Below are 71,485 nucleotides of genomic sequence, written 5' to 3'. Positions count from 1 at the left end.
AATAAAAATAATTCAAAATATACTACATTTACGGAATTAAAATTACGACACATATACGGGAAAAATTCGTTAATTTTATTTAAATAAAAAAAAGTACATTAACTAAAAATCAAAAAAATTACATAATAAAAAAAATCCGAGCTTCCACACACGAGCCACCGCCCCACTCTACTCCTCACTAATTTATTAAAAAAATACATTAAAAAATGTTAGTATGCTTTGAATCCGTTATAGTTTGCCGCTAGCGAGTCAGGGGGTCAAGGGGGGCGACGCCCCCGGCCCGACGGTATGACATGTTTCTGTTTTAGGTCTTAATTTTGTATTGGGTCTAGCCCGTCGTCTGTGTGCCTATTTAAAAATTACATAATTAAAAAAAATCATAAAAAAATATTAAAAATATACATTATATAATTTTTCAAAAATTAAAAAATAAAATAAAAAATAGCACTGGCCGATCGCTGGCCGATCGGGCCGCCACAATGGCGGCCAGCGCATCGGCTAGCGCATCGGCCAGCGCCCACCAATCGGCCAGCCCACGCCGATCGGCTCGCCGGTTTCCCGCTCGCCTGCTCCAATGGATCGGCTAGCCGATCGGCCAGCGACGCGAATCGGCTAGCCGGTCGCTAGCCGACCATTGCGGATGCTCTTAGAGCATCTCCAATGGTATTTCGGCCAGAAATCGGCCAGCAGTTTCTCCCCCTGCCACGTCAGCAGCAGTAAAAATCCACCTGCCACATCAGATTTAGGCCAGCCATAGGCCAGCCGCAATAAAAATAATTCAAAATATACTACATTTACGGAATTAAAATTACGATTAAAATACAGAATTAAATTTACGAGACATATACGGGAAAATTCATTAATTGCATTTAAAAAGGTACATAGATAAAAAAAAATTTACATTAATAAAGGTACATAATAAAGAAAAAAAACTATCGCCGTGCAATCCTCCGTGCCCACAACTCTTCAATTATATCCTTTTGGAGTTGAATATGAGCATCCACTTGGCGCATGTTGGCAAATTCCTTGAGGCGGCCGGCTTCATCGAGAGGTACCCCACGTCGTACACTAGGGGTGGCCGTTCCGTGGCTTGGACCGGCTTCATCGTCATTGGCCCAACTAGTCAGTTGTACGCCTTCGTCTTCGACGATCATGTTGTGCAGGATAATGCAGGCGTACATTATCTCGGAAACGCATCCGACATCCCACAAACGCGTTGGACCCTTAATTGCCGCCCATCGAGACTGGAGCACACCAAATGCGCGCTCCACGTCCTTGCGCGCCGACTCCTGTCGTTCCGCAAAGTAGGCCATCCTTTCATCACTTGTTTGCCTGATCGTCTTCACAAAGACCGGCCACCGAGGGTATATCCCATCCGCCAAGTAGTAGCCCATATCATGCCGGTTGCCGTTGGCCACAAATGAGACGGTTGGACCGACGCCCTGGCACTTCTCGTTGAAGAGGGGAGACGAGTTCAGGACGTTGAGGTCGTTGTTCGACCCGGCTACCCCAAAATACGCATGCCAGATCCACAGCCGGTAATCAGCTACGACCTCGAGGGTTATCGTGGGGTTCTTTGACTTGTAGCCGGTCGTGTAGGCCCCCTTCCAGGCAGTCGGACAGTTCTTCCACTCCCAATGCATACAATCTATGCTGCCTAACATCCCGGGGAACCCATGCTTCTCCCCGTGCATCTGCATCAAATTCTGACAATCTTCGGGAGTAGGACTTCGAAGGTACTGCTCACCGAAAATGTTGATCACGCCCCCACAGAACTCCTTCAGACATTTCAGGGCTGACGACTCACCGATGTGGAGGTACTCACCCCACATGTCTGCCGCGCCTCCGTAGGCCAACTGCCTGATTGCCGCCGTGCACTTTTGAATAGGGGTGTGGCCGGGTCTGCCAGCCGCATCGTGCCTAAAGCGGAAACACAGATATTGACGCTCTAATGCCCCAACGATGCGCATAAACAACTCCCTGCGCATTCTAAAACGCCGCCGGAACATGTTGGCGGAAAATCGCGGGTTCTCTGAAAAGTAGTCGTCGTACAGCCGCTGATGTGCAGCGGCGTGATCCCGATCAATCACTGCTCGGTGGTGGACAACTCGTGGAGGGCGAGGTATCGCCTGCTGTTCCACCATATGCATGTACCGCTCCATCTCGCGGTTCATGTAGGCATTCATAGCCTCGTTCATCCTCCGTTCGTACTCCTCAGCATCCCCACCACTACCACCACCGCTACCACCCGCGTTACTCATCGCGCGATGATGCTTTTGTACAGAAAGTTACTCACCACCAGTATATAAACGAAAATCGCGTTTATATAGTTTTGTAAAAAAAACAAAAAACAAAAATCGGCGCTGGCCGATCGGGCAGCTACAATGGCGGCTAGCCGATCGGCTAGCGCATCGGCCAGAGCCCACCAATCGGCCAGCCCACGCCGATCGGCTGGCCGGTATACCGCTGGCCGCCTACAATGGTTCGGCTAGCCGGTCGCTAGCCGACCATTGCGGATGCTCTTAGAGCATCCGCAATGGTGCTTAGGCCAGCCATTCTCCCCCCCTGCCACGTCAGCAACACTAAAAAAACCACCTGCCACATCAGATTTAGGCCAGCCATAGGCTAGCCGCAATAAAAATAATTCAAAATATACTACATTTACGGAATTAAAATTACGATTAAAATACGGAATTAAATTTACGACACATATACGGGAAAAATAATCCATTCCATTAAAAAAAAGTACAAAGATTTTATAAAAAAAGTATATGATTTTTTTTTTAAAAAAAAGGGCTTCAACACACGAGCCCCGCCACTCTCTACTCCTCATCGCCGTCGCCGTCGTCCTCGCCGTTGCCGCCGCCGCCGCCACTGCCGCCACCCGTGGTATCTGAGCCCACGTCGGAACCCCCTAGCCGTGCCCTCGCGATCTCCAAATCAACACGCATGCTCTCGAGCATCTCGTGAAGAAACATCTTCTCCGTGGGGTCAGTGGCGTTCTTCCACTCTTGGAAGACCTTGTACATCTGAGCCCGCGTTTGGTTACGCGAATGGAGAGTGTACTCGAGTGGGGCGGGTGGGAGGGCGGAGGACTGGACCTCGCGGGGCGATAGGGGGGATCCGCCCCTCGCAGCCCGCTGCGCCCGCTTCTGTCCAACCGGGCGGGGGCGACCAGTAAATGAATGAGGGGATGGAAACTCCTCAGCATCCGGGGGGAGGTCGTGGGATCTGCCGCTGCTGCCGCTGTAGTCGCCGCTATAGTTCAGTCGCTGCTTCTTCGGCCACCCAGCGTCGCACCCCGCCCGAAACTTCTCGGAGTCCTTCAACAACAAGAAGCACTCCCAGAAGGTGAACTCCTTATACTTCCCCTCCAAGGGGAACTGACTCGCGGCTATCCTCCGGGCGTCGTCCTCATTCTGCCCACTTCTGAGCTGACGGAGGGCGTTGGCGTACAAATTCGCAAAACGGCCCACCGCGGCCCTGGTGCGCTCCCACCCCTTCCGGACCTCCTCGTTGTTGAAGTTCTTCCCGTGCGGGCAGTGCCTCCTATAGGCAGCTCTGATCTTCGACCACATGTTGACGACCCGCTGGTTGTTCGCAACCAGCGGATCGTCGCACACCTCCAACCACCCCTTGGCCACCCCGGCGTACTCATCCTCCGTCCACTTCCTCCGGCCAGGGGCAGCGGGCTGCGATGACTCGCCGACCGCCTTCCCCTTCCCCTTCCCCCTCGTCTTCTTCTTCGGCGCGGCCCGCGTCGCTGGAACAGGAGTATTATCTTCCCCGAGATCGATCCCCATATCGTGCAATGACAGAAGGTCATCGCCAGAGAACTGCGTCTCCACTGGGGTCGACGTGTGAGACGAAGCCGTCAAAAAATCAAGCGAGGGCCGATATACCGTGTCCCCTCCCGGTGACCCCTGCACTCCCCCCTGCATCCCGGGATGCATACCGTGCTGCATCCCCCCCCCCCCCCCCCCCCCCCCGCATCCCACCCTGCCACATCATCCCCATCATCTGCTGCAGCATCATCTGCTACTGCATCTGGGGCATACCCCCCCACCCGGGCGCTGACTGCCCGCCGCCCGGCATCCCCCACGGCATACCCCCCTGGTTCCCCCCCATCGCCCCCCCCCCCCCCCCCCGGCGCACCAGCCATCATCCCCATCATCTGATTCCAAGGGATGTTAAACCCCGGGCCCATCTGCCCCCACCCAGATCCCACAGGTACCGTGGGAGTCTGAGATCCACTCGTCGCTGGACTGGACTCGTTGTTGTCATCCATCGCTCGATGGTGCTCTTGTACAGAAAGTTAGAGAGAGAGAAAACTCGTTAAAACAAGTGGTGCAAATGAAAATGAAACGAAAATCGCGTTTATATAGGTTTTAAAAAAAAAATCAAAAATCAAAAATCGGCGCTGGCCGATCGGGCCGCCACAATGGCGGCTAGCCGATCGGCCAGCGTTTCGGCCAGCGACGAGCGATCGGCCAGCCCACGCCGAAGCACTAGCCGATTTCGCTCTGGCCGATTGCAATGGTTCGGCTAGCCGATCTGCTAGTCGCTAACCGACCATTGCGGATGCTCTAAAGTAATGTTTGAATTCTCGATTATTGGGTCTCGATCTCTCTCTCCTCCCCCACCATCCCAATTCTTTCTTCTTCAAAGCAAAAACTGAACAGTTATTATATCCCTCTCTTCATTTCACGTCGCCGCTGCCTCAATTTCTCATTTCTTACTCAGCCTTGTTAGCTCTCCCTACTTGGAACAGGGTCAGAGGCACATGCGTCGCGGGGTCGAAGGGCCAATGAAAGAAGCACTCCGGCGGCACTTCGGAGGGATTGGTGGGGTCGGCCAACCCCAAGCGACCCCACCTAGATCCGCCGATGCTCTAAATGACACATTTTTATGTATAGAAACATCCCTCTCTACTTTTTTCCGCTTTCTTACTTTATTCTCTCTACTTTACTCACAAAACAATAAAATGGATGGAGTATTAATTTGTAAAATAGTGATGAGAAGCAGTATTGTGTTATATGCATGCTACTAGTATAAACCGTCGGATTTTCTGCCAGGCCAGACGACATACAGAAAAAGAATTCAAGGTGTAAAAGGAAAAAAGAAGTGAAAAAATGAAAAAATAAGCCAAAGATTATAAAGAAGCTGTTTGAGCAGAAGATGGTGGCGGCGGGGGCAGAGTCGCCGTGGAGTTGTCCGTCCAGTTCTTGTCCCCCCAATGCCACAACATGCTTTCCCAGAAGCAGAAATCTTCGAAGCAGGTCGTCAGCCGCGGATCCTGTATCTTAATTTGCCAGTGCCCGTCGCTGTAGTTACCTTTCTCAGCCTGCCTGCGATCCCACTCCAACGCTGCCTTCTGCTTCGATCGAAGCAAGCAGTACTTCTGTAACTTCTCCGGCATTGCATCATGGACCTTCCACCATGTCCTGTGCGCCACGTCGCTTGCAAATTCCTGCAATATGTCCACGTTCCAGTTGCAGTCATAGTCCCTGAAACACAGCCATGGTTTCATCCCCAAATAGTGAAGCACGTATAGCACTGGCGGATCAGCACCAAACAGACGCGTCTTCATCTCTTTCCTCTCTGGCTCGTCACCAATCCAAAAGTGTTTCAAGAAATTCATGTGTTTAGGGATCCGATGCCACCATGGGAAGATCTCATTCAAATACCCCTGGTCTCCACCGTTGTACGACTCAATCTCGTTGATGTGGTCCATCAGCAGCTCAAACGTGCAGTTTGATGGCTCAATAACCATCACCCCTGAGTTGAAGAGGGTCGCGTTGTTTCCTGTGGCTGTTATCTCTGGCATCTTGAAGAGGAAGTCGATGTTTCTCAGAATTAACAGATCAGCATCTATGAATATAATCTTGTCGTAATCTGTCAACTGCCAAAGACGAAACTTGCTGTAGTTCCATTCATTGTAGGCATCTCGTTCTGCCTTTGGATTTCTTATTCTTTGAATCGTATGGATTTTCCACCCAGCCTCCTCAAGGCCGCCCCTGTGGTAGTCGCTTATACTTTCATCGACAAGTATCACAAGATCACGAGTCGAACCTGCCATACGGATGCTCTGAGCAGCAGCAATCGCCCCACAGACGTAGACGTGAGCTGAGTGCAGAATAGTTGCATATGCTTCTCGCCTTGCATTACCCGAGTTCCAATTTTCTGCACATATACAAGTTATAAGCTCAAGAACATGCTGCTACAAACACACATGCTCAAATGAGTTACATACGACACTACAACATTTGAACTAACCTTCGCTCGTAAGAGGAATTGCAAGTTCGCATGACCCGACTGGAAGGTTGAGCTTTTCTCTCAGTTTATTCAAATTGGGCTTATACAGCCATATGTTTCCTTCCCTTACAATCAGCTCTTTGCAAGTAAACAGATTAGGGGTCGGGAAACACTCGGTGATAAGAATAACATGCACAGGATGATACCCCTTGGCCATTGCAGCAACCCTTGCAGCTTCAAGTTGTAAGTGGAAACGAGCTATGTCCCTTGCCCAGTTTTGCTTGGATTTATCACACGGAAGCTTCACCACAATAAGATCCAACCGTGGTTTGCCCGGGTAGTGAATTCTGGGTGAAGAAGGACAAGTGGGAACATCGAACTCTTCTTCCTCATCTAGCCATTCTGGATATAATGTTTCCCAAGTAACATTGGGAGAGGCATAATCTGTGAAAAGCACGATATGCTCTGCATCCGGTAGCAACTGCTTCCACTGACTAATTTCTTCCTCGTTGAAATTCAGCAATCCTACTCCCTTATACTCGTCCCTGTCGGTCAGTCTCTCCATTGCTGCCGATGCTTCATCCCAGTCGATATTTAAATGTGATGTGTAACTTTGATCTATGCCAAATCTATCAGCCAAATTTGACCTTCAATAAAGCATCACAATGAAAGAGTTTGACTACAGTTAGAAAAGCAGAAAGAAAATTCATCCAGCCGTTACCACTGTTCCAGATAATAACACGATTTAAGGAATGATGAGTAAACAGGATATGATACCTATATCGAGAACGAGACATGTGATCTGAATCACGAATTGACGGAGAACGTAGAATTGTGAAAAATGCTCCAATTATGATGATGACCATCACAGCCTTCAAGGTGGAGAACTTGAAGCTCGATATCCTGTCCATACTGGATCGATAAAGGGATCGTTCCCCATCTTTAAATACTCTACTTCTAAGAAACCTTCTTTTGCTTGTATCCTCACTGAAAAAAACCACAGCAACAAGGGTAGATCAGATATAGAACTAGAAGGTAGATCAGATATAGAACTAGAAACAAATTCAAAAGGGGTGGAGTTGAAAGTATCAAGCCATCTTAGAGCACAATGGATATCTAAGGTGACATACTGATCATCAGTGTATCTTTGCATCGTCATTGAATCCCAGCAAACACATGTGATTCAATTACAGCTAGAGACGAAGGATTTCTACGTACGAACAACAGTCAAATGAGTTGGAGCTTTAAAACAAAACCTATGAACCTAAAAGAAGCTGTAACAAAATCTGTTGAGTCGACAGATCAATGAATTTATTTTAAGTCCGGATGTTCTTATCCCTGACCATAAAACATCATAATCTCTCCAACCCCCAAACCCAAATCTTTCAAATGAGACAGTGTGGCAGTCCACTAATCTTCAACCACCTCATCTAGTAGGAAAGTAGCCAGCTTAGTGACCAAATATTTAACAAAATTATGAACCACCAACATCACTTCTACTCATCTAAATGATTGGTAATAGTCAACAATGAAAAGTAAGTTCCACCAATGTTACTAATAACTTGTAAAATGCACCTAACAAGGCATACAACAAAATCCTCAATAAACTATTGTCAAGAACAGCACATTGAAAAGTTCAACACCTAAACTGCACCTAAACCAGGATAACCTTTTATAGTCTCAAACAAGAAAACTTAGGAACCAGAAATCTCCAACCCTCCAAGCTCTGAACTACTTTTCACCAACCAATCATCAAAATCCATAAAAAATAGCTCATTAGCTTCAAAACCCCACAATTATATTCACACCGACAATCTCAGCCACCACTGGCCACCGCCATTGCCTCTGCTCATTTAAATAACATAATATCAAAAAATCCTTAAACCGACGATCTAATTCCACTCACAACTAAAAGCAAACATCTCGGAATGAAGTGCAGAAAAGCAGCAATTAAACCCAAAGAAAACAAGATGTAAATGCGAAATCGACATATCTACATAACCAAAATCATCAACAACGCCAAGACGAAATCGATTAAAAAACTGAGCATAAACTGTCGAAGAAACGCAAGTAGCGGTCAGAATGTAGAAAAAATTGAGCATAAATTGAGCCTTACTTATTGAAAGAGAGCCTATGCCTGGACTCTAGCGAAGTAGGCGAGGTTCCTCTCATAGTACTTTTTTCAGGAAAGGCTGCAACTCATCTCAAGAAAAAAACAGAAATACTGCTTTGTTTTGTTCAAATAACAACAAATCCAAGTGCGGGAGGATTAAAAAAAGATGCTTTTGGAATTCCAAGGTTGTGGATTCATAGAAAATGGCGCATAGCTTCCAATTTTAGGAAACCAGGATCTAGAGAGAGAGAGAAACAAAATGCCAAACAATGAGAATTTGATGTCAGAGGGAGAAACTTGTTTAATAGAAAGTGAAGTCAAATTAAGGTCATGGAATTTTTTATCTCGTTTTATCTTTATTAGTACTAATATGATTGAAAGGGAAACAGATTAGGGAATTAATGGAAATTAAATTAGTGATAAGTTTTTATGTTTGTGTTTCAAGCTAATACTGCTGAGTATTTTAAATGTGATCAACTATATGCAGATTATAATCTCTTTTTGGAGAAAGTTTAGTAGTAGTAGGTGAATTCATTTTTGTTGCTATTTTAATTAAGGGCTAACTTTCGGTGTCATTGTCACCAAAACGAACGATTGCTAATGATTAATTTTATTATATTGAGCTGTTAGACCGAATCAATCATCGACTCTTATCATAAACTACAACTTCAGTTTATATCAATTTAATTATACCATTACAGGCCACAATTTTAGTTTTTTTAAATCAACTTGCCTACTCACAAATTGAGTATGGAAGTGGAGTAAAATTTACAAACTCTATAAGTGTTTTATTCATCAAAATTCAACTGTATAATATATAAACAAATTTCTTATACATAGACTAAGTAAGCATGCCAATCTCATAAACTAGATTTTAAAAGTCAAACAAACTAAGCTCTAACAATGGATAATAATAGGTCATCAGAATTGCCATTAACTTGTTGGATTTGTCCTTAATTACTAGGAGTAGTTTGAAAGCACCCCTTAAACCAGACTCTTTATTAATAAACCACCCACAATGACACATTAACGGTTGAAATTAAAATTAGGGACTTTTGAAACATATAGACAATTTTGTCTTTACTCCAAAACCCAAAATTAGTTTTATAGAAAAAGCATAAAAAAGCAGGTATGTGTGGTTTGTCTGGCAGTAAAGAATTCTTATAAATTATACTCCTACTACCAAATACAGACTAGCACATGCACCATGGACTCGTAATTATAATACTACTTGCAACAATTTTAAAGCCTATCATTCTGAAATTCATATTGTTATCAATACCGAAATTCATACTCCGTATTTATTATATCGAAATTCCTAGTTCGATGTCATAATATATTAAAAATATATTGTAATTTAAAAGTTTCAATAATTTTCCATATGATAAGTGTGATATACCGGTTTTCGTTTCTTAATTGGCAGTTTTGATTACTTGGCACCATAGATACTTATATGGACATCAACATAAATAATATTTTGTGTATATTTTAAAATATAGTATATCAGAGTTGTACATGGTATATCGAAAATGTAGTACGATATTGATATTCAAAATACTTCATGCCAAAATTTTGTATATCGAATAAATTGGTACGATAACGGTGTGGTATTTACTCATATCGATAAATTCAAGCACAACATAATTTACAACATTTTTATACAATATACAGTACGATATTTAAATGCGATATTCATTGTACCTTTTCGCCCCTCTTTCACACTTGTAAAGATTACTATATGTAAAATAAACAATTCGTTAGAGCATCCACATCCGTGCTATTAGCTAAGAGCACGGAAGTGGGCCCGGACCCACTTTTACTCCTTATCCTTAGCTAAGAGCACAACACCCACATCCGTGCTCTTAGCTAAGGACAAGCTCAAGGGTCCCACCATTCAACTATTTAATTTAAATACTTCAATTACTAAAAACATTTCTACATTATAAAAATACATTAAAAAATTACATAATTAAAATTCTAAAAAATAAAAGTTACATAATTAAAATAAAAAAAAAACATAATTAAAATCCTAGAAAATAAAAAATACATAATTAAAATCCTACAAATTAAAAATTACACACGTGGAAGACTAGTCCTCTATCCCCAATTGCCTCTTGAGACCCCGGATCATTCCCTCATGTGTTGCAAGTTGCTCCGGAGTCATATTAGACGTATCGTTCATATAGACTTAATCCAAGAGGGCCCACAACGAGTTGTTCGGGGGTGGAGGAGGCACAAAGGGAGCGGGAGCAGGAGCGGGGGTGGATGGAGTCGAGGCGCGACGGCGGGTGGCCATCGCCTTCTTCTTTCCTTGCGACCGGCGGAAACTGCTCGGGCCAGTGTCGGGGCTACCCAAGTTAGTTCCGGCAAGCTGGGTAGCCACATCATCGGAGGCGCCGTCAGATAGGGCTACCGACCTCGATCGTTTGCTAGAGGAGCTGGAGGAGGATGCTACTATGCCGCCCCTATACTTCAGATGAAGGCGCCCCTCCTGCCAACAAGCGAGGTACTTGAACGCTTTAAACTCCAAGCTTTGGTAGGTCGCCAAGGCGACACTGATGATGTCGAGTTCGCTCTTGCCGTTCCCCGCCACCCGCTCTTCCTGTTGGAAGTACCCCTGGAACTTACCAATTGCCTCGTTGCACCTGAAGATGCAATTGCGCACCATACTATCATTGCGATAGATGGTTCCCCCCGGCCGGGTTTCATTGTAAAGACGAGTGATGCGCCACCAATACGTTTCTTCGGTTTGGTTCGTGCCAACGTCCGGAACTTCGGAGACTGCCAAGTAGGCTTTGAATATCGCCATCATCTCACCCGGAGTGTACGGGATGCGGGTGCCACGAGTAGGAGGAGTAAGAGTAGGAATAGAAGTAGGAGTAGGAGTAGAGTTGCTGCTCCCTCCCAATCCGGATTCGGGTGCCCACCCGAACCTGGAGGCATTTTTGTCGTCCACCGGGTAAGAGTGGTAGCCACCCGCAACTTGCGAACCTTGGGTTTGAGGAGGGGCCGTAAATTGCGTTTCCGGACTATGGAATGAGTCGGAGTTGAACCAATCGTGGTTCCAACCGCGATTGCCGGAGGGGTGATCGCCGGAGCCGGACATTGTGTAGTGTAGTGTGGTGGGAATTTAGATGAGAGAATATGAGAAAAAAGATGAGAGAATGTAGATGATAGAATAGATGAGAATGTGATTTTTTTGTGTTGAAGTGGGGGTATTTATAGATGAAAAAGTGAATTTTGGGGAAAAAAATTGAAAAATAAATTAAAAGTGGGTAAAAAACTGATATAATTTTTTGGGAAGTGGGAAAATATTTTTTTTATTTAAAAACTTTTTTTAAATTATTTTTGAATTTAAAAAAAATTGAATATGCCAACGGCTATGCCGTTGGCGAATCAGAGAGCGCCACGTGTGATGCTCAGCGGCACGGACGTTCTCTTAGCTAAGAGCAGCGCCGTACCGCTGGCACGGAAGGACGGACGCCGTTTCAGCACCGATGCGGATGCTCTTACCTTATCATCCATCATTTTTATATTTTTATTACTGATAATGTTGTTATTTATGATTGTTATATTAAAAAAAACCACCAACCCAACTCCCAAGTCCTCTCCTTTTAAGAGTTATTTTGGTAAATAAATTATGGAGTTTAGAATTATCTCAAAAATTATGATGTGGCAAATATCTTATGGTGATAAATGTTCCGCTGCACTCCTAAAATAAGCGACGGGTGAGCGACGCAGCCACGTCACCAATTAAGTTGTATACTTTTATCTCTCTCTTCAATTTCGGTCTCTCATCATTTTCTTCTTCGTTTTCTTTACACACTCGCTCTCCTCTCTCCCTCCCTCGGCGACTCTGCCTCTAGTTTTGCAACTAAGAATCCGAAATAATCTATCTGAAAAATGGATCATTGGCGACTCTTTATAGTTCTTTGCATCTCTTTGCAAATCTCAACACTCTATTGTTTTCCCAAAATCTATTAATTTCTTCCCCAATTCATGTCTTCTCGATTGGCAACTCCAATTTTTTTTTATTCAAGTGAGTTCTCAATTATCTCAACTCCCCTCTCTCTTTCTCTGCAATTTTCTCTTCAATTATTTTAAAGGAAATAGAGATAGAGAAATCTAGAATTGAGAAATGACAAAATCTTGTATGGTCTGATATAGAAAACAGGCGGAGATAAAAAAAAATGAAATAGAGATTCTGCAAAAATTAGAAAGAGCAGGAGGAAAAAAAGAAGAATCAATCACTCATCATTTATGAGAGAGAAACTAAATTAAAACTGATTGAAATGAAAGAAAAGTGCAGCAGATAGAGGAAAAATGAAAAGTGGAAAACTAAAAAAAATGCTAAGTAAATAAAATCAATAGGAAGAAAGAGGGGTGAATGGGAGTTAAAAACGGAAGAAAATTGGTGACGTGGTAGTGTCGCTCACCCGTCGCTCATTTAAGAAGCGCAGCAGAACATTTCTCATCTTATGGTATCTTTATTTTTAAACATTTTGAAAATTTAAAACATTAAATAAAAGCATTTCTAATAGCAGTAGGACTGTGTAACGCGAATGTGGACTACTTACGTCAAGAAACAAATCTATACATATATAAAAGGCGAGTTTTGGCCGTATTTTGATATATTTAAAAATTATGGGATAAATTTGAATATTTATAGAATATGTAATAATAGTTAGTCTGGAATTTGAATGTGGCCTTTACAGTTATAATTTCGTCCCTTTATGTTTATGAAAATTATCTTAATGTGGTTGTTACAATTGTGATTGACCCTTCCTATTAGGGTGATAACGTGTTATTCTGTTAGAATGTGCATTAGATGACTCCATAGAATGTAACTCTCATGAATATTTATTTAAATATTTTAATAAGTATTTTGGGAGCATTTAACAAATTTTGTAACCTCTATTCTCTTAAATTTATAGTTCATAATGTTTAGGGCTCGTTTGATAAGTGGTGTGAGATACGCTTAGTTTAGTTAGTGATCAAGATTTAGGACCAAGTTAGGAAAAGATTTAATTTTAATAACACCCGTTTGATATTCTAGTTAATTTTTTTTCTATAAAGTCCACTTTGTTTGGTAGGGAAGTTATAAAACCAGAAATAAATTGTAATGACATATTTGACCTTATCAAATAATTCCTTATATAAATTCGATAATTTCTTATCTTTCTATTATACTTAACAAAGTTTTTGAAAAACTAAATAAAGCTAAGAACTTAGGTATCTTCTTTGTAACATAACAGAAACTTTCAATCCTTAGCTAAATGCCCTCTGCACCTTTTCTCTCTTTTTCTTTAATTGCTTTTTTCCTTTCATTTTTGTGTACTACAATCAAATCTCAATTGTTTTGAAACACTTTTCATCTTTATTCTTCCACTTCTTATTCCTGGTGTTCAAATCAGTGGTGGGGAAAATCCCCATATATTAAGCCACACGGGATCATTTGCATCTAAAAGCTTCATTATTTGACTCCCTTCCAAAGATGAATGCAACTTCTGACCCTAACCAAGTTTCATCTGATTTTTAGCAGTAACTAGATGATGACCTTTTTCCAAATGCTCAACCTGTTCACCAACATAAATCCAAGCATGGAGAAATAGTACTACTAGTTTCTCACAGTATATACTAGTTCCATTTTGTTAGCACAGCTCTACATATTACAAATCTAAACAGTTCAAGCGCAATAGCCATGAAAATTAGAACTAACTGGATTTCAAATTCTTTCTCGAGCCATTGCACCATTATTACAACCTTGCCCACACACTAAAATTTGTGCCTCAAAATTGCCAGCATAACCGTGAACCCACAACAAAATTACCATGGTTGTTAGGTGTATGAACACTAAAATAAACAAAATAGATAATAAATTATTGGAGAATAAATAATGCTCTATTGTTGGACACAAAGAAATAAGTAATGAAAAATTACGAGAGACGGCATAATGGTTTTTACCTCAAATATGAGAAACATATCCAAAATGTGTTAATCCTTAGACAATTCATATAAAAGAACAGTTTCAGGCACTAATGCAAAATTTAAACCTCAAACAATATTGTTAAAAGACCTATTTTATTCTGTCTCCAATCAACCTTACCCAACAAAATCCATCAGTAATATTGAACTGGGGACAAAAAATAACAGTAAAACTTCGCAACAGGCAACGAATTGAACTCACAAAGAATTTCTTCATGAAAAAGAAGATGAGAGAGAAATAGAGGAAGATACGATAATGAATAAACACCCACCATATCGATAATGAATAAACACCCACCCAATCAAATTTTTGCAGATGATACATATCTCCCTATTTTGAAGCTATATCTGCGGGCTCTAGATGGGCTTTAGAAATAACACGGGCTTGTATGGAAAGTTATCTATAATACCAAACATTTAGAAATGAGTAGATAGATATCTATATCTTGACATTACTAACTTATCAAACGGGCCCTTAAGTTTCATGATCTCTCATATCCTAATTTTGTGCATATAAAAGGCATAGAGTTGTAGATGAATTACATACCAACAAAAGCATTCTCTATTCTCTCTCAAGTCTCAAGCTCTCAACATTTTATTGTATATTTTAGGAACATTGTATTGTTCAATTTTTGGAACTCCATCAAGTTCATCGGTCCCTAGCGAGTTTGAGATGTTATATACGTTGGAGGAAGTCATTTCATCTTTGAGGATAATACGTCAATTTGAGAGCACTAACCGTGATGTAATTTGTCTTGCGGAAAGAGAGTTTTTTTCGACTAAACTTATAGTTCGGTTTATTTTATAATTTTCATTGTAATTTCCATTTCATTTATTGTTTTTTTTCTTTGATTACAATAGTAAGAGTACCGCGTGTATAAGGTTCGAGAATTTTATCCTAATGATTTTTACAATTCTTAGAGATAGAAGAATTGTAACATCCCTAACTCGAAACATGCATAATATTTATCTTCATCTTTACACAATTTATTATTTTTGTATATTCATATTGTCACTTGCGCTATAATTATATTAAGTGGTGTCACAAATAATAATATTTTATCACTTATGATGAATTAATAAGTGGTGCATAATATGTATAATCGAGTTGATCAAACAAAATAAAATAGTCTACGACCAAATTTTGGTTTACTAATAATATTATTGTTGAAATTAGGATTTAGCACTTAATTATTCTTGGGATACAACTGATTTCATATAGAAAATCTAATTGTAAAGTAGCATAAAAAATAGTATGTATAGATGTTTCATGTTCCAACAAGCCACGTTTAAAAGTGCAATAAATAAAGAGAAAAACGTTCAAACATTCAAAAGGGCTATCATTATTCATTAATATAATAGTGTTAATTCAACCAATTAATGTAATGTTTTTTGTGTAGTTTATCATTTGAATTTGGTTATGTCATACTTTTGACGTTTTGAATATTACGAGTTATCGATTTGTTATTTTGTTAAAAGTGTGATTTACATATTTTTAGTAGAGAAATATGAAGGATAATTTAAACATATTTTTTAAAAGTGTCAGCAATTGATATAGTCTCTTCATCGTTGTCCAAATAATTGTGTTTGTCTTGATTCCATTTTAAATATATTTTCAGGTGTAAAATGAATTGAAGAGCATATATTTATTGAATTGTTATTATATAGTATCTTTTTCTATTTTTAAATTTTATATAGATATATTTTTATATTTTAATTAATCAATTAACCATTTAAAAATGTATGAACAAAAAAATATTATATCGTGCATCGCACGTGGGTTAACACTAGTTCATTAAATGATCTAAGTCGACCTCATGCTAAGTCTTTGACTCGCAAGCAAACTCAATTCAATGATATGAACAAACCTTGAAGATATTGCACGAAGACAAGGTCAGAAGATCGAGCCAAGAAGGAACGTCGAATGTGTCACCCGCTCGGATAACAGGCACCGCAAGCCACCCGACCATGTGGAAGCACATAGGAGTTAAGAGAGTTGGACTAGACCAGGTAACAGTCAAGGGCTGCACCCCCAATCCATTTAAGAATATGAGTGATTGCTCTATTCTGTCTTTGCAATAATCTACATTGAAAAAACAAAAATCTATGAGTGCCTATTGGTATTGTTTTTGTTGCTTTTTATTAGGGATGTCAGTTGGGCTAACCCGCTCGGGTTCGGACCAATCCACTCGAGTTGTCGGGCTATTTGGGTGTGGGTTATTCGGGCTATAAATTTTCGGCCCTAACCCTAAATCTTCGGGTTTCGAGCTAACCCACGGGCTATTCGGGTCAATATTAATCTTATATTTTACTTTCTATCCAATCCAATATTCTAAATTATTAAAATACAGATTGTCGCAAATAGTAATGTATTATCTGACTCATGCTAAATTTTCAATCAATATGTCACCCACAATTGTATGGGGTATGTAGCACGTGGCAAGTTGAAATTATCGATCCTCGAAGACTAAGTGTCGGCTTGAGTACTACGATCCAACTTTGAACACTATCTAGACTAATAAAAGGGGTTTTTGGTTTTTCTTAAACTACGAGCTAAGAACAAAGAACAAGTAAGCAAATAAGAGCAAATTAGGAAAGTAAAGCGAATAAAAGGTAGTTTTCACACGAATTGGAAAGGTGGGGATATGGATCCGTTGGTATGGATCACGGGTGTTCAGCTAGGGATCATGCTCATCTATTGGGTGATTGGGTCTCATGTGTGGCTAGGAAAGTCGGGTTAATTGGTTAGACCCCCTCTCAGGTGCATCTAACGTGTTGATCGGCCTCTAATGTCGGAGTCTCCTCCCTACACTTCAAGACCGACTCCTAAGACCTACGGACCCAAGCCTTCTCTCTAGCTATGCATCTCTCGATAACATAAAACGCACGGAGTTGTTGATTATTTAACAATCTAATCAAGCATTTCTCAATGACAATAATTAGAACAAGACATATCCAATTGTTAGCTAAGCAATTAGATAATGAAAAAGCTCAATAACCAACAAAACCATCACAAAAGAGATAGATAAGCACAAATCAAGGTTTAACCATGGATTCCAAACAAACTTCACCAATATCCCTAATAAAGACTTAGCTACTCATAGTGGAAGCTAAAACAAAAGTAAATACAAGAACTGCTGGGGTTTGGAGCACCTTACACAGCGAAAGACTTGTACAAAACAAATAAATCAGATAAGGATCTATTTGACCGATTATGCGATTAATCAATTCACATGTTAAACAGATAATTGCATGCTAGAACGCAAATAATTCATGCTTAAAGAAAGTAATCCTAAACATGAATACTACGGTTTAGAGTTACCGATTTGATTCTCCAAAGAATCGACGATTGCTTGCGCCTTCTCTACGATGATCTTCAATACTAGACCACGGATCTTCTCTCTGGTTCCCGAACTGTATTCCGATATCAGTGTGGGATGATCTTATCAAAATACTAGGGCTCGAATAAAGAAGACAGAAAATTCCTCACGGAGGAGGAGCTGGAGAATCTCACGGAGGAGAATAATCATGAAAAAATCATCCCCTTCTATAGAGAGAAGGACGTTATTTTCATAATGAATAATTAGTTATTCTATCTCCTTTATTCTCCTATTTATATTAAATTCCTTTTGGACCCAGACGTGGATCTATGGAAGGTTTTGGATATGAGCTCCCCCAATTAGCTTTTTACTAATTAAATTGAACCCACAATTTAATACAAGCATATATTGGAATATTACGAGCAGCCACTACAGAAGTAATATTGAACTCTCCCCATCGAAATCCGAAATTACAAGTAATCCGGGTTTCCACTTTGTTTATTATTATTTCTCGCGCTTAAGATATAAATGTCCATTAATTAATTAATATCTATTAAGGACTTAATTAATTAATATCTTATTAATTCCAAGAGTGGACTTAGCAAAAAACACTTATTTATTATTCATAGAGTGATAAAACTCCAACTGGCCAGTTTTCTGAATAATAAAACCTTGTTCGAGCTCCTCTTGAGGACATTATCAAACGAGACTCACCTCGCGCACGATTCAACATAATAGCAATCCTAGCACCGCTAGATATTAATCATCACTACCCAATATATCAGGATTATTGGGTTGCGAAAAACCCGCACCATTTGATAAGACAAAGTAGTGCATAATCAATACCGTATGCTCAATGCTAACGTATGTACATTAAGAAATACTCCCTCCGTTCCTTCATAGTTGAGTCATTTTTCCATTTCGGGAAGTTCCCTCATAGTTGAGTCATTTCCATTTATAGTAACTTTTTCCTCTTTCTTCCTTTACTCTCTCTTACTTTATTCTCTCTACTTTATTCACTTTTTACTTTATTCTCTCTACCTTTTTCTCTTTCTTACTTTTTTATCTATTTATTTAACACATTCAACATTCATTTCTTAAACTCCGTGCCGAAAAGTTCCGCCTCAACTATGAAGGAACGGAGGGAGTAGTATTTTATCAAGACCTAATCTTTCAGTAGATAGCATAAAGACACGTCTTGCTGTTAGATTCATTCAGTGCTATACCACACCAATGTCATCTTATTTCAGTAAAGCTTAGAAATAATCGGATTGACATTGCAACCTTTCACGATAGGTAGTCTAAGCCTATCTGGGTTGTGAAATTCTTCTTTTTCTTTTGCAAAGAATTGCATAGAACCGACTGTGTTACCTTAAAGTGGACGACGCCCACAACCAGTCTACTAAGCAAAAGACTTAGACTTTGTTTGCTTCTTATACATTTAAATGTTTATAAAACATCTTATAAATGCACAAGCAAACACAATGTAATAATATACTGATTCTATTCGAGTGAAACTGCTCGAATAATACTGAATCGGGTTAAAAGTGGATTATAGAGTTTTACGTATACAAGCAAGATTCTATTCGAGCGAAACTTGCTCGGAACATGCTTTTCAGTATACCAAACCTAACAAGAACAACAAAGGAAAACATAGTATGAATGAAAAATAGAACTCCCTAAGGTGGACTTGATGTTGGGGAGAATTTTTTTCTTCAAGCCTCCTTGCCTTCAATCCTCTTGAATCTCTCGATTTCTCTCTCAATTATGCAGTGGGGGAAGTTAGGGTTCGAAAACGAGTGAGAACCCTTTTATACTCGGAGTGAAAATCAGGATTAAGTGAGCAATTATTCAAAACACCCGGCCGGGTGATCTGTAAGTGATGAAACACCCGACCGGGTTTTCTTCCTGAAGCTCGACTTCTTCAAAACACCCGGTCGGGTTTTTCTTCTGGAGCCCGCACAGTTTCTGCAAAACACCCGACCGGGTTTTCCGAGAAATAGGAAACACCCAGTCGGGTTTTCTCTCTGGAATCCTACTCAAAATTCAGCTTCGGCTCGTTTCAACCTGATTTCATCACAAAACTACGACAAATCCATTAACTCACCTAATTAGTGTATATGTGGTGAAAAACCTATATGAAACACCTTAAATCATCAAAAGCACTCTCTAATCACCCATAAAACAAGCCTAAACTATGAGTTTGTCATTATCAAAGTGATCAAGAGAAAAAAAATACTAATAGCAATTGAAAATTGAAATAAAATAGATAAACATATCATTTAATTAATAGCACACATGAATCTGACTACAATTAACTAGAAATCATGCATTTCATATAACCCTAACTTTCAATTTGAGAGAGAAGACATAATTACCATATATTCTTCATATCAATGTTGTATTGAATATTGATATTATTAAATATACTTCATATAAGTATATAATCTAAAATTTTTATTATATTTTTATATTAAATGCTCAATCCGTGGGCTAACCCGCAACCCACCCGGGCCAGCCCGCATAACCCGCCGACCCGAACGGGTTAGCCCGTGTAGCCCGCTTCTGAATATGGGTTGCGATTTTTCAGCCCTAACCCTATGGTTTTACCGGATAATTCGGGTCGACCTGTGGGTTTCGGGCTAGATTGACATCCCTACTTTTTATTTTAGCATAACCTAGACTCCTTTATAAAATGATTCTCTGAATTTCACTTTAATGTTGAATTTCATGAATACACAGAAGTGCTAAGTGTGTTACAGGGTGGTGATAAAATGCAAATTCTATATATTATACAGACTCCAAATTCTTCAACACAATGTCGATACAGTGTAAAATTTCATAATTTTGATGTCAATACAATATCAACACAGCATCAACCGTTGATACCGTGTTAACATTTTTTGTTGCTATTATTTTATTATTTATTGACATTTTCTAACGGTCCAGATCATAGTTTAGAATTTGTGCAATATTTAAAGCTTGCATTTAATTAACATCCCAAGTGCTATAACTAAAAATACAAATATGGATCACAAATCTCACTTCCCAGCATAAAAATGGAGAGCAGAATCATCACACGGAGCATAGAATGCAAAAATAAATGGTCAAATTGTGCATAACGTAACTTATATCAAAGTTATATCATCAAACCTCGCAAAAATGTTAAGATTTCTTAAAATCGTATGACTCAAACCTGCAACAAAGTTGTATCATCAAACCTCACAAAAATTGTTAAGATTTCTTAATATCACATGACTCGATGTATTCATACAATATAAACGATAAAAAGAAAAACATTCAAGCAACTCTTTAGTTAGAGGGTTTGGATTGCTTCTTCTGGTCCTGCTTTTTATCAGAATCTGCTGTCTTTCGCTTGTCCTTCCTCTCCCTCTTTTTCAAGGCAGTCATCCGGGCTTTCAAGATAGTTGCATAACTCGACTGGAAACGTTGGTGATCTTTAGGACCGACCTGTCATTCAAATCAAGTGTCTTTCAGAAAGTAAGTCCCTGGCAATAATCATAGATTTAACACAAAATAAAAAACCAATTATCGTCAATGTTTAAGCAACTATCAACTATCTATCTTCCAGGCATCATATGGATGAAAATTGGCTGTGCATTACATATATATAAATTAAAAAAATGGCCAAACAAACCTACTTTATTTCTTGATTCAACTGGAGCTCAAAGAGGTGAAATAGGGTCCAAAAAAAGATAACTGAGAGATCTGGAAAAAGCAGGCCCAGTTACGCCTACTCCTAATCCTAAATGAAGTCTGGTGTGGCTTAGTCAATGCCTAAGTGCCTGGTGCTCGAACATCAGCTCAAGGCAATGCATTATCTCTATCCATTCTTAGTTCTTACACTGAAAAAACAGGGGCACCTTTCTTAAACCGATTGCCTTAGGAAGAAAGACTGGTGTTTACTCTTTACGTCATTTTTCAACTGGATATAACATGATAATTAAGGTGAAGAGTCAGTGTATTAAAATTCTCCCCAAGTCTAAAAGGGGATTTCATTTGAAATAATTTATTCAACTCCTCATATAATATATGAAACTTTCCTTTCAACACTAACTAGCATGCTGTCATATGGAACTAAAATAAGATCAGCGAGCTCATATGGCGTCTCCCTATGATAGTAACTGTTTTGAGATCAGCTCAAAACATAAAAGGGTTATCTAAAAGAATAGCAGAGGTCCAAATTGCACTTGTCTGTAAATGCATATATGTCATAGCAGAATTTCTTAAAAAGATATGAAGGGAATTGGCACATCAAGCAACTACAACATCACTGACACAATATAATTAACCAGTTTCTGACCACGTATTTCACTCAACATCACTTTTTAATATGATTTACTGTTTCTGAACACTGCATATTCCCAAATTCATAGTTCTGGTATGTTTATTAAATATTGGAGATAAATATGAAAGGAAAGGGAAGTTCGTATTGTATACCATTGTTGAAATAGTTTTCTTTCCATCTGTAGCTCGAATTAGGCACTTAAATTCAATCTTTTCCCCAGCTGTCTTCATCTTGTTCCTCTTAACCTTGGACTTGTCAGAAGCTGGAGATAGTCAAAGGAAGAAACAAACTACTCTCAATTTCCAACAGCCGCAGCAGTTAAAATCTATCTACGCTCTATGGGAAGGCATAAAGAGGTAAAAACGGAAAAAGTGTGCACTTAAAGATGAAAACTCACAGTGCTTCAAAGTAACCCACACAGAGCCCTTTTCTGTAGTCCGCTCAAACATATTGGTAAGTTCATTGAGGAAGGGATCAGGCTGTAACCGCACCTAGCAAAAGAAAATGAAAGATTAGCTACTTTAGTCAACAAGCTAATTCAATTTGCACCTTAATTGATCTAGGTATTTGCAAATGGAAACAGGACATGCACATTAGTCTATACATTCAATAGAATACTTTGCATATAGCCCATCCAGGAAAGCTTTAATGGATTATGGTAAGCTAGAAATCTATTGCCAGTAAATGACTCTCCAATGTGCCATACTACCATCCCTGCCCCACCACACTCCCCCAACCCTAAGCAAGGCACATTTTCGTTTGACCTTGTAAGGAAAAGTTTGGTTCCATTTTCCTTCTTCTATTTTAATTCTTTCAATATGAAAAACGTGTTTGTTTTCCCATTGAAAGGGTGGTACTAAGTTTTTTCCAGAACACTAAGAAATCTTTACAATATTTAAGTATTCATATTTCATACATCCAACTGTACCACTGTAAAACAAACCAAAAATTTAGTAAACAAATCATCAATACAATCCTATCTATCCTAGTATCCAAAATATATCCCACAGGTGTTGATAGTTAAACCTGGGAAAATATTACTCTGCTTCCCCCATTCAACTTTTATAGTCGTCAAGTAACCTGCATCATACATAGTAGTATATTGCTCACTTTGAGCTACATATTGTAACAGCTCTTGTATGCATGTTACTATAAAATGAAGAAACTTAGTCAAACCCAATAGCAATGCCCTAAAGCATGTTAAAAGTAAATCATCACAATGCTACATCAAACTAGGTCATATAAATCACAATTTTCTATCCGAACTGCAATTGAACATCAATTTGAAATTTTACTAAGTTCAATACATCCCAAATTTCTATTCCCTCACAACCCACCCTCCTCCCCCGCAAATCAAAATCAAAATCAAAACAAATTAAACCTAAAGATCGTTCAATAGCATTGCTTAACATGCATCTATCAATTAATAAGATTCAGACAATTTGCAGATCAGTAAAAGCAAAAGCAGAAGTAACAAACACAAATACAATAAAATCAAAAGATTAATAATTGAATCAGGTTGAAATCAAGAGCCCCGACCTAGTATGATAACGCTCGGTCAGAGAGATATTCCCACAAGAATACAAGCATTTGATAGTGATACAGTTGAAAATTACCATGCTGTTTCCGGCAACGGAAGGCGGAGATAACTTGGTCTGAAATGTGAGGTTTTTTTCTCCGCGTGCTCTGTTGCGACTGAGAATGAGAATTTAGCTCCATTAGTTGACCCAATTCAAGTCGGACTATCCGCTTTTCCCAATCCAGATCCGTTTCCGAATTTTATAAAAGGTGAGTTTTCACAACTCCAATTTTTTATTTATTCTTATAAATTTGTGTTATGGAATATGACGGGATTTTTCTTTAATATAAATACTACTCCTACTAAAAATGACTGATTTTTTACTGGTTTGAATTTCACAACCCATATCTATACAATATAAGAGCTTTGGGTGAATTGACGCGATCATAGGGGCGGACACAAATAAATATTATTTATAAAGTATTATTTACAGAAGCTATTATATAATAATTTGTCTTAAAATTTGAATAATTTTATAAAAAAAATAGAAAAATATTTAAAAAATAATTTCAATGGGGTGTTTTAGTTTAGCCCCTTAAATGATCCGCCCATGGTAACCAAATTAAATTCATGTACAATTTTAATTATTATAGGTGGAAATTGTGTAATAAAATAAGCAATTACCATTTTTCATTTGATATATTTATATTTATTAAAATTAATTAAAATATAATTATTATTATAAAATAAAAGGACATAGTTCAATCATAATTTTTCTATATCAACAATTTAACAATTGGGTGCAAATTAAAACTTTTTATTAGCATATCCTAATCCGAGATTTTGATATTAATTCGATATTAAAATTCAAAATTCATTGAGGACTTTTGAATCCTATATATTTCATCTGTCCATAAAAAGTAAACTATTTTTATTATTTTGAATCGTCCAATAAAATTAGACCAATTTTAAATACGAAATTAAACAACATAGGTTAATTATACATATCATTTTATTTACACCTTAATTATGTCACTAGAATAAAAACAAACATGACTAAACACTAGTACTAATAATGTGAGACTATGTAATCCACTTAACTCTATTTTCATTTTTATCTTTTTTTTTTCTATTTTATTACTTGTACATTAAAATTTGTGTCATTTAAAAATTAATTTATTTTTATTTTTATTTTTGACCAAACGAGTATATATCAAATGGGCCTATTTGAATTATTATTAGAGGTTAGAGCAACGGCAACCTGATGCAATTCAAGACTCGGGTCCCATGACAAACTTATAATTAGTACTACAAGTTTTAGTATGAATTATTACACTGCAAATAAATAAAAAGTGATTAAAGTATTTTTAAGAGATAATTATATTTGTAGTTCCTAAACTTTGTTATAATAATATTTGCGATTCAATTCTAAAATTATCATAACACATCTTGAATTTTGAGGTAATATTGTTGAAATAATTTTTTAACTTTTTAGACAAAAATACTCTTCGTTCTTTAAAGGATAATTTTCTCATTTTTTTACTTTTACCAAAGAAAGACTAGATTCATTTTAACACACACATCGGTGTGTAACCACCTTAAAACATGCTCAGTCGTATATATAGAGAAAGAGCATTGCACTCGCATTGGTATTGTTGGCCAGGAGACGAGAGTTTGTCCAAAGAGCTGTTGGTGAGACTCGATTCGGTGACTAACTCCCATGCAACTACGTTGCGACTTGCGAGCCGCCACTATGTATATTGTATGCTCGACGAACTTTAATAAAGACTTTATCTATTCAAACAACTTTATTTACTGACAACCAAGTCGCGAATAGATTACTTAATATGACTGTAGCTTGCAATTTGCATATTCGATTTGTGCAAACTAAAAATATGATCAAACTAAGAATAATTAAGCAGCCTGTGACCATAAACTTGTCTAACAACAACACCACCACCACCACCACCACCGATCCTATTGGGTTTGGTGCCCCTTGCTTAGGGGAAGTCATGCGTAAACAAATAAGTCATATATACGAATTTGTTTGACTGATTATGGAATTAATTAATCACGTGTTAAACAATCAATTGAATACAAGAACGCACATCTTTGAGAATATGATTAGAATTATCGATTTGATTCTCTAAAAAATCATTGATTATTTGCGCCTTTCCCACGTGATGTTCTTTGACTCAACCACGAGCTCTCTAATTTGTTTTCCGAACTCATATTATGATATTTGGGTGGACAAAACTTGTCTAGAAAAGGACCATAACTGAAAAAAATCGTTCAATCTAAGAAAGGAAAGATTTTTTGATTGAATTAACTAATTTATCTTATGCCTAATCTCCTTTATATATAATTATGATGAGTCATATTAGGTTTCTACTTACTCGTATCAGAATACATTTTGGGAAGCCGAGAGAGTATGTTTTAATATGGTATTTTTAAATTTATGTTATATTGTTATTGTATTTTTCTTGCTAAAAAAAATTTGAGACTGTGACTGACTAGGGAGTAGTACTGAATAGGGGTGGGTCGATACGATATAGTCGTATCGAAAACGTTGTATCGTGTATCGTATCGAAAATATCGATATGAAAGAATTTCATATCGTTATCGTATCGAAAGTTTCGATATATCGAAATATAAAAAAATTTCATATCGTTATCGTATCGATATTTCGATATATCGTACCGAAATTCGATATATCGTTATCGATATATATCGAAAATATCGATATAAAACGATATATCGCGATATAAGGAAATTCATATCGTTATCGTATCGAAAACTTACGATACGATATCGTATCGTATCGAAAATTACGATATATCAAAAATTCGATAATTTTTCGATATTTTTCAATACGATACGAGCGATATATCATTTTTTTGGTATTTTTCCCCACCCTAGCAGTGAATTACTGATGCTGTGAATTGTAGGAGAACGAATTTATCTAAATTTCAATTTTAATAAATTGTTTTACACTCTGAGAACTGTTACGAATTTATCCAATATCTCTTCCATTTCCCAGTCAGAAATATATGGCAACCACGACAATGGCTTCATCATTTCAGGTACAAATTTAGTTCCTTCTATACTTAATTGTTCCGTTAATCATCAAGATTTTTATTCCGCATCAGCATTTGTAATGAATTTATGTGGACGAGAAGAACTACCTCTGTAGAGCCGTACCTTTTCCGAGTTTGGAACAGATTGGGCGCACAAAGTTCTGATTTTTTTTAATTTTTTTTATTTTTGGAATTTTCTCATTGATTGGTGAAACTGTAGTAATGAACACGAATAAGGCTTTAATTGTTAGTATTTATCTACGAGGAATGAGTAATGAATTAGGCAGCCGTTCTTCTATGCTAGCTCTCTGTGTTTGTGGCCTTGTGGGGTTAGGGTTGAGTGCTTGGTTACTAACTATTTCTATTGTCTGCAGCATGTTACTCTCGGTTGCAGCAATGCCAAGGCAGATGCTGCTCCTTTGCTTCATGTCCAGTATTTGTCTCGAACAAACTTTGGACTCTCAAGGTAAACAACATAAGTAAAAGAAAAACGAAGAAGAAGAAGAAGAAAACGAAAGAATTTAATGTCATTTTCAAGAAAACTGATTTCAGATAATTCTTTATCAGATATTTGTAATGTTGTTCTGTGTTGATATTTCGATTTGCTTTGTGAAATGTCTGCTGGTAGAGGAAGTTGTTGCATAGTTACAAGGCTTGTCAACATATGTATGACTGTTAGTATTTGTTAGTGCCTAGGATGCTTTGATGATGTGCTTGTTATTTTTGATTAATGTGTTACTTCAATTTGTTGTGATTTATTAGATGTTGAAGCTTAATACAATATCATTAGAAGCATAACCTACCAAATATGTAATAGGTCTCTTTGATCCTTCAGGACAAACTTGTCATGGCCAGATCAAAGGCTTTACCTAGTTTAAACACTTAAGCTTTCACATTTTCACTCTCAGTTTGTTGTGTTAGTTGGAGTTTCTGTTGTAGCATTATCATTTATTTACTCACGAAATTTCAGGTCGCTGATTTACTGTGGCTCCTCAAGGATGGGCAAGAGACTTCCACTGAAGCCAATATCTGCTGTGGGTTCAGGTAATATAAACAACGTATGTTAAACTGAAAGGCCTTTTATTTATATACATATTTTTTTGTCATAGAGTAAATTCTTATGTATTAATACAGGTTTAGAGGCAACAATAACAGATCCAGACAAGAATCAAATTAGCATTAAAAATGTTGAGATAGTAGTGGAGTCTAAGAATGATGATAAGATGCAAGTGAGTTCCGCTATAATCAGAGCTTTGTGACTGTTTTAAGACACGTTCATATTAGGAACTTCCACTACAGTTAGAGCTTTTCATTTGATTTAGCTTGTGTATCAATATCAATTATTAGTGGGATTAAAGTTCCATTTTCTCTGAGTCAGGTAAGGGTCGATTTGCCTGGGAAAGAAACACAGATAGTTTTTGAGAAAATTCTCAGAAACTTAGCTCGTACAGCTCCACCGGTTCCTGGATTCCGCAGAGAAAAAGGAGGTAAACTGATTGCTTTGTATGTTTTAGTAAGGAAACCCTTTGTCAAGAGAAGAATTTTCTTTTTCTTAATGTCAATGCTGCGAAAGGACAAACTGATCACATTTTTGTGATTTTCCTAAAATAACATACTTCCTTACTGCTTTGCTTGAACTGCTGCCACTATGATCTCTTTCTTCTAGTTTGCTTCATCTTTTCATTTCAAAATTTTCTTATTTAATTTCAAAGAAAGAAAATGAGTATTTTAATGTACTTTCATGTGTAACATCACTATGTTTTATATCAACTGTACAAGCATGACTAAGTTCTTTTTGGACTTGATACCTCATGTGCTGAAATAAACCCACTTTCACTTGGATGGGTTAGTATATAGTAAAATGGTACTACTTTCATGTGATTTAATTACTTGATTTGTGCCTTGCCACTCTCATAATGAAAAATTTACCAGTCCTTTTTTGGCTAACTTGTGTTTTCATGTGATTGCTGGATACTGCAGGGAAGACATCTAAAGTAAGTTTTCAGTTTCTTTTGACCAACATCTTCCACCGTGTTTTTCGACTGTTTCTCTGAGTGTGTGGACCTCAACTGTTGCATGTTATTCATCATCGCGTCAATCAACTGAATATTTTTTGATTAATTATGACATGCTATTTCCAATAAAATTGTAGTAATTTGTAATATGAGAAGAGTTATGATCAACGGGGTCTTGGTTAAAAGGTAGAATGAGAAAATGTGATTATCATGCAGGTCCCAAAGGACTTCCTCCTGCAAATCATTGGTGAAGATCGAGTTACAAAGTTCACTATCCAAGAGATTGTGAGCACAACATTGGCTGATTATGTGAAGAAGGCAAGTACAATTTTATAGCGTAGATTTCTTGGTATGGTTCCAATAGATACCTCATCAGGAAATTGTTCAACTGCAGGAAAATCTGACTGTTAAGGAGAACAAGATCAACACAATACAAACTGCTGAAGAGCTCAAATCTCTGTTTACCCCTGGGAATGATTTTGGGTTTAATGCTACTCTCGAACTCGAGAAAGCCACAGAAGTTGAGGTGAGTGTTGAAGAATAGTCTGATTTGCAAATATGTACCCTTAACAACCATTGGTAGGCTTGTAGTAGGGGCATCTGTATGTATAATGTTCATACAGCAACATTTGGGAGGGGAGGACAGATGATCTTCTGATTTATTTTTTATTCTTTCCTGATGTATGTAACATGAATACCAATAACTCATAGCAGCTCCAGTTTTGCCACTTTATAAATTACTAATATTTTTTTATAAAAGAAATCTACCAAGAAAATCAATACATATAAATGTGGTATCGCTATGTGTGCTTTTAGAGTGGGATACAGAGCTCAAGTGGTATTTCATAGTCCTTGTTGCGGATATATTTTGAAAGATGCTCCACTATATACTTTAGAAGATATCACATGGTATTGGGGATGAAAGAAACCCGACACATTAGTTTGGGAACAAAATTTGATTGGAATGCAAGACAATAATGGACAAATGAGAGGTTATGCTGTTGTGTATGAGAGGTTTGTGCATCAACGATGACAAATGAGAGATCAGAATGTGGTATAATGGACCATGATTACAAGGCGTATGCTTGTTTATGTGGGCTTGGATCCCCTGCTGTGGAAGGGATATGCTTGTTTATGTGGGCTTGGATCCACTGCTGTGGAAGGGATGTTGTTTCTCATATTCCAATTTTTTAAAATTTTTATTTTTTTTTGAAGTGTTATATTTTAAGTTTAAAAAATTGGGATGTGAGGAACAACATATCATGCTGTGATTCCTCCACAGCAGGGGATCCAAGCCCATGTCTATGTACCCCCCAAATCCCATATTTCTAACGTGCCGCAACACAATAGGGTGAATAATGGCCATGGTCCATATATTTTTCCCTCTTAATTGCAGCAATTTAACTTATATCACGTTGGTATCTCAACCCACAACTTTTGTAAATGTAGAACCGAGGGATCCTCTGGACCATCCAATTGTTTTGCTCCATTGAATGATTTCTACGCAGTAACTACAATAACAAACACTGTATATTCTATATATGCTACATGAAAACAACAAAATCTATGGACAAATAACATTTTAATAATCATAATAGGCACCAATAAACGCAAAAATAGCACATACGGAAAGGGAAAGAGTTTGCCAACATAGGCACGTCACAAAATACTGTGGTTCGAATTGTCGACGGCAACAAACGCTTGATATTGTCCACTTTGGGTCAAGCGGACCACATATTTGTTTTTGGGTCACTCCCACCTTTCGAAGGGTTGGACAGAAATTATATACATTTTCCAATTTCCCTTATACTCCGGATGTGAGATGAGTTTGTACTTAATGATCGTAATGACATATATTAATATACTGATATTGTATTAATCTACAAAATTATACTAATTTTTTTTAATATGAATTCGAGATTTTTATTTTAACTGAATTTGCATGTCTGAGTGCTAAACCCTGCGGCTGCGAGTGAGAGGGTTTTGTGTTGGCCGTTTTCATAGGTTGTCAATATTTAATCTCTACTCCTCCGCCGTCATTTTCCGGCCACTGCTCCGCCTCTCTCCGTAGACGCCAACATCTTCCTCAACGTTTTGGAACCCTTTCAGATAGTTGTGATTTCCCCCCCACTAGCTAGCTTAAAAATCATGGTGAGAAAAAGCGGCAAGTTCAAGAAGAAGGAAGATAAGAAAAATTCAATTCGATTTGATTCTGATAATGAAGACATGATGGACGACGACATTGATGTTTGTATGTCATTTGTTTTAATGCTTCACATACTTTTCAGATACACAATTATTTTAACTTATCTCTCTCTTGTTTTAGTCCACAAGAACGGGGATGTTGTACCACTGAACATAAACGAGGATGTGGAAGAATCCGATGAGGATGCCGAGCAGCCTGTGCTTGATTTTGAGGTTTAACGTTTGGCTTCAATGAATTTCTGTTTATTTGATTCTTAGTATTAGACCCTCTCTTTATGTGAGGCTGAGGATCATAAATCATTGCTTCGGTCTTATTTTTATTAGGATGATGATGAGGAAGACGGACACACTGACGATGACGATGACGATGATAAGCCGCCAAGGGGTCTGGCTGCAAAAAGTAAGCTAGCTTCTCTGTTTCTTCAAATATAGCCTTTTGTTGTTACTGGCAGTGTATGCATATGACATTGATATGTTGTTAGGTGGTTTTGCTTAAAATACCTGGAGAATGAAGCTTATTTACACGTGATTAGTTTAACGGTTCAGATCAATATGAGGGGAATCTTGTGATAAATCGTACTAAAGCACCTCGGGCACTTCGATAGAAGCTTACAGTATCTTACGATACAGTTATAGTTGTTAGATTGATTACAATTATAATGCCCCATTCTCGTTCTATAACAGTATGATAAACATCAGAGTGTTTTAGTCATAATGTTTCTCACTTATTAGAGGCATGACTGATATGAACCCTTAATCTTCTCTTCATTTTTTTTTATTATTGCAATATGTAATTTGCACCAGTGATGGTGATATGACCTTGATATATGTTTGCAACTTGCAAGAGTATCATCTAAATTTAAAGGAGTAGATTTTTTTGTTTGTTTTGGACTGACTTAGTTATCTGATTTGTAGTTGGTCACATCTTCATTGTGTCTCTATTATTTTTCCCGGTAAATTCCTTTCATCTTAAATGTTTTGTAATCTAAGTTGATTATGGGGTTTCTGTAGTTGCAAGAACACAAAAGTTTTTGCGGGCTAAATTTGGCGATGTTGAGGATGGAGCTCTTGATGATGCTGATGAAGTAGAACCAGGAAGGGATTTTTGGGGTAAAAAAAGTGACCTGTATGGTGCTGATGTTGGCAATGAGGTTTGTTTACCCAACACTGTCATGCTTAGTTCTTGGCATGTTATAATCTTGACTTTTTTTAACATTTTGTTCTTTTCTTAAGCCACAATCAAGCGATGATGAAGATGCAGCTGAAGAGGAGGATGCGGTTTTGAAACGACAAATGACAATAGCGAATAATCTATCAATGGAGGATTATGGTGTTGAAGATACTAGCCAAGATGAGATTGATAGGGAGCTCACATTTCAGGTGAAAAAATACGTGTAACAATTATGTTCAACAAATTCTCATGCTACAGTGTAATGATCTAGGGTTTGAAAGGAGCTATGTTGATTACTCAATGTTGTGCCACATTTCAGGAAATCTTGGACCATGGAAATGCCCCATCAAAAGCTTCTCTCGACAAAGAAATCAAGGATGAAGAAGGAATGACATATGAAATAGTAAAGAAAGATTTAAATGCATTGACAAAGGAAGAGCAAATGGATGTTGTGTACAGGTTAGTTTTGTTTTCAGTATCTTGATCGTCCTGGAATAGCTTTCCTAACTAGGGATGGGATGGCTTGCGACTTGGTATGGTTTTCATCTACATCATTTGTCATTGTATGCATGTATGATATTACATTGAGACTTTTAAACTGTAGCAAGTACATCACCAACATACAATTTTTCACAATTAGAACACCAACCAACTTTCTATAAAATGGATACAAATCTGATGCACACAGCAAACTTAGCCTAAATGATGCCATTTTCTTTTGATCAATTTTGTCAAAATTATGTTGATGCCTGTCCATCACATATACCTGAATTTCGTTTAATTTTTTTATTGCAAAAAATGGAAGTTAGTGTTGTATGGAGTACAATAATTTTTCAAACTTTTTATGTAGTTAGTTAGTACAACAATAATCATACCGTATCAAAAGGTTGGAATGTGATTACGGTGCATTTATGTTTTAACAATTAATTAGCCTGACATCCCCTTATGATAAAGTCATGGTGCAATTGCAAAAGACACCGATAATGCTTTCTGTTTATGCTTACCGGCTAACCTAATGACTGGTTTTACAGCTCTGCTCCGGAGTTAATTGGCCTTTTATCAGAGCTGAAAGATGCCCTTGAGCAACTTGAGAACAAAGTGAACCCACTTGTGGAAAAGGTATTAATTATCGTCCTTTGTACTGTGTGGTTGTACTTTCTCTAGTTCACTACGTTGCGCATAATGCTTTGTATCATTATGTTAATATCTACCTTAGTTTTGCTTGATGGAAAAGCTCATTGATAGTTCATTAAAGATTATATGAACTCCAACACTTTCTTATTGCAACCTTTGTCTGCATCTTTTGTTTACAGTGGTAAGAAAATTCTCATTGAAGGTGCCAATACAGCTCAGCATGGTAAATGAAAATATAAATCAGTAATATAGTAAAAATCATAGAAGACAAATATAGATTGTAAACTAAATAAATTTGACATAGTTACATTTTCATTTATGCGTACTTGTATTTTGGATATTATCCTATTTTATCAGGCTTATAAAGAGTCCTCTATTGAGATTGGGGTGCTGCTTATTTATGTGCTCTTATGTTAGCAATTTTTTTGTTAGATGATTGTGGAGATATAAACCATGTAAGAAGGAATTGTTTTCGTAATGTTACAATTTATGTATCAAACTATATTGAGACAGATCATTATTCTGATATTATGCTCATCCAGATGTTATGCTTGATTAACAAATTTTGGTTTAATAGTTGGAGTTTAATTATGCATTCTATTAATTATTCAATTATGTATGAAGATTACACGACAAGAGAGTGGAAAGAAGGGAACGATGCCCTATATAGAGGTCAAGCAGCTTCTATTGCAATCCTTTTGCCAAGCTATAACCTTTTATCTTCTTCTCAAGTCCGAGGGGCAGCCTGTTCGTGATCACCCAGTTGTTTCTCATCTTGTTGAGATCAAGAGTTTATTGGATAAGGTAATTGATTCTCATTTTTTGGCGAGCTTAATTCTTTTATTTCTGGAGTTTTTTACAATTTGTAGAACATAAGATAATGTAGCACTTAAATCTATTATGGAGTTTTAAATCTTGTAGGAGGAGCCTACAAGATGCACTTTATCTTGACTAGAAGATGCTAACCCGACCTTTCTTCTGCGACTGGTTGTTATTAACCTTTTCCCTTTTTTGGCAGATAAAAACCATAGATGATAACCTTTCTTTCGACATGGAAGAAATTTTAAAGAAGGAAATGAATGGTGCAGGAGCTGTTAAGATATTGGAAAAAACTGCTCCAGTAGAATCCGATTCTTTCAAAAACAGTGAAATGTGTTCCATTGTAGCATCTGCAGAACAAGCAACAGTAGAGGTGGGATCCTTTGATTGGTCTGCCAACCTGACTTTATGCTGAGTTTTTGATATATGTAGCCTTACCTTTCTTTCTTTTCGGATATTTACCTTGTAGCCCAACAGAGAAGTTTTGTTGAATACCTTAAAAGAAGCTAAGAGGTCACAAAACAAGCATCAAGTAAGCTTCATGCTGTACAAACTGTGGTTTCCAGTTTTAGGGTTTGTATGCTCTCGGGCCTGGCCTAGGTTGACTGCATTGATATTATTGAATCATGACAGGATAAGCAAGTCGGACCACAAAGCATGGAAATGTTAAAAATAAGAGCTTCTCTAGAGGAGAAATTGAAACAGCAAGGAGTTTTTAGTTCCATGGCACCAAAGGCTGCTAAGTCTAGTAAAAATCAACAACCAGTGAACAGGTACTCTTTTGTTCTCGACAAGTATCCGGTTTGCATCTACTGACTGATCTGACTATTGCGATGCTCTTATACTAATTGAATTAAATGTCATACTGTATTTCATAGGCAACTTGAGACATTTGATGATTTTGTTGATGAAGCCATGGAAATAGATGGTGCGTCAAAGGGAGGGGGCAATGGGGATGCAATTAAGAAAATGATTCTTCGCCCAAATAAACGCAAGGTGTGTAAGGTGTCTCAGTAATATCTAAGTCATTTCTATTCACTATAAATGAAAAGATTATTTTAGCCATTATAATTTAAATATCATTAAATGTCCATAAAGAGAGGTAATGATAATTATTCTAGGAATTAAAACATTACAGAGGATACAAACTCTAAAGCAGGTAATGTTGCACAGAACTTGGATGGACTTACTGTTGTAAAATTACACTGCAAGACTTGCTCTTGTCAATTTGCTTGTTAAGAACTTCCCAAGAAAATTTTGAAATAAGTTCCCTCGGAACTAACTGTGTCTTTGAAAGTTTGCTGCTGGTGATGATGATATACCCAAACGAGATGATATTGGGGAAAGGCGAAGAAAGCATGAGCTACGAGTTCTGGCTGGAGCTGGAATTAAATCTGGTGATGATGTTGAAGACGAGACCCGTAGCCTCTCTAGTGACGAAGCTGATGATGCTAACGAAGATAGTGATGCTGATTCTGATTTAGAATTCTACAAACAAGTGGAAAGCAAACATGCTGCAAGGCTTGCTGAAAAATCTGCCAAATACTCCAGGTATCATTGACTTAAGTGTCATGTTTTGCTTTGCCAATTACTGCATAGCTTCTGTATATTGATTTCCCTATGCGCTTGCTATAAAATATGGGGCTCTTGCTACACTGGTTTCTCTAACCTTGGTTGTATATCAACCTTTTCTCATTACTTCATGTGTCTCGTAGTGCTAGATTCTGTTTTCCTAGATTATTTGATGTATTTATTGGCTACTGACCCAAAGTTAATAACACTACAGAGTTGCGGAAGTTCCATCACTGACAGATACTGTTGCTGATGATGGAAAGCGCCATATCACTAATCAAGTACTGGAACATTTGCACTTGTGTCCTCTGCTTTATGTTGAACTCTTTCTTTGTTTTTCTCACTCACAATGTGGTTCTTGTTTAAATCTTTCCAGATTGAAAAGAATAGGGGTTTAACTCGTGCCCGCAAGAAACTGACTAAAAATCCTAGGAAGAAGTACAAGGTATTTGATCGAAAAAGCTCCTGCTCTGTGTGTGTGTGATGGAATAGTTAAAAATATGTAGTTATTGCAGTAAACATTAACATGTATTTCTCTCAACAGTTGAAGCACAAAAAGGCAGAAGTGCGTAGAAAAGGGCAGGTTCGAGAGATCAGAAAGCCAACAGGCAGCTATGGAGGTGAAGCATCTGGTATTAATGCAGGGATCAGCCGCAGTGTCAGATTCAAGAACTAGTAGAGATAGCAGGATGCTTTATGTCTCTTGCAGTTTGTTCAACCTCAGATTTACAGGCATTGTACCAATTAGTGCTTGCTTGCAATTTTGACTAATTTGTAACCTATTAGTTAGAGCATTGGAAAAAAAAATTCAAGTTTGGCCAATAGTTCATTGCTGTAGATTGCATTTAAAAATGTTTTTGAAATTGGTCTGATGGTGAGCAATCAAAAGCGCAAATTATAACAATGCTTTCGTTCATTATTTTCATGCACGTAGTGAAATAATGAAAAAGAAGTTTGTTAATTAAAAACATGTTCAATTACTCCATTGGGATTGACCCGAGTGAACCCTATCTTTGAAATAATGGTGATGTTGAAATAGCAATAGCTTTAATTAAGTAAAACAAAAATCTGGTAAGAAGGTGAAAAGTAGTTGGCGAAAAATTGATTTAAGAAAATGTGCAGACAGACACAGTGTTGAAGCTGAACATTTTTAACACTCTCAAACCAACCAGCGGACTTCTCAAGGAGAAGGAGAAAGGAAAAGAGAAAGAGAAAGAGAAAGAGGAGAGAAGCCACACAACCCCACATTCTCCACTCCTCCCTCTAAATGATGTGGATAACGAGATCCATTCGACGCCCATTCGCCCATTTTCAGGCGGCCGCAAATTTCTCATCTTCCGCGGCGGCGGTGGAAGCGGAGAGGTGCATTAAGAATGGGTGGAGGAACGACTGGAAGAGAGAAGAAATTAAATCCATCTACGATTCCCCTGTTCTCGATCTCCTATTCCATGCTGTATGTTATTGCATTTGCCATCATCCTTCCTCCACTGCTAGCTAGGTTAATTGAGATTTAATTTCTCCAATTGGCTTGCAGGCTCAAGTTCATAGACACGCTCACAATTTCAGGGAAGTGCAGCAGTGCACCCTTCTATCAATCAAGACTGGCGGATGCAGCGAAGATTGTTCTTATTGCCCGCAGTCCTCCAGATACAACACCGGCCTCAAACCTCACAAGCTTATGAATAAAGACGCAGTCTTGGAGGCTGCTGAAAAGGTGTACTAAGATAGCTATTCTTAATTGCTTCAATTTCATGGATGTGCTCTAGCCTAATAACTATAAGAGTAAGAGAAGCATCAAGGTTTACATAGGGAATCTTATATTACTATGTATGTGCTCTCTATGAAATATAGCAACACGCGTTTGGAAATGTTTTGGGGATGGTTTGAGGTTTCTGTATATATAGCCCAATCGGTGTTCTGTGGTATCAACAACAACAGTGAACTGTTAATTTGCTCTTTAATATGATTATTCACTTCCTGTGATATGCATGTGCTTCAAGTTTATAAAGCATTTCTTCGCTTTGTTATGGAACAGGCAAAAGAGGCTGGTAGCACTCGGTTTTGTATGGGTGCAGCATGGCGAGACACTGTAGGAAGGAAAACTAATTTCAACCAAATCCTTGAGTATGTTAAAGAAATAAGGTAACGGACTATGAATCTATGCCACACATATTACAAGTGATGAAAGTAGTTTTGTAGTAACTAATGATATATTCATATGTATGGTATGATGACAGACCTTGTTAGTTATATTTATTGACTCATATATTTACAAATCCGTAACCATCTAACTGTAGCCAAGACAAAGACACCTGGCATATGTGCTCTGTGCAAAATTTGAACTGTACTATCCCACAATAATTTAGTATGCTATATTAAGATTCAGAAGCAACATGATCTCCATAATTAGTTGGAATTGCCTGGGGATGCTTCTTCAGAATGTATACTTAATTCAATAAAGGTGTTTATTAGAAGATGTCCCAAACCCCAATATATGCCAAACTAAGTAAAGTTAAAAATTGCTCATCCAAGTTATGTTGAATCTTTCATTGCCACATATGCATGCATATCATTTGGATACGCATGTATAGGGTGCCGATATTTTTCCTCATGCTGGTGAAAAGAGTCCTGTAAACTGTTCCTATGGTCATTTCACTTTCAACACAATGTTAACTATACACAGATGGTTAATTTGTTTGTTCTTGCTTGTTCTGGGTTCTTCCTATTCCAACTTGTTGATTGCTGAACTTATTCATTCTCCATTTTTAGTATCTGAATTACTAGAAATGTTTTTCCTTGATTAGGGGTATGGGGATGGAGGTTTGCTGCACTCTGGGGATGCTGGAGAAGCAGCAAGCTTTAGCACTGAAGGAGGCAGGACTTACAGCTTACAACCATAATCTTGACACCTCAAGAGAATACTACCCAAATATTATAACCACCAGAAGCTATGATGAACGGTTACAGACCCTTGAGTATGTCCGTGATGCGGGTATCAATGTTTGTTCAGGTGATTTGCATACTTTATTCACGCAAATACATCTCGGCTATGTCACATGTAGTTTGAATGGATCACATGCTACAATGACAAAATGTCAATTTGACATAAGCTAAATTTTGCCTCCAATTTTCTGTTCCAGGTGGAATAATAGGGCTTGGTGAAGCCGAGGAGGACAGAGTTGGCTTATTACATACATTGGCAACTCTCCCAGCACACCCTGAGAGTGTTCCCATTAATGCACTCATTGCTGTACAAGGCACACCCCTGGAAGATCAAAAGGTAATCCTATAATTAGCCACTGAGTCGTCAATGCATACTATCAGTTTATAGACTAGACGAGTCCTTAGAAATGGGTCTTGCGCAGTGAAGCTGCTATAGTTTCTTATACGTACAAAATTTCACTGGTATGGTAGGGTTTATATATAATGAAATTAGGTGTAAATATAGTCTAACACTCTTGAGTCTGTGTTTGCTGATACGACAAATTGATTGACTGGTGATATTGCATAATTCAGCCAGTTGAAATATGGGAGATGATAAGGATGATTGCAACAGCACGCATTGTGATGCCTAAGGCGATGGTGAGGCTCTCAGCTGGGAGAGTTCGTTTCTCGATGCCTGAGCAAGCGCTTTGCTTTCTTGCTGGTGCGAATTCCATCTTCACGGGAGAGAAGCTCTTGACAACTCCAAACAATGACTATGACGCTGATCAGACCATGTTTAAGCTGCTTGGTCTCATTCCCAAAGCTCCCGATTTCTCACAAAATTCAGCCAAAGAATTTGAAACAGAACGTGTTGAGGCGGCAGCTTCAAGTTCTGGTTGAATCTGCAATCTTCGCTTGATATTTTTTGTCTCGGAGAAGAGTTATTCTGCTGTATGCATATCTGCAGTTCAGCTGTGACTTTTCCCTGTCTTTTTCTTAATGTAGACTTTAAAAGTAGTACTGTTGTAGCTGTCGGAAGATAGTTATGTTTCCATCTTTGTAGTTTATTTTTAAGTACTTAATGTTTTCAAAACATGGAAAATGCACCTCGATGAGCCTATAAATGTGATACAGCATATGAAAGATGAGGGGGAAGAATCGCATATTTGATTCGCATCAAATACCTCAAAACTTGAACTCTTACTCGTCCTTGAGCAAAGTAACATTCAACACACAGCAATCACGCAATAACCCTTCTAAGCTTGACTCAAAGATTTTTTTCCATCTGATTCCATCACAATCAAACCAAAGCAATCGACAAGACAATCACAACAATGCTCTACACATCTACATTCTAGAACTCCAACAGATGATCACAATCACACTTTAATAGATGAGAGAAAGATAGAGAGAAAAAGTTGTCGAAATATTATTAATGGAGAATGACGTCTACCTTGTCAGAGATGGAAGTTGATTAAATTTTCTAGATGAATCACACTAAAGAGCAAAATATGAATTCTGGAAGGAGGAAGCAAATTAAATTAGAAAAAGAAAAGGAAAAAATGAAAAGCCATAGATAGTCAAATGTAAAATGCAGTGACCTCTTTCCAATACCTCCTAACCTTTAGTGATAGAAATAGTAGTGCCATGGTAACTGCTATTAATAACACTCTTCATTGGCAACAAAACATCATAACACCTTTACCACACATCCATAACTATTAATGATATAAAATTTTATAATATTATTTCAATAATTTTTCTATGTTTCTTTAATTGTAGAACTCCACAATATATCAACGGATTTCAATGAAACGTAAAGTATTAGGAGTCTATGATAAGGCCAAGATTGAGGCCGGCTAATGTCATCACATTTGACAAACTCCGGCACCGTAATCTAATTTCCAAATGTGAATTACTAACATTATTCTGTGTTGCATCAGCACGTGCACTTTACAAGATGCATCATACTAAAATTTACAGGAACAATATTTTGAGGCTCGAAATCGGCTTGAGGAATCAGAAGCACGACGACATCAGATCTAGTTACATTCTTGGATGACAGAGGAAGAAGAACATGTGTTGCTAGTGTTGTTGCTATTGGTGATCCTCGGCTTGATGTGCGCATGAGCAGCCTCTAACATTATCTTGTACACTTTCTTATTCTGCATAGGTGGATCAATTTTATCCAGTCATTTGTTTTTTTATTGCAACTTTGTTTACATGTAGTGTTAATAACAAGAAGAGAGTGGGTGGAAGTGAGAAGGGAATACATACGTCATCCACAGCAGCTGTCTTGATTTTAGATTGCAGCAGACACCATTTCTTGAAAAATGCACCTGAGGATGTTATCAAAGCTTCAATAGATTCACAGTTTCATTTTAACTTGAGTTTATGCCCAAAAGGCCAACATAGTGATTTTACAGTTTGAAATGAACATGCAGAAGTGAATTGTGATTGCGAAGCATGGGAATCAGTGGATTCAGGAATTTGATTACATTGTTTAGCTGGAAAAAGAGCAGTTTACATTATGATATGAACTTTTGAATTCATAACACGAAAAGAAACTTACCAAATCTGATATCGATGGTGCACAAGGACTCAGAGTTTGCCTCTACTGACCACCGGCAGTGGCCCTGATTGACATACAAGTGCACTAAAACATAAGAATAAGGAACGAAATAAAAAGAAGACGCCGTAGTTTAATTCTAAAGCATAAGTTTTGACACCGCATATCTTTCTGCAAACTCCAGAGAATTTGCACCATCTTCAGCTGATTACTACTAATTTCATAACTAATTTAGAGAAATTCCAGATTAAGTTTTCGAAACCACAAATGACACCAAACATCACATAGAAACAAGTTGCACAATAATTTTTATCTTTGTCCAATTTAAGTTGCTAAAAGTTCTTAAATCCTTAGAAACAGAGCCTAAACGAATCTGCGTACCTCGAAATATGAAGCAAAAGGGACACCTTCTGTCTGTTGTATGGTCTCAAACACCTAAGGGAAAATCAAGTACGTAAAAAAATATCATCATAATAATGCCAAAAGAGACAGGATATGAAAGAGGAGAAGTTATCTTTTACCATTGTTTTCTTATCTGCAGATAGAACAACATGTTGCAGCTCTGTTACTGGTATGTCTGGAGGACATAACGGAAAGTTACATATTTGCCTATATTTCACTTCTCTGACTTGACCATTGTGTTCATCAGAGGCATGCCACGGACTCACCTGATGTTATATAGAGGAAACTTGAGACATTTAATATTTATAGAGAGAGGTTATGTTCATTCATTATACAATACTATTCTGTATTAATATGAAGATCACCGACTCAAGTTCTTTACTTTTGGATGAGTTGATATGAAATACTCCATAATTTCTGTGACTATTTTGCGACTTACTTTCAAATTAGAATCCTTGCGGGCAGTGTGGTACTCACTTGTGAAAGTTGAATCATCATCTAAAACAAATTTGAAAAACTGCTCCACTGTGCATGGAAAAACATCCTACAATAAATCATGATGTTAAATATCTTGTTGAACTGAAGATAATAGGACAGCTGATACTTACATTGTATATACTAGTAAGAACTTCCTCTTTGATGAATGGTTGAAAGATTTTAGGCTTGGTGACAATGTCTTCAGAAGTCTTTGATTCTCTTTCACTGCCTTTAACACCACAGTTACAGGTTTTCAGTGCTGACTGCTTCTTCTCCTTTACGGAACCAAGCAATGCTGGTTCCTCATTTATTTCAGCAAGTAATTCTCGCTGTTGCCTCTCCTTTTTGAAATAAATAGACAAATATGTTGAAAAATTACTAAGATAAATGAGCAGGCAAGAACAGTTAATGCTTTACTAACTAACTAACTAACAGTGATTCAACATCCATTAGTCCTGGTAGTATAATTCTTCTTGTACAGAAAGCACCAACAAATTCCAGACCAGTATCAAGTGAATAGATTCCAGGTATGCTAGAAAGATCCTATCACAGTTAGCAGTTCCTTATAGACTAAACATCGAGGAGTTTTCTCGAGTGATCCGGAATTTCTCTCAAGTGAAATGTGTGAAGATATTATTATGAACTAAATAATTAATCAATATAGAGGGAGACTTGATAATCTAGACTTAATAATTTCCATTACAATCAAGGTAGCGGATCCAAATGTTTTAGTATCAAGATTCTGAATAATGTATTTTTTGGTTAATTTTCTTTTTACTAATTTAGATGAACGCGTGCCTAATAATGACTCTTTACCTGAGACATACGACCATGTAACTAGTTTAATATGTCGTCTAATCAAGTTCAGTGAGAGTATATGACAGGATCAAGTCATTATTCTGGATGAAATGGTCAAATCAGGCTTAAGAATAGATTGAGGTTGAGGGTCAAACCTTGGTTTCAGCTTCTAACATGGCATCATAGTTCTTCGCTATGTGTTGTATAGCTTTCAATGCAGTATTCCTATTCCAGAAAGATGCAAATTTGTATCTGATTATGCCTGAAGTAGAAATATTATATGTTAACTATATCAAGACAGCTATTGTGGCATAAGTCAAAGTATCTGCTTGGACAACAAAATCAAATGTAAACAAGGTCGCATACATATAGATTCAACAACCTAGCTGGATTAATTCAGAGACAGTTTCGGAGTTCCACTTCAGAAGGTCAAATAATGAAAACACAATTAACAGTTACAGCAAGATGAACCAGCTTGAGTAAAAATAATAATCAAGAGCGAAGCCAATTGTTGCTTCTTGCAGGAAATAGCAACATTGAATGACATGAGATGTTATTTCCACATACTGCCACTTAATACAAGATCTGAAGATCTTCCTTGGTCCAAGATAAGAATAAATACAGATTTTCCTGGACAAAGAAACCATGGTTTGTTTTCATTTAATTTTAGGCAATTCAATATAGTCAGAGTTTGGAATTTAACGTTAAAAGCAACTCAGTGTCTGAAGACAACTGAGCGAGAAACTTCACTATCATTAGGCATCTGCATCCTTGCTTGACGAGAATATATATGGAGAAGGATAATGTGACCTACATGTAACTTTCAGATACAAATATTAACTAGATAAGCTTTACTTATATGTACGATATCTGTTTAGTTCATAGATGTTTCACTGATTTAATTGTCACGTTCAAGCAGGTACATTAACTTTGTCCCTTTGTAGCCATGCAAGGCATATGAGAAGAATAAGAAACTATGTACTGACCGTCCACATTTCCTAAAGGAGGCAGACCATGGCCTCCAGTACCCTCTCGAAGAATTAATGTGATTGAAGGATTGATAAGTGCATGCTGGCTCTTTCTTATCTGTGACATGAAAGAAATCGGTTGTTTTCAGTCCTTTCAAAATTCCGGTTAAAGGCTACCAGCACAGAAAAATAGTAAAGCAGTACAGGAAGAAGTACTGTACCTCTTTTATGTCTCCAAAAGGTATAATTACCTGCCAAAGAGGAAACGCAAGCATAAGAATAAAGGCAGCAAACAAAATTTTCCACTAAATTTTAGATGGAAATCAAAATAGGCTACACAAATAAATTAGTAGCTATCTATTTTAATTGGAAGGTATTAGCATATGACATGGGCATCAGGATTGAGATTCAAATATACATACAGATACATTGATGAAAATGGTAACTACCCTGGCATATGTTAGAAATTTTCTATAAGTTTGGAGTTTGATTTGTGCTGTAAAAGATCTAGCACAATAATCATGCAATGAGGTAGTTGGTTGATGATACATACACTCAGTAGGATACAACTTAAGCTAGAGGATGCCTATATTGAATAAGATACCTAACTGTAAAAGGTCTTCATCAGGCTAATTACATTTTATAGAAGAATTTGAAGCTAATGCCTCATCAAGAGATCTGATCTTTTAATTGTAAATAGGCAACGTAGAAGCAAAGATTAGGAGAAAGTAACCTTTATTTGCTTCGAGAAAACATTAGAGTGGAAGCAGATATGTCTTGCTGATACATACATTCGTCCATGATACAAGAATGATATCTCAAGAGAGCATGAATAGCTATGTACAACCACCTGAAGAATCATTTGCAAAAACAATACTAAGTTACTATACTAATTAAATACAAGGTATAACAGTAAAAATACAAAAGATAAGGAAGGAGAATCTGGAAATGGAGTCCAATAACTACGCATGCTCAAATATAACTATTAGATATACCTCATCTGGGAGGAGACTAAATATTGTTTGTAGTGGGCCATGTTTTTTATAAGGAACCATAAGTTCTTTATTCAAACCCTTTCTTTGAATATTAGCATCTGCACAGCCATTCAAACCCCTAAAACAGAGTAAAGTAAACATTCAGTTTACAAAAGATTTAGTATGGTATTTGTTTGAATTAGCATCTATCACCAACAATGAGTGAACTGACTGTACTATCTCATTCTGATAGGCCAAAAATTATTGTGACATCATGGAGTATCATAATAGGTCAACATGCCAGAAAATGTTTCTCCAAGCATGTATGAGTACGAGGAATATATCTATCTCAAGGTCAAGTATTTCAGATCGAAAATTGTTTACCGAATTTTCACTCAAAAGGTACAAAAAGCTAGGATCATCCATAAATGCCAGAAAAGAATTCATATTCATTTATAACAGAATGGTGAAATTGCATGTATAACCTTTTCCAGCATTCCAAATACATACTGCATAATTTTAGGATGAACAAAATATTCTTTTAGTAACTTAAAAGGCAGGGAGCATCTCACAACAACAAAATATTGCTTCACAAAAGAAAGATTCTCAGAACTGAGAAGAACATATATTTATCCCATCAAGTGATGTGTCATAATGCTTATAAATGATATTCAAGTGTTAATCTACATAGAAGCCAAATAATAACAGAACATTAGAAACATAAAGCCAATCTTGTGAACTCAAGCTAACATAAACCATTTAATACCCTTAACATAGTCATCTCCGTGAGTAAAGGAAACAATATATATGCTGTATATTTCGCAGTAGACGGGGGAAAAGATTTATAAGCTTCGAATATACTACTAGAATCCCCCCAATGCTCTTCGGCATAACTATTTAATGAACACATGAAATTTTCCTTAAAAACAATTTATACATATTTTATATGGTGGTACATAGTTTAAGAGAAGCCAAAATGACTACCTTGACGTGTTTGTTCCATCAGGTGCTGACCTCTTTGAAGTTGACATCTGCAACATTACTCCTACTCTCTTTATCCCTGCAATGCCTTGTTCACTTTCTCTCCAACTAATTGCTGTTTCTTCTATGAATGCCTTTTTCTCAAACTCCCTACATATTTGTCTATGTTTATTGTGGATCCAAGATAAACAAAAAGAAAATGAAGATTGAAAAACTATGACTTGATCTGTATGTATGTCAATTAATGAATCCTTCTAACTGTACAACTGATACATTTAAAAAAAAAGTAAGGATGTGCATAAGATGAGCAAAAGTTGCTACCATTAAAATACAAAAGAAGTGCCAGGGAAGAGATATGATTGGCAGCCCCAAAAGAAACCTACCTGGAAGGGTCCATCTGAAGTTGGACAGTTTTAACGTGAAGACATACCTAAAACATCCAAGAATTACTAGTTTATTGACTCCGGAGAATAGGAAAAAGGACATACACAAAAGAGAAACAGAGTATTATAAATCTGAAAGTAGGTTACATAAACTATTTATAACCTGCCCTGATGCAGTATCCAATGTATACCACATTGCACCAGTTTGACCTTCTTGTTCTACAGAAATATTCACAGAACCAAGAACTGTACTTCTTCGAATTACATCCCAACCATAAACTGTTACTTTAATCTGCAGTACAATTTAGTATAATTCAAGAAAGAGTAACAGAAAGGAACTGGCTTTATTGATATTGAATGCACACACGTAATTGAGCTAACACCGCATAAAACATTATTCAGCTTCCAGTTTTATTTCTTCGTTTAGAAATGAGCATAAAACATTTGCAAATGAGTAAATGAAAAAAAAAAACCTACCTCAACAGGAAGCTCATCGACCACAAAATTGAACCCCTCCCTCCATACAGGATTTCTTGAGCCAGATACCATAGAACTGCAAGAACCCCAAAAAAATCGTCTTATAATCTCATACAGGGATGAACAACAGAAACATAAATCATGTAAGGTCTTTCATATGTGAAATATAATAAGGAAAGCATAGTCTCACAATATCAAATGACAGATTCCAATACTGTGACATGTAAAATGTAACACATGACCTTCCAAATAACTAGAGTTCATCACTAAACTAAATCTAAAAAAATGAAGAACTTGCTGCCAAATTCAATTGAGATGAGTTAGACATCTCCAAAATTAATAAAAGACAGCACCATGAGATGGATATTCAATTCAAAAGAAAACTGGAGTCAAGTGAAAATGAATTGACACACCTTATGAGTCTTTAATGATATATCAAAATGTGAATATAACCATAACATTGTTTTAGTCAATTATTAATCCAAAAAGAAATGCAATCTCATAATATATAGCAGAATCGAATCATAAATGAAATAAAAAGATATCTACACTTGAGTGTTGAAAACAAAATAAGAAAGAGCTTCCCCCTCATTGCATTCTTCTACCAAGCACAGCAAATTCCAAATATACATAATATACTGGAAATGTAGAAACATAATATGTCAGAGAAAAATTAAATATGATATCATAGCTCTTTTTCCCATTCAGATATGTCAAGTAGAAATATAGACAAGAAATTACAAGAGGAACGTGGCATGCCTATCCCAAATCTTGCCCAGGAATGCTTTAGAGAGGCCAGAGAGATCAATCACCTTAAGCGCTTTTCTGCACCACAAGAGATAATTGCATAAGGATCTGATGTGCCATTCAGGTTCACCCCAGTAAGATTCTTAGCTGCTAAGAGCTCCACCTGAAATAAACACTTACTATCATGAGGAAAGAGTTCAAAGAAAATGAAGTAATTGTTAGAATTTCAATTTTATAAAAAAGCGGTTCAGCATGCATAGGAACTAGTGAGATCAAAAGATGCTTAGAGTAAAAAAGATTACCTTAACTAAATACACTAAACTTCTCTGAAGATCTCTTTTATACTGATCCACCTATTTGTGTCAAGAAAATGAAATACCAGGAAACTGATAGTGAATAAGTAAATGTTATACTGCATAGAGAGGCAGCTGAGAAAATTACCATATAACTGTCAGAATAGAAAATGCAAGAAGAAGCTACAAGGTGTCAAAATGTACAAATCAAGGTTATAGGTAAATAGTCTGAATGAGCACAAATGTAGAACCCTGAGTATATCGACAGAATGAATGCTTCAATTTAAACAGCATACTGATCAGTTCAAATCCGTTACATGTAATCTTCACGAAATATCATATCTCGTCAACTTCAATACCAGTGAATTCCTTTTTATTTGGGAGAGGGAGGGAGTGAATTTATAAATCTACTGTGTAATGAAAAATAAGCAAACATCAAAGCTAGTTAATTTTGGCAGGAAAATGATAATGAGAAATGATGATCGAATGCACAAAATTCACACAGTTTAGTTCTCATAATAGAGTTACTTAATGAAATAAGGAGAGGATTGCATAATCCAGTCAGAATAACAGTCTTTCTTAATCTGGCTTATAAATGCCATAAGTATCATCAATTCCAATAAATCACACTTTCTGCAAATAATCGGTGCCCAATCTCTACTTAGAAAACAACCAGAAGCAATGTTTTGTTGAACCTAGATTTTGATTACACAGGTAATAGTAGCTCTTCTAATCTCATGATAACGTAAATCAAGTCAATAAAACCACGGAAACTAGCTGGTAAAAAGGAAAAATAACGCAGAGCTGAAGGATCAAAACAATTTGCAAATAGACGTCTAATTACAGAGTTGCCTCAGTCAATACGGTCCATTAAACACCGCTACAGACTGGCTATAACACCGAAGAGCATAGCCAAAAAATAGAATCCAAATTTAGTGATTAGATCACCTCTTCTCTGTCGTCATTCACATTCGTGACGAGAGTCCGCTCATCCGGAGCAGCGGTGACGGTTAAGAACCAGAAGGCCGCCAGCACCAGCGCCGCCGCAGCGACAGAGACTTGCACCTCCGGCCATGACGGGAGTAGGAACTCGATCAATGCCTCCAGCACCAGCATTCCCCCTCCAAAAATCACTCTAATTTTACAAAATGTCAAAAAAGGAGGCACCGCAATTCAAAAAATATCAGAGAAATGCGCAGAGGCGTGAGTAGAGATCAACACGCGACAACACACTGAGTGCGTGCGTTACTGTGTGCATGATATATAGGGAAACGCTTTCCTGCATGTGTATACTATACACAGTTATACACACAGAGAGGTGAAGGGAAGGACGAAACAGCTCACGAAAACACGCACACACACACACACTACACAATACTCAAAAGTTAAGCGTGCATTATTATTTTACTCGATATTAAATAATAATGTGAAATGACGAAAATGGGCCTAGAGCTCTGAAGAGGAGAATGGTACATTTACTTACGGTTTTGATTGTTATAAATGATAAGTTTAGGGGTAATTTTTGGAAAGCAGTCCATGTTATTTGTTTTAAAAAAGAAAGGGGGCGGAGCGGCTAAATGATGAAAAAGTTAGGATGTGTATGGCGTGGGATTAATGATGAGAATGAAACTAAAGTGAAAGTGGGATATAAAAATACAGTATAGTACTTAATAAAAGGGGTCCAAAAATAAAATTAGAAGAAATTCTTTATGCTAACTTTAATCAAGAGCCGCACTCCTATCCGTGCTCGTGCACGGTGGGCATGATCAGACTTGTTATGTGGTTATGATTTTGTTGTCTTGAACTAAATAGTGATTTTTATTAAGAATAATAATCAGTTATTAATAAGGACAAACAATCACTGGTAAATAAATTTTATTGGTAACAATTGTTACTTTTGATAAAATAATTTTTAAACATGAGAACAATAACTTTTACCAACATACGTTCTATGTACAAGAACAATAACTCATTTTAAAAGAAGATTAATCATGCAGATTTTATTTTGTGATCTATCTTCAATTAAATCAGAGATGAAGACGATTAACCTAGTGACAGTGGGGCAGTGGCCTTCTAGAGTCTTAGACCAATGCGATTTTATAAAAAAGAGTAGGGATGTTTTGTAGTGTCTTGTATTCATTTTGTCCTATAAGAATATTGATTCCTTTTCGATGTGATACAAGAAACGTTCAGAGCCATAGAAATAATGTGTAACAGAGTAACATTTCAAAAAAGAAACAATGAAACTTAATCAACAAAAATATAAAATGAACGTTATATCCAAAAGTACCAGTACTAAAAAAACACAATTGGTGTTTCCAAAATAATAAAAGTAAATGGGCATAATACATCCTAGCGTTATCCGCCAATCTCTTCCAGCATAGAAGACAGGTTTCACAAAATGTCCAAGTCGGAGTAGAAGACCCAAACAACTATGATAAACACAAAAGATAAACTCAACTAAACAAAAATCCAAATGGCATCCATCAACAGTTTTAGAATTTAAAGCTGTCATATGTTGCGTGGCCGACAACTACTAAATAATTTGAATCGAAAAGGATTCAGCCAATTTACTAGAACAATGTCTAAGATCGAGATATCAATGTACTTGTGCGAATTTACTAGCTGATTTAGGGTGACTATGCCCACGACTTGTAGGGTGCGCAACAACGAGAGGCTCCGATACAAATCATGTGGTAACATTTCGTTGTCAATTTACCTTTCAAAATCTCCCGAATCATTGGGTCATCATCATTGGATCTCTTGTTAGTCGATCTACCATCACTGGAGGCACCGTCCCCCAATACCAGATTCATATAGGGATGTCAATTCAACCCGAAACTCGTGGGCCGGCCCGAATAGCCCGGTAAAATGAGCGGGTTAAGGCTGTAATTTAATTACCCGAATACAAAATGGGCTAGCCCAAATGGGTTGGTAGGTTAAACGGGTTGGCCCGAACGGGTTGCGGGTTTTAATTATAAAATATTTGTATTTTTGAATTCTCAATATTCATTCTACACAATTATTAGTTTTATTCAATTTTCATTCCACACTTTTCCACTCGATCCCAAAATATCAGCTTTCAAGTTCCACCTCAACTCATTATTGCACCGTCTCATCATCTACCAATAGTGTCTTACCACCACCAAAGCCAATCAAGACAAAATTAAAAACTAACCTATCAAAATCTCAATATAATTATCATTTTAATAATGAGTCTTGTAAGATATGACTTTTTATTTTCATAAAGAATTAGTTACGAACAATGTCATAATAATGACATGAACAAGCTTTAATTTATGTTGTAGTTGATCGAGATGAAAAGCTTCTTTTCAAGTTTATTGAAGAAAACTATAAAATTTGAAGATTTTATATGATTCCAAACTAAAAAGAAAAGAAGTATCTAAAATTTAAATCATTTTATAGAAGAAAATTTTGATACAAGAGATTATTTTCGAAAGCTTTTAAGCCCGAATAGCCCGATGGGTTAGCCCAAAACCCGACGGGTTAGGGTTAGGATTGAAAATTTATGACCCGAAAAATCCATAACCCGAATGGCCCGCACCCAAATAGCCCGGCGACCCGAGTGGGCTGGCCCAAACCCGAACGGGTTAGCCTAATTGACATCCCTAGATCCATATGTTAGAATATACTCCCTCCGTCCACGAATAAGAGTCCCGTTTTTCCATTTTGGCCTGTCCATGAATAAGAGTCCCGGTTCATAATTACCATAAATGGTAAAGTGACCCCACATTCCACACTCATTCCACTCACATATAATTTAAAACTAATATATACAAGTGGACCCCTATTGAACTAACTTTCTTCCACTCACTTTTCTTAACATTTCTTAAAATCCGCGTCATTTAGAAATGAGACTCTTAATCGTGGACGGAGGGAGTACGATACTGAAAAACAGTTTTTATGGTGCTTTATATTTGTAAATCCATATTTCCAAAAAAGAAGAGATTATTTTATCACATGCTTTGTCTTTTATTATTATTATTCTTATTGTTTATTACGTTCACTAAAAATAATATATAAATTAAAAAAAACAAGTTATGGTTCTAGACTTAATGACAAACTAGTACTCCCTCCGTATGCGAATAGGAGCCCCGATTCTTTTTATTATAAATAGTAATATGGTCTCACCTTCCACTAACACATTTCACTCACATTTCATTTAAAACTAATATATACAAATAAGACCCCTATTTCACTAACTTTTTTTTTTTGGATGGATCCCCTGTGTTGTGCATAATACGCAAGATTTTGTGAACAAAACGCAGCCATCTCTTTCTCTCTCTTCTTTCAATAATTTCATTCTTTGGTTTTATACTTTTATACCTTCTCTTTCTTTCACTACTTTTAGTATTTCATTCATTCTTTTTTATATTAAAACTATTGTAAAATTTAAAAATATTAATTGTAGTTATCATTCTTGATATATGGAGTAATATTTAAAAATGATAAATATTCAAATCATCAAATATATAGACTAATTAACAATAAACGAAATAAATTAAGAATTTTAAATGACACTAACTCTTCAAATCATCAGACGTATAAAATAATTCGACTGCATATTTTGAGCTAATATTCTGTTTCATGGTTACTGTAATTAATACTCTAAGATTTTACAATATTTTTCAGTATTATATGCTGTAGTCCTAGTATATACAAATACAAAGAATGAAAATATTGAAAAAAGAGAGAGAAAGAGATTAATGTTTTTTTTATTCACAAAATCTTGCGTATTTTAAATTTTACAATAGTTTTTAGTATTTTATAGTATATAAAAACAAAAAATGAATGTAAATACTAAAGGTAGTGAAAGAAAGAGAAGGTATAAAAGTATAAAACAAAGAATGAAAATTTTGAAAGAAGAGAGAGAAAGAGATGGCTGCGTTTTGTTCACAAAATCTTGCGGATTATGCACAACATATTGTGCAGTGTTTTGTAGCACAGTAGGGGATCCATTCCTTTTTTTTTACCCATTTGTTTTAATATTTCTTAAAACTCGCCGTCTATAAATAAGACTCCTAATGGTGAACAGATGGAGTAATAAATAGTATTACAATTTTCTAAAGAAAATTTTAGAAGAAAGATTAACATTCACAAGCTGGACAAACTTATTGTGAATGACTACAAGATTTTGACATTACATCCTATCTTGGGAAATTGATGAAACTGGGTTATTGAAAGACAGCGAAAAAATAAGCAACAATATATACTTGTATTTCGAAATATAATAACTTTATTATATAAATGCATTGGTCTTTTGTAAGATGAACTTTTGAGCAAAAATACCAATTTAATTGAAGTTTAGGTCTATCATCTTGATGGGATATAATTTTAGTAATTTATTCTATTCCATCCAACACATTAGAACGAAAATACAATATTAGTATTAGGTTTTTATGAGTTCATGCTAAGCGAACTCACGAGCTTTAGTTTTACATCAAATTATATGTATGAAGATTGAAAGCGACAAATGCGTTTTGTGTCAAATTAAATTTATTTTTGGGTGTCATGTAAATTGCTTCAAGCGACATTTTTACTTTTCAATGTTTAAGCGCTTTTGTAATTGGGCATTATTATTTAATTCACAAAGAGTGATCAGTGAACGATTTAGAAGACTCGGGACCATTATAATGGTAATAATACTTTTCGAATACTAAACAAAACTTTCGGTACGGAATATTGTTTATTGATTAAAATAAAAGTAAAATTAAATTATTTAGTGGTAATAGATGGTTTGTATACCACTTAGAAACCTTTAATCATACATGACCCATTCAATATAATTTAAAATACTAACTTTAGCAATACATGAACTTGTTGTGTGGTCTAATAGGAGGCTTTAATGATCACACCCACATGCGCATCTGTACCCCTAGAATTGATTTCACTCATTCTTTTATCAAGTAAATGTAGTTTTCCATTAAAATTTTGACCATGTTATTTTCCAGAATGATCCAAAGACAACACCTTCTGATTAATTGAGAATCCAAAAGGTATTCTTCAATTTCTAGCAAATGATTGACGTATTAGAATCTTATAATTAGTGTTTATAATAGATCAAGTAGATATTAACTTATTTTTGTTAGTTACACTGGGATATTACTTGAAGATGTGTTTGGCTTAATTTAGTTATAATTACTAAGGTGTTTGGCTCAACTATGGAGTAGTATATTAAGTCCTAGATTATGAACATAAGAAATAACATTCACAACCCTCCCTTCATTCCTTTATACACATAGGTCATACCTTTAAATTTATTTATTTCTCACATACTTACTAAATACTTTATTTAAATTAAATATAAATACCATTAAAAGTTAGACATACTAATTAAAATCTTAAAATTACATAATGTAAACTTTAAAAGTAAGCATTATTGAAAACAAAAATTATATAATCGAAATCCTAATCATTTGACAACGTGACCAATGACACACTTTCAAAAAAATATTCACTCTATCCCATTAAAAATGAAAAGCTTTTATTTATGGATTGTCCAATTTAAAATTAAATATTTTATAATATAGAAATAATATCATCTCTATTTTTTCCCCTGTCTTATTTGATTCTCTCTTCAATAACTCACAAAACAACATTATATAAAATCTCTTGCCAGGAACTAAACATTTCATATTTAATATTTAAATGGGACGGAAGTAGGTAACAAGTTGTTCTTGTGGCTCTTGTGAGGCCACAAGACAAGTTTTCCGAACTTGGACTTCATTTTCTTCACGATTTAGTTCTCCTTTTATAGGCGGTAGTATGGGAGAAGGGAGGGTGATAACATTAATCACCTTTCTTTCTCTAGGACATCGCGTTCCTATAGTCGAGTTCACTCTTCTTTAAGGCCTTTATCTATTGAGATCTCAACTCGCCCCACTTAGGGCTCCTGACAATGTCTCACCTAAAATAGTTGTTGTTCTTCCGTTTTCCTGAATCATTTTAGTACTTAAAATGTGTGAATTAACTCAAATTTCAGCATAAAATTGTGTCGAAATATAGCTCAGAATTGATAGAGTCAACCTTTTATTTACAGTAAAATACTTTTGCTAGTGGACCGTTATGAAGCTGAAATAGATGCGAAAGAAATTTCTAGACTTTATTTTTCTTATGTCACTTTGCGTATTAGAATCGCAATATTGTCCATTTTTTCCATTTTTTGTAATTTGGTCTGTTGATGAAAAGTTGTCCACTTTGTCGTTTTTTTTCTTTCTATTTTTGATAAATGGTTTCCACTTTTGACTAGCTCTTTACACTCACATTCTATTATAAAAGTAATATATAAATATGGGACCTCATGCCACTAACTTTTTCAACTCATTTTTCTTCACATTTCTTAAAATTCGTGATGAGTCAAACTTGACAATATTTCATGGACGGAGGGAGTAGTTCCAATTGAAGTCAAATAATAATCTTAAATTTTACAGATTACAAAATTACTAAATTGAGTATTATAAATAATCTATAATACGTGCGTGCGGGGTGACCTATATTTTTATACTATAAGGTATGTGAAAATGGAAGCCTCGCTAGTTCATTTTAGTTATTACTCCTATTTGAAGTTAAAAGGAAAGGAAACAAAGAGCTTTGATATTTTATTGTAAAAGTGACAACCTCAATAACATTTTTGAGATATTAAAAATTAAAATAAATGTACGAAACAAAGAAAAGAACAATGTTATCATAGATGTCTAACATGTCATTCATTTTCATATAAATAAGAGCTACCTAGGTGTCTGTCGTTGGATAGCTTGCATTGGTTAATTGGGCCATTATTTGGGACCATAAAAGGATTATGGTCCAAAATATTTATTACTATTAATATTCAATATTTCTTGTACGTTGGTTGCATTTTTACCATGTTTGAATTGAAAGAAAAGTTAATTCCTAAGTCAAACAATACAGAGTTTGTGTCATGGTTAGACTTACATTAATTGATAAAGACAGTAAGAAAGAGACTGTGTTTGACTCCATCATTATGTATCTAGAGATGAAAACGTGTTAAGTTAAAACTTTAGTGACCTTGATTGAGTCAACATTCATTTTTCATGATCAATTATCTTTTTTCTTTTTAATTGAGTCAAGGATGAAATACTGCCATGATTGTAATGACTTCTTTCACCCTGTAATAAATATACAAGTAAGATAAACGATTGCGGTCAAATTACACAATGGAAAAAAAAATGTAATCCAATCAAAAGAAGAATATATATAGTATATTGTAATTTTGTTAAGTTCATACCATACACATGTATGTAAAGTTGTAGTGTAAGCGTGTTGAATGATGCCATTTAAATCTCAATAGCCGAGTGAGAAAATGCCACTAATTTTCTCAACCACGAGTTTCTGAGTTTCAGTCTAGCACAAAAGATTTCTAATTAACGTTACCATATTACATTATATTTACCAATTATATTTAATTTATCTCATGTACAAACAAGACCTTAAAATTTTCAAATGAAGTAACAAAAATGGAGCAAAATCCATATATTCGATATTTAATTTGTAAACTAAATGGTTTTGTATTATTAAATAATAGCAAGTTAAAAAAATTGAAAATGAAACGTACTGCTTGTTGACATTTATAAATTAGTGTGTGGCATGTCTGATATCGAGGAAGACTTTGCATGTAATTGAATAGCGCAATAGAGAGCTCCCAATGAAAACATTACTCCTTGGAACATTTCCAAAACCAACAATCATCAAATGATGATAAGAAAACTAAGGAAATACACGTCGTCGTCGTCGTTCAACCATGTTTGCATCTGCGCACCCGAGGTTTTTCAGGCTCCGAGGAGGCCGAGCATCACCTAGCAACGTGCCGGAACTGCTAGGATAATGAGGAGGCTTGTAGTCATAGAAGTATGAGCCAAACTAAGGAATGAAATGAAAGTTATCTTGCCTTAAGCTTTTTCACATTTTCTACGGTACGTTTTTTTATTTGAAGATTAATTCAAAACAATATGTGCCCAAGGGCCTAATTGCTTTTATCGATGATGAATTTAATAAATTTTCAAATATTTGTTTTGATTTGGATATATACGAGCATATATAGTTTGATGAATTTGGACTCATCAGCTTGCCTGCCAAAAATTTGTGTATTTTATATACTAGTACTAATAAACTAAACAAAAATAATACTACATGGCATGTATAGTATAACTAAAATAATTTTGGTCCCCCGCCGTAAAAATCCCAGTCCGTCACTAGCTGACAGTACTAGATAATTAAGTTTATATAGTCAATTCTATAATTTGTAATTTTAATATTGTTAGAATAATAAAGTTGGAAGTTAATAATATATTATTATTGTTTTAGTTTACATCAAATTTATTTTTGTCATGATTTTGAGTGTATATATATGTGGTTCCTTCGAAATTTACAATTTTAAATATACAAGTACTATAGCCTAATTATTTTTACAATATACAATTTTAAGAACTACTCCCTCCGTATTAAAATAATATAAATATTTGAAACGACACGGTTTTTATGCCTAGTTGGTAAGGCAAGTGAGTAGAATTGGAATAGAAAATGAGTAAAATAAGAGAGAGGAGTGAGAGAGGGGGTCTATGTCCAAAATAGAAAGATTATGAAGTTTCTATTTTTATGAAACGGCCTAAAATGGAAATAGTTGCTATTTTTAAAAAACGGAGGGAGTATTAGATGCGAATGATTTATTATTTATGTAGAGTATGCAAAGAAATCGACAGAGTGACCATCAATTGCAGCAAAAAAGATAAAGAAAGAAGATATTGATAAACAGGTAACTATGACTTTTGCTTAGTTTTTGTGGTTGTTATAAATTGACAATATTTCATGTATTTTTGCTATTTTTGTTGTCTTTTTTATTTTCTTCATAGCTACTCCGTATTATACCCAAAAAAAATTTATTTTATACCATTAGTTTAACTTATTTCAAAATTTATTCTAACTATCTTAAATTGTTAACTGCTAAATATGTTAATACCTATGTTACTGATGTTAAATAAATTGTTAACTGCTACATTTAACATGACCAGTATTCGTAATTTATATGGATTGTACTCCATATAATTGTTATTATATATGTAATTGCCAAGTATTATATATGTAGGTGAAGATTTTATATGTAGTTAACACGACTTGTTAGTGGTTAACATATTCACATGTGGATTGTAGATGAATATGTCTGCTTTTCACATGTGTGTGCACGTTAGTAACACAAGTTTTACATGAGGTTAACATAATCTATGTATGTGTTACAAATGTAATTAGCATTTAATGTATATGTATTTAGCATGACTAGTATTTGTATCCAATATGGATTGTATATGATTGTAGCATGTTTGTATTATATATGTAATTGACAATGATATATGTAGTTAATATGACTTATATTTGTATGTACCGTGGATTTGGGTATTGGGTATCCAATTACCCGATATTTCGGGTTTGCTTTTGGATATTTAGTAATAAAAGGAACAAACCAATGAAAAATAGTTCTAAAGAATAATAATAGTAGTACTACAAAGTCCCTTCGGGGACATCTGATAAAATTAGAACGATACAAAGAAGATTAGCATGGCTCCTGCGCAAGAATGACACACATAAATCGAGAAATAGTAGTACTACAAAATAATAAAGAAACGCAAAACATGATAAATAAAAAATTACCATTACCACTAATTTACACACGTGATTTAAATTAAAAATCAATCAAAACATTATTAAAATAAACTCTTTTATTGGGGTTAAAGCATTTTGCGGATGATATTTCCCGAATACAATTGTTCAAAATTAACTTTTTCAGGGAGCAATTCGGGAAATGAATTTGGCGGCAGAGGAAATGAGGGATGAGGCCATGGCGGTAGCTGTAGCAGAAGAGTCAGTTCATATTCCCGACCTACCGATTTTTTTTCAACTACTTCTAATCCAAAAATAAAAATATATTTTCTTAGTTTAGATATTGCTGGCAAAATTCTATCTTCAATTGTAAAATATTGATTATTAATTCATTATCATAATTTACTCTCTTAGACTACCTATAATGATCATTCATCATCTATTCATCAAGAAGCCCTGAAAAACTAATCAGACTCTCTACCAAGTCATGTTAACATTGTTATTAGTTAACATGACTTGTATATGTAGATAAAATTAGTTTTATATGTAATTAATAAGTATTTTATATGTTGTTAACATACTTTGTATTTATAGTTAATATGGATTGTATATAGATTTAAAATGCCACTGAAGATAAGGGTGTTGGTGCTTTTGGTGATGATCAAGATAATGCAAATCCAGCCGATCCTCCGAAAACCACTGAAGGTAATGGTGTTGGTGCTTCTGGTGAAGTTCCAGATGATCCTCATAATGCCATTGAAGATGTTCCCACCAATCAACCTAAACAAAAACGAGTAGTAAAAAATGGAAGATTTAACAAGACTTGTATTCCTAGGTAATATGGACGTCTGTGGACTTAACATATATTCAACATGGATTGAATATGATGTTAACAATGTTCATCATCATTGTAAACTTCATGTTAACTACATATGTATTCAACATGGATTGAATATGTAGTTAACATTGTTCATCATCATTGTAAATTTCATGTTAACTACATATACAAGCCACGTCAACTACATTTTCATTAAAACCCATACCAGACCGGACTTGTATTAGAGAAAATTGACATTAACACCCTTTAATTTTATTTAATTATTATTTATATTTAATTGACATACAAATGTATTTGTGATAACATCAGTAACATAGGTATTAACATATTTAGCAGCTAGCAATTTAAGATAGTTAGAATAAATTTTGAAATAAGTTAACTACATATATAATCCTTGTCAATTACATATATAATACAACAATGCTACATTCATATACAATTCATATTGGATACGTATACTAGTCATGCTAAATACATATACATCAAAAGTTAATTGCATATGCAACACATGCATAGAATATGTTGACCCCATGTAAAAAGCTGTGTTACTAACATGCACACACATGTGAAAAGCAGCCATATATAATCCACATGTGAATATGTTAACCACTACCAAGTCACGTTAACTACATATAAAATCTTTAACTACATATATAATACTTGTCAATTACATATACAATAACATTAATATCCAAAGCATCTAAAGTACAATTAAATCGCAAGACTACCAACAATCCAATATCTAGAGCATCTAAAATACAAAAATGGAAATTAAAGTATAGTAATGAAGCTCGATTGAATAAAAAATACCTGAAGAAGTGTTGTTTTTTCCAATGCCGCCCATTCCGACAAATGTTTGCTCCGTGATACCTACTTCGTCTGACATGTCCTCCCCGTCTAACATATCCTCCATGTGATATGTAAAGAATTTGAGGCAGAGAAGGGATTCTAAATCCACTGCTACGGTGAGGAGTGAGATCCCCTACGGTGTCAATAAACACAACATCAGCTGTTGTGTAATCAAATAAACATATGGATGTCTGTGGACTGAATATATATTCAACTTGGATTGAATATGCGGTTAACAATGTTCATCATCATTGTAAACTTCATGTTAACTACATATGTATTCAACATGGATTAAATATGTAGTTAACATTGTTCATCATCATTGTAAACTTCATGTTAACTACATATACAAGCCACGCCAACTACCTATTCATTAAAACTCATATCAGACCGGACTTGTATTAGAGAGAATTGACATTAAAATTTGGCACTCAAATAAAAAAAAAATACACAAGATATAACGAACATATGTCAATATTTCATCATGTTCCTAAATCAAAAAATAAAATAAAGACACACATGTAATGTTCATTTAATCAAAAAGACGAATAATTTCAATAATCTCAATCTCGATTGTCGGTATTAGATACAACTTAAAATTCAGTGCATTTAGAAACTATATAAACACAAAATTTTTGGCAGTTGATACTTGGGAGTTCTCAAAATATCAGGGAATTCTTGAAGAGTGCAAGCTTGGAAGTTAAAATCGAGCTTTATTGAATTCTAGTAACACCATTGGTTGATCAAGGAGAAACAGAGATAGAAGTGTAATGTGGAAATAAGAATATGGAACCTTTCAATCTTAATCTGTTATGTGAATCGCTTGGAAAGGAATATGAAGCCTGGAAATGTGAATCGCTTATGCGATTTAAGGGTGTCTCCGGTGGCGCCCCTCCCACTAGCCCCTCCCATGCCACGTCAGCACTAGCCCTTCCCATTCCACTGCCACATCACTAGCCCTTCCCACTAGGACTTTCCGCAATAAAATTAATAAATTCACAATTAAAATTAAAATTTACATAATTAAAATTTACGGAATTAAAATTTCGACACGAGCCGTATTTATAGAATTTTTAAAAAAAAAATCGGTGGGACGTCCTACCCACGCCACAGTGGCGCCCGTCAGGTAGGACGTCCACTGGAGGGGCGAGGCCATCGCAGGGGCACACGGGACGGACGTTGGCGCCCTTCCCGCCCACTATGGCGCCCGTCCCCAACGGGCGAGTGGGAGGGGCGCCGTTGGAGACACCCTAAATATAGGAACCTTTCATCTTAATCTGTTAATAATTAAGCCAAAAATTAAAGGAAAGGATAATTGGTTGAAACGACAGGTGAGATGTAACGGAGGGAGTATTAAACACGCGTATCACATGGAGGAGATGATATGATCTAGTTACACGTCATTCCATAATTTAAATATTTAGCCCATTTTCTGATAATTACATCTATTTTCCTAAAATAGCATGCCAACCATTTTACATAGCTACTCTGTATGTGTTTCAACCATTTAATTGTCATACAAATGTATTTGTGATAACATCAGTAACATAGGTATTAACATATTTAGCAGTTAGCAATTTAAAATTGTTAGAATAAATTTGAAATAAGTTAAACTAATGGTATAAAACATTTTTTTGGTATAATACGGAGTAGCTATGAAGAAAATAAAAAAGACAACAAAAATAGCAAACATACATGAAATATTGTTAATTTATAACAACTATAAAAACTAAACAAAAGTCATAGTCACCTGTTTATCAATATCTTCTTTCTTTATCAATATTATCAAAAACTAAACAAAAGTCATTATTAAACTAATATCTTCTAACTATACAAAAACTAAACAAAAGTCATAGTTACTTGTTTATCAATATCCTCTTTCTTTTTCTTTTTTTGCTGCAAGCCCTTCATCTTTTTTTGGTTGGTAACAGATCATCTCGGAACACACGAACACAATTTTACATGCTATATATACTCATGAAATATTTTCAGTCAAGATAGCAAATAATAACTAATATCATTCTACATCACAAAAACTGAACAAGAATAGTACATCACTATACAAACATGTATCCCGAAAAATTGAATACCTCAAATTATGGGGAAATTACACCATACATACAAAATATTTCATCAAATACAAAAGGTTTTAAGTTAACATGAATCATTCAAAAGGCGTCATAAATAACTGTTTAACATTGAGCAATTGTAATAGCTACTGCATCTTCATGCTCATTCATGGATGAAGCCCCTTCTTTAAAAACAAACAGCAAAAATTGTCATACTTAGAGTTTCTCCCCTTATGAGCTCATCAGTTCAATTAGAAATTAGAAAGGTGAGCGAACATCCCGAGCTACAACAATAACTAAACCATAACCATACCTGTAAACTTCAACCCTTTATCAATATCCTCTTTCTTTATCTTTTTAGCTGCAAACCCTGCATCTATATTTGTTGGAAAACACAAAAGCAATTTACATCACAAAAACCTTCAGTCAAGATAGCAAAAAAATAAAATAAAATTAATATCATTCTACATCACAAAAACTGAACTAGAAATCTAATTTGTGCTATGTGCCAAGAATCCATAACTATACAAACATACATCCCGAAGGATTTAAGTTTCAAGTTTCGGGGAAATTACACCATACACACAAAATAGTTCATCAAAGTTTCAAGTTGAGACAATGGGTTTTAAGTTGTCATGAATAATACATATATACTGTTTTACGTTGAGCAATTGTACTAGCTACTGCATCTTCAAACTCATTCATGACTGCAGCCCTTTCTTTAAAAACAAACAGCAAAAATTGTCAAACTTTGTGTCTCTTCCTTATGAGCTCATCAGTTCAATTATCAAATTAATTAATGCAAGGTAGAGCATGATGATACATGGACATCTTCCCGTTCACAAAACATTTTGAGAAGGAATGCTTTATGAAATGCAAGTTACACACGATGATACGACTCAATAAAGACAAAGTAATTAACGACGTTAATGAATTTCACCAATTGTGTACGTTAACCAAAGATGTCTTTACAGAGGAAGATAAACACCACAAAAGATCTCTAAACAATTCATTGTTACCTGATAATTTCAACTCTTCATCGTTGTCTTAAACAGATCTGAACAAAAACAAAAACACGTGAAAACTTTGGAAAATCTTTCACAAACCTATAGAGAGAGATATGTGCTCACCCTCTCTCTTTGTCTCTTTCTACGGATGTGTGAGGATAAAGAATAAGTCATCGTAAATGAAAAAATTATAGCAAAATAGTGTGACTAGGGTCTTGTCTCTGATAAGAATCTCTTCGGGCAGAGAGTGAAGATTTGAGTGAGTTGCCAAGGTGTAGTGAGTAGATGGCAAATTATTATGTTAACCACCCATATAATAAACATGAATTTAATCAGCCATAATATACGTATATTTCATATAATTAAAGGCATAATCATTATATGAATACCATATGGTTTCTATATACATTAATTTGTTTGTGAATAATACGCATTATACCCGTAAGTATAGGATCAAAATCATTCCATATTGTTTTTTTCTCTATGTTATGCACATTCTTTATTTATGGAAAATAATTCAAATCAAATTTCATAGTACTAAAATTTATTACCTAGATTTTAAATTGCATGTTTGGTCCCAAATTTAACTAAATAGCATAATTTATATTGATTAGTTAAATAATCAATATTCAATTTTTAATTAATATTACTACCTTCGTAGAAATCGCAGTAATAAGGACACACGTAGCGCCTCAGACCATCACTATAAGCACCTCTATGCTTATCAGCAAACTTAAAAACCTAAACATAAAACCACACATGTTATATATATCCATGAAATATTGTCAGTCAAGATAGCAAATAATAACTAATACTATCATTCTACATCACAAAACTGAACAAGAATAGTACATCACTATACAAACATGCATCCCGAAAAAATTGAATACCTCAAATTACAGGGAAATTACAACATACATCAAATACAAAAAGGTTTTAAGTTAACATGAATCATTCAAAAGGTATCATATATAACTGTTTCACATTGAGCAACTGTACTAGCTACTGCATCTTTAAGCTCATTTATGATTGTAGCCCCTTCTTTAAAAACAAACAGCAAAAATTGTCAAACTTTGTGTTTCTCCCTTATGATCTCATCAGTTCAATTATCAAATTAATTAATGCAAGATGGAGCATGATGATACATGGACATCTTCTTGTTCACAACACATTTTGAGGAGGAATGTTTTATGAAATGCAAGTTTCACACACTGATACTATTCTATAATGACAAAGTAATTAACGTCGTTAATGAATTTAACCAATTGTGTACGTTAACCAAAGATGTCTTTACAGAGGAAGATAAACACCACAAAATATGTATGCTAATTAATTAGTCACTAAGACGAATTAACAGTGGAGAAATAAATAAGCAAAAGATTGTACTGTATCTTGACTATTTTATTTCTCATCATTTTTGGGTGAATTTTTTCTATCGATGAATGAATAGAAACTCGGATCTGAGACTTTTTTTATCGGACTTAACCACACATCATTAGGTCAACCCACATTATCACTAGATCTTTGAGCGAGCTTCTTGTTTTAATATGTGTTTAATGATTGATTAACTATTAATAATAATCGAATTAATTAACTTTTGGGGTATATATTTTTCCTTTTAATTCTACCTCCCCACTTTTGGGTGGTTTGAGAATTTTTATTTAAAAAAAAAAAAGTAGGAGTATTAAATAGTTTCTCCAAAATGACTGGTCACTATCAACAAAGTTGGTTCAATCAATAACACCAATCAAATAAATCACGCATAATCATTGACCACCTACCAACCTTAACCAAGCTGGCAAGTTTGGTGAAATTAGAGTCTACTTGAAAATGTTACACTGTCACAACTCTTTTTTTTTTTTGTGTGTGTGTGTGTGTGTGAGGTAATAAACCGGAGAATTGTATAATCAATATTTGAAGAAGACTTAGTTATTAGATGCATAATTAGCGAGTTGTATTGCGAAAAGTCCGAAAATGTATATCTTTGCCTAGTGTTCATAATCTTATCAACTATGGTGGCGTTCGGTTGTCATGACTAATAATTATGAGACTATCCATTTAGGATTAAGTTGTGAAATTATTTTAGTTGGAGGGGGGAGGCTATGACTAATTATCATGAGACTATCCATCTAGGATTAAGTTGAGGGGGTTAATCTTATGAACCAAACATGATACATATTTAATCATGAGATTTAGTCTTACAAACCGAACACCCCCTATGGAGACTAGTCATCGTAGAAGCTTAGATTAATCAACCATCGGAAAATTGTTATTCAATTAATAGAATTTTACATTTTTTCTTTAGTGAATTTCATCTCTTATTATTTTAAGCTTATTGTTTTTAAAATTGATTTCTTTAGATTATAAACTGTAGTACTTAAATCTCGTATCATAGTCTTTATGGATATGATACTCATGGTTACTATTTATTACATCAATTCCATACACTTAATTATCGGTATAGCTAGCTTGACGGAAATAAATAACTGAGTCATTTATTATCTAAAATGGAGTACTGGCTAGGAAAAAGAAATTTCCAATTAAAATGATTACACCCCTATATCATCAATTTGTTTTATCATACCTATGTATGCAACTATATTTTATCGATAATGACAATTCTCAATTCTGTATAAACTTTTCACTCCCACATGTGATAAATGTCCTCCCTTAGTTATTGCTATATGGTACTGTAGCATATAGACCATGCAAAATAACTGTAAATTTTAATGAATATCAAGTTAAAAGTTAATTTGCCAAGCACCAAGTAATTTTTTTTTAGTTTTCTCTAATTTGGGTTCACATGTCGTGCCATACTGAATAATGGGAATAAAGGCAATGATTCCAATTAATTGCTGACTTCATGGCAGCTAATATTATGATTATTTGATCGTAAAAATATAGCGGCCTTCTCTGTCACATTTATGAAGTTCCATGTAAAATTATCTGAAAATTTGAATATAATTTGAGTAGTATACAAAGTATAGTTATTTTGATAAACTCAATTCTGAAAATGATAAAGAGATTCGTGGCTGAATAGATATAAACTGGTTAAATTAACATTGATCATTTCAATTTCAAACACCCATTTTTTTATTGTACTATACATTAATTATTAACGAAATGAAACATACTTCATCCGTCCACAAAAATAGAGCAATTAGTGTATTGCACGAGTTTTAATATAGAATTAATAAAGTAAGAGAAAAGAGAAAAAAAGTAAGAGAGAAGAAGAAAAAATAAGTGAGAAGTAGTGTTAGTGGAATGATGTGTAGAGTTATTATTTGTTGAAAACTTTCCATAAATGATTGTACTCTATGTTTTGTGGACGGCTAAAAATAATAAATGTGTTCTATTTTATTTTGAACGGATGGAGTAGGTAATATGAATGTTTGATACTAAAAGTTACTCATTACTTCAGGTTCAAAATCGAACATTTCTTTTTCGGTTTAGTATGCATATTAAAAAAGAGAAAAAAAAATAGAAAGTGTAATATTTCAATTTTTAGAATTGTATCACTTTAAATGAGACATACGAAAGAAAAAAGGAAAAATACTACTCTAAGTAGAATGAGAAAAGTATTAAATTAACATGATGTCATTCAAACATAATCATACAATACAATTCTTGAATTTCACTATTATGTAACTATTTAAATATAAAGGGTTTACAATCTATAAGCAATGGACCACATAAATTAAATAAACTGAAACATTTAGTAACGATACATTATAGATACCTCCAAGATATAGGACCAAAAAATGTGGTTCATGCGACATGACCATGGTCTATGGTCTTGCTAAGAGGGAACTGGTGGGCTAAGTGGCATTCTTATATCCATGTCTAAATATTTTCAAAAGATTCTTTTGAAACCTCTCTCAATAAAAGTTTAAATATCTAAATTATTCTCTTTCCCGATCCGAGTTATATTGTTAGTTTTGCTTTAACACTAGTAATTTTTAAAACAATAAAATATTTTGTAATAATTTTTATGGATCTATGAGATGACAATGGTTACATGTAAGGGGAAAAAAACGACTCATATTCAGTATTAGTACAATTGAAAAAAGAGTTCACAAAAAATTACAACGGACATAAATAAAACAAACAAATTAATTAGTAGTTGAATCGAAGATGACACTTTTACTACAACAAAGATTACAAGCATTATATTTTTTCACAAGAAAAATTATATACACACGACTTCCTTCGTGATAAAAGCACCTCAACTTCAATTGGCACATACGAACTTAACAAGTTCCGATAATTGAGCAAACAAACTTCTAAAGTTGATAAATCATGAAGAATGTGCGAGTAAGTTTACAAACTCCTAAATCGGCGGTTGTCCAGACTAACACAAGTCTTTCCAGCGTGTTGTGTCCTCATTCACACGTTCACGCATCTCAAAATTGCCTCAAGCTAAGAACGATTAATATTGAAGTTCTTATGATATGTTCCAGAAAAAAAAGATACAGTACTTTGTTAGTACGAGTAACATCTCAAATTTGTAAAGCTATATATCCTCAAATATACAATCTCATACATGCATGAGATTTTTTGACACCAAGTCAATAATAATCAACTGTGTTTGAGACTAAGTGTGAGGGCAATGGATCTTTCAAAAGTTGTAACTCGTTATAGGGTCAAGGTTATAATTAGCGATCTTAACATGAGATTACTTGTATATGTGATTGTCCTAGTAGAGCCTAAGTCATAATTAGAATGTTAAATTTATACACTGAATTAAATTTATCGTCAATAAAATCAATACCTTAGATTTCCATATTAGGTAGTATAAAATTGACATTTTGAATAGGATAGGTTTAAAAATATTGCAAAATGTTGGAATAAAAACTATAATTAATCTGGGATTTGATTGATTATAATATTTATCCTAAGCTTTGATCATATTTTCAAATTTATCCCAATCTTTATAAATTAGTATGTATTTACTTATATGACTTCAAAACTTAATTGAACCATAAACGGTAGGCCTCATTTTCCCCTAAAACTAGTTCAATATAAATGCTAAAGATCACACTATCCAGTGTAGGGGTGGGAATATAGATATCGGGTATTGGATTTACCTATACCGGACCCAATATTCGCCGGATTTGGATACCCAATATCCAATTTTATCGAATTGGGTATGGGATTGAGTATTGAAATATAAGAAAAATCGGGTATTGGATAACCCGAATGGGTATCGGGTATTACCCGAATATCCAATTTATTATTTAATATCCAATTTATTATTTAAAGCATATTTTAAATTAGGTTTAGCCATTTTGCATTAAATATAATCTTATACTTCAAAATAAAAGTGATCCATTCTTTTTAGTTTTATACTACAAAATAAATGAAACATTAAAGATATCAGTCAATTTAGATATTTCTATATTTCTATTAATATATAAAATTTAATTTTTTATTAATTAATAACACATGTAAAGAGTCGGGTATTTGGATACCCGATACGTCGGATATGGATACCCGGGGCGGGTATTGGAGTACCCGAAAATATATCGGGACGGGTTTTGGATAGGCATTTTGATGATTTTCGGGTTTGGATACCCGGTTTTTTCAGGTCGGGTATCCACGGATACCCGTATTCCCACCCCTAATCAGTGAACTAACTCAATATTTTTTATACTTTATTAATTTTTTATTAAACAAATCTATTTTTAAAGGAATGGAGATTATTATATTTGCCTAGAATATATCGAGTAATGGAATTTCGCATGACTCCTAGAGTAATTTTGTCTCTGCCACCCAAGGTGGTCAAACGCAGACAAATTAATTTCTAAATTGTAATGCACTGTCATATGTTCACTACCAAAATAAAAATTTTTGAACATAAAAAAGTTCCATCACATATTCTATTTGAAATTTCCATTTTAATCTGTGACACAAACATGGGACACATTTTAACACTATATGAAATATACACAGAAAAAAAAATCTCCAGGAGGAATAGGAGTTGGGCCGCACAGAAGTCGTCACATGTAAAACAGCAAAACTTATTTCATTTTAAACATTTTTTTTCTTGTTTACATTTTGAGTATGCCGCTTAATTATTTTATACTTTGAGTAGATAATATATGGTCAGTTAAATCTACGAGACCTTTGATTTACTTTGTATTGTTCAAACTAGGTCCCGATTAAAAAAAACGTAATTACGTAATTAAAAAATATATGAAGCCGAGTTGAGGAATCTTCTTTCTACAAGATGGGATATGCTTCACTCTCAATTAATGTATCGTCTCCAAATATGAAACGACTTTTTTTTTTGTTGCAACACTGCAAACGGAACAAGTTCCAACTAATTGGAGGAGACAAGGACAAAGCTTTGATAGATGAAGAATATAGAGATAAAGAGCTAACACAGAGTCAACTCTGCCATCACTACTCGTGTGTAACGATCAACGTTACTGTCGTCTTTCATGGATGCGGGTTTGATGTTTTCATAACATGAATCTGAACGGATGTATATGAACATGTCTCACATCGTTGTTCGTGCAATGGACAACCTGATCAATGTTCATACATAAACTTGGATAGCTACGTGTCAGGCCATACTTACCATTACCACGTTATATTGTCCGATGTGTCCATTGCAAGATTGGACCCTTTTACGTGTCGGAGCTCATTATGTCAGCGGTAACACGACACACGAGAATACGAGATGTATCCATTTTATCTTCGGAGGCAAATTTGCCTTAACCAAGAGCATTAACAGAGCGTATCTTATCATACGGAAGAGAACTCAAATAGTCTATCATTTTTCTACTGCTTTTCTTTCATTCTGTTCCCAATTTTGTAGTTTGGAGTATCATTTACTACTACTTTTCTTTTATTCTGTACCCAATTTCGTAGTTCAGTTCATTGTATTATTTCCTTTTTATTTTAGATTGTAGTTTGCTCAAGAAATGTTTTTTCATTCGTATTGTAATAAGTGGCGATCCACAACTTCAACATATCACAATATCATATGATTGACATTTATACTCAATTTTGCATTAAAATATAATTCATTTATATATTAATTTCTCCTCTGCTTGAATGTGTCAATTTTTCATTAATTCTTTTTATACAACCTTTTTGATCCTTTTGTTTTCTTATTTTCAAATTTAACCATTTGAATAAGATAGACGTGTAGACACGCAGTAAGTGTGAAGCGAATGCAGCGCGTGAGTTGACGAGAAAAAAAGGCCAAAAGAGAAAATGTATGCGACCGTTGGAGCAACGCCTTTTGGCTTTTCCATTTCCAAATTTGGTGATTGATTATATTGATTAAATTACAATGCAGATGGATGTCACACCAAATAACAATGATTAAGATAATTAAATAAAGAGCAGATGGTTTGTAATTAGTGGATAGGGGTAAAATATTGCTGTCTGGAATTGAATTAGTCTTCCTTCCCATTCAAGTAAAGTTGGTTGAATATCCCACCAGCTGGCCCAGGAATCCCAATTTGAGTGCACTACTGCCCAACTACTTCTCTCCTACACATACGCATTTTTGTTTTTGGAAAAGTTTTAGTTATTCAACTACATATTTTTTGATCAATATCGATAATTACAATGAAATTAACAATTAGAATAAAGTACACAACTGTGTTATAAATATGCAATATCATTTGAAAATATAATTAAAGTATCACGCTGAAGACTGATGTGACATATGGAAACTCATTCATGAAAATTGAGCAATAATTTTGTATAGTTAATTAATGCATTTTACCATTATTATTTATCGACCTACTTAGTTTCCGAGAGTTCAAGATTGTTAGCGTAGTTATAAATAGTAGTGATACTTTTATTAAACACTATAAATAAATAGTAAGGACGTCAACTATATTTATTTACTCACTGGTATATTTATTACTATGACCTTGCTCATATTATTAAATTCAAAATTGAAGGTTGAAAAATCTAGCATGAATTAAATGCCCGAAAAAGAATTTTAAATTTTACTTTCAAACATATTTGGAGTTAAATCTTCTGTGTATTACACAACGGTTCAAAATGGTAATAATGTCCACTTTCAGAATTTGTGATTGAATATAAAATATGAGATTAAATATGTAGTGAATTTGGTTCACGAGATTGAATCTTACGACTCAACCCCTCTAATTAAAATAATCTCACAACTTAATTTTAAATTATATCTTAATATAATATTATTTTATCTAACAAAGCTAACTATCACCTATATAGTTTAACCACTCTTTAAACTACGTAAGTTTATTAATTGAAAATTAGTTCATTTTCTTTAATCATAAAATATATACTAACTTAATTCTAGATAGATAATTATATGATAATTAGTTATAGTCAACCCCTCCAATTAAAAGAATATCACAATTTAATCTTAGATTATATCTTAATACAATACTATTTTATCGGACAAAGCTAACATCACCTGTATAGTTTAACCACTCTTTAAACTACATATATTAATTGAAAATTAGTTCATTTTCTTTAATCATGAAATACTCCATCCGTCCAAAAAAAATAGAGTAATTGGAGTAGACACGAGTTTTAATGTAGAATTTGTAAAATAAGAGAGAGGAAAAAAAGTAAGAGAGAAGGAGAAAAAGTA

General features: G+C 35.3%; 6 protein-coding genes and 1 non-coding gene across 11 annotated transcripts; 4 read left to right on the top strand and 3 right to left on the bottom strand.

Moving 5' to 3' along the window:
* Nucleotides 1-4,980: 4,980 nt before the first annotated feature.
* On the bottom strand, nt 4,981-8,659 carry LOC125224407 (putative UDP-glucuronate:xylan alpha-glucuronosyltransferase 3). 2 transcript variants are annotated; one of them, XM_048127802.2, is made up of 4 exons: nt 8,372-8,659; nt 7,033-7,242; nt 6,277-6,902; nt 4,981-6,183 (listed from the first exon to the last, which is right to left on the bottom strand). In XM_048127802.2, the coding sequence occupies exons 1-4, from the start codon at nt 8,425-8,427 to the stop codon at nt 5,153-5,155; spliced, it is 1,923 nt and encodes a 640-aa protein (XP_047983759.2). In that variant the 5' UTR covers nt 8,428-8,659; the 3' UTR covers nt 4,981-5,152. The 2 variants fall into 2 exon arrangements, with proteins under 2 accessions (XP_047983759.2, XP_047983760.2); XM_048127803.2 differs by lacking the exon at nt 8,372-8,659 and adding an exon at nt 7,386-7,780.
* Nucleotides 8,660-20,792: 12,133 nt separating this feature from the next.
* On the bottom strand, nt 20,793-23,750 carry LOC125218960 (Signal recognition particle, SRP9/SRP14 subunit). 3 transcript variants are annotated; one of them, XM_048120787.2, is made up of 5 exons: nt 23,599-23,679; nt 23,009-23,062; nt 22,380-22,473; nt 22,135-22,244; nt 20,793-21,144 (listed from the first exon to the last, which is right to left on the bottom strand). In XM_048120787.2, exons 3-5 carry the CDS (start codon nt 22,429-22,431, stop codon nt 20,986-20,988), a joined length of 321 nt encoding a protein of 106 aa, XP_047976744.1. In that variant the 5' UTR covers nt 22,432-22,473; nt 23,009-23,062; nt 23,599-23,679; the 3' UTR covers nt 20,793-20,985. The 3 variants fall into 3 exon arrangements, with proteins under 3 accessions (XP_047976744.1, XP_047976743.1, XP_047976745.1); XM_048120786.2 differs by lacking the exon at nt 23,009-23,062 and having other exon boundaries at nt 23,599-23,750; XM_048120788.2 differs by lacking the exon at nt 23,009-23,062 and having other exon boundaries at nt 23,522-23,671.
* A 2,750-nt stretch (nt 23,751-26,500) lies between these two features.
* Nucleotides 26,501-29,330, top strand: LOC125219415 (bacterial trigger factor). 2 transcript variants are annotated; one of them, XM_048121389.2, is made up of 8 exons: nt 26,501-26,584; nt 26,953-27,044; nt 27,549-27,622; nt 27,713-27,807; nt 27,957-28,065; nt 28,559-28,572; nt 28,810-28,911; nt 28,988-29,330. In XM_048121389.2, the coding sequence occupies exons 1-8, from the start codon at nt 26,552-26,554 to the stop codon at nt 29,135-29,137; spliced, it is 669 nt and encodes a 222-aa protein (XP_047977346.1). In that variant the 5' UTR covers nt 26,501-26,551; the 3' UTR covers nt 29,138-29,330. The 2 variants fall into 2 exon arrangements, with proteins under 2 accessions (XP_047977346.1, XP_047977347.1); XM_048121390.2 differs by lacking the exon at nt 26,501-26,584 and adding an exon at nt 26,761-26,824.
* A 1,191-nt stretch (nt 29,331-30,521) lies between these two features.
* On the top strand, nt 30,522-36,398 carry LOC125222646 (protein THALLO-like). Its single transcript, XM_048125371.2, has 16 exons — nt 30,522-30,844; nt 30,920-31,011; nt 31,123-31,198; nt 31,810-31,949; nt 32,032-32,178; nt 32,289-32,428; nt 33,001-33,088; nt 33,728-33,907; nt 34,122-34,295; nt 34,392-34,454; nt 34,556-34,695; nt 34,801-34,918; nt 35,220-35,473; nt 35,709-35,775; nt 35,871-35,939; nt 36,039-36,398. Exons 1-16 carry the CDS (start codon nt 30,742-30,744, stop codon nt 36,168-36,170), a joined length of 1,983 nt encoding a protein of 660 aa, XP_047981328.2. The 5' UTR covers nt 30,522-30,741; the 3' UTR covers nt 36,171-36,398.
* A 190-nt stretch (nt 36,399-36,588) lies between these two features.
* Nucleotides 36,589-39,562, top strand: LOC125222647 (biotin synthase, mitochondrial-like). Its single transcript, XM_048125372.2, has 6 exons — nt 36,589-36,947; nt 37,029-37,208; nt 37,530-37,636; nt 38,299-38,504; nt 38,635-38,774; nt 39,011-39,562. Exons 1-6 carry the CDS (start codon nt 36,762-36,764, stop codon nt 39,317-39,319), a joined length of 1,128 nt encoding a protein of 375 aa, XP_047981329.1. The 5' UTR covers nt 36,589-36,761; the 3' UTR covers nt 39,320-39,562.
* A 578-nt stretch (nt 39,563-40,140) lies between these two features.
* LOC125218098 (BAG-associated GRAM protein 1-like) lies at nt 40,141-48,854 on the bottom strand. The gene is made up of 19 exons (XM_048119692.2): nt 48,437-48,854; nt 47,498-47,548; nt 47,261-47,358; nt 46,449-46,524; nt 46,135-46,263; nt 45,972-46,018; nt 45,592-45,738; nt 44,629-44,746; nt 44,367-44,483; nt 43,855-43,884; nt 43,652-43,751; nt 42,821-42,927; nt 41,999-42,208; nt 41,830-41,934; nt 41,510-41,656; nt 41,370-41,423; nt 40,992-41,055; nt 40,697-40,758; nt 40,141-40,584 (listed from the first exon to the last, which is right to left on the bottom strand). Exons 1-19 carry the CDS (start codon nt 48,602-48,604, stop codon nt 40,462-40,464), a joined length of 1,953 nt encoding a protein of 650 aa, XP_047975649.1. The 5' UTR covers nt 48,605-48,854; the 3' UTR covers nt 40,141-40,461.
* Nucleotides 48,855-58,025: 9,171 nt separating this feature from the next.
* LOC125185730 (U6 spliceosomal RNA) lies at nt 58,026-58,128 on the top strand. The gene has a single exon (XR_007170232.1). It is a non-coding gene; the product is annotated as a U6 spliceosomal RNA (small nuclear RNA).
* Nucleotides 58,129-71,485: the final 13,357 nt, after the last annotated feature.

Source organism: Salvia hispanica, chromosome 1 (assembly GCF_029641045.1).
Source record: "Salvia hispanica isolate PSC_SH4W2 chromosome 1, Shi_PSC_v1, whole genome shotgun sequence".
NCBI classification, from domain to species: domain Eukaryota; kingdom Viridiplantae; phylum Streptophyta; class Magnoliopsida; order Lamiales; family Lamiaceae; genus Salvia; species Salvia hispanica.
The sequence above is the reverse complement of the archived record's forward strand: the minus strand, read 5'-3'. Positions and strand labels throughout refer to the sequence as shown.

Bases quoted from the DNA above. Each gene is read 5' to 3' on its own strand.
- LOC125218960 (XM_048120786.2), bottom strand. The intron at 22,245-22,379 runs GTGAGTTTTCAT...GACTATCTCCAG, and splicing joins GTGGGTTACTTTGAAGCACT to CTTCTGACAAGTCCAAGGTT. The intron at 21,145-22,134 runs GTATACAATACG...TTTGAATGACAG, and splicing joins AGAAAACTATTTCAACAATG to GTCGGTCCTAAAGATCACCA.
- LOC125224407 (XM_048127802.2), bottom strand. From the start codon at position 8,427: ATGAGAGGAACCTCGCCTACTTCGCTAGAGTCCAGGCATAGGCTCTCT. The intron at 7,243-8,371 runs GTAAGGCTCAAT...GGTTTTTTTCAG, and splicing joins CATAGGCTCTCTTTCAATAA to TGAGGATACAAGCAAAAGAA. The intron at 6,903-7,032 runs GTATCATATCCT...GCTTTATTGAAG, and splicing joins ATGTCTCGTTCTCGATATAG to GTCAAATTTGGCTGATAGAT.
- LOC125219415 (XM_048121389.2), top strand. From the start codon at position 26,552: ATGGCAACCACGACAATGGCTTCATCATTTCAG. The intron at 27,045-27,548 runs GTAAACAACATA...ACGAAATTTCAG, and splicing joins ACAAACTTTGGACTCTCAAG to GTCGCTGATTTACTGTGGCT. The intron at 27,808-27,956 runs GTGAGTTCCGCT...TCTCTGAGTCAG, and splicing joins AGAATGATGATAAGATGCAA to GTAAGGGTCGATTTGCCTGG.
- LOC125222646 (XM_048125371.2), top strand. From the start codon at position 30,742: ATGGTGAGAAAAAGCGGCAAGTTCAAGAAGAAGGAAGATAAGAAAAAT. The intron at 31,012-31,122 runs GTTTAACGTTTG...TATTTTTATTAG, and splicing joins AGCCTGTGCTTGATTTTGAG to GATGATGATGAGGAAGACGG. The intron at 34,919-35,219 runs GTGTGTAAGGTG...TGTCTTTGAAAG, and splicing joins TTCGCCCAAATAAACGCAAG to TTTGCTGCTGGTGATGATGA.
- LOC125222647 (XM_048125372.2), top strand. From the start codon at position 36,762: ATGATGTGGATAACGAGATCCATTCGACGCCCATTCGCCCATTTTCAG. The intron at 36,948-37,028 runs GTATGTTATTGC...ATTGGCTTGCAG, and splicing joins TCGATCTCCTATTCCATGCT to GCTCAAGTTCATAGACACGC. The intron at 38,775-39,010 runs GTAATCCTATAA...TGCATAATTCAG, and splicing joins CACCCCTGGAAGATCAAAAG to CCAGTTGAAATATGGGAGAT.
- LOC125218098 (XM_048119692.2), bottom strand. From the start codon at position 48,604: ATGCTGGTGCTGGAGGCATTGATCGAGTTCCTACTCCCGTCATGGCCG. The intron at 44,484-44,628 runs GTATATCTAATA...ATGATTCTTCAG, and splicing joins TTAGTCTCCTCCCAGATGAG to GTGGTTGTACATAGCTATTC. The intron at 41,935-41,998 runs GTAAGTATCAGC...GATTTATTGTAG, and splicing joins TTCTTACTAGTATATACAAT to GATGTTTTTCCATGCACAGT.